General features: G+C 40.5%; 5 protein-coding genes across 5 annotated transcripts; 3 read left to right on the forward strand and 2 right to left on the reverse strand.

Moving 5' to 3' along the window:
* Nucleotides 1–16117: 16117 nt before the first annotated feature.
* MAN7 (Glycosyl hydrolase superfamily protein) lies at nucleotides 16118–19244 on the forward strand. The gene is made up of 5 exons (XM_086607775.1): nucleotides 16118–16641; nucleotides 16723–16917; nucleotides 17022–17144; nucleotides 18034–18239; nucleotides 18588–19244. The coding sequence occupies exons 1-5, from the start codon at nucleotides 16318–16320 to the stop codon at nucleotides 19039–19041; spliced, it is 1302 nt and encodes a 433-aa protein (XP_086463901.1). The 5' UTR covers nucleotides 16118–16317; the 3' UTR covers nucleotides 19042–19244.
* Nucleotides 19245–19683: 439 nt separating this feature from the next.
* LOC147502976 (glucose-1-phosphate adenylyltransferase large subunit 1-like) lies at nucleotides 19684–26260 on the reverse strand. The gene is made up of 15 exons (XM_086607774.1): nucleotides 25826–26260; nucleotides 25479–25738; nucleotides 25130–25252; nucleotides 24651–24824; nucleotides 24119–24211; nucleotides 23907–23990; nucleotides 23773–23828; nucleotides 23144–23237; nucleotides 22323–22508; nucleotides 22103–22183; nucleotides 21838–21924; nucleotides 21658–21762; nucleotides 20814–20920; nucleotides 20230–20290; nucleotides 19684–20132 (listed from the first exon to the last, which is right to left on the reverse strand). The coding sequence occupies exons 2-15, from the start codon at nucleotides 25710–25712 to the stop codon at nucleotides 20031–20033; spliced, it is 1587 nt and encodes a 528-aa protein (XP_086463900.1). The 5' UTR covers nucleotides 25713–25738; nucleotides 25826–26260; the 3' UTR covers nucleotides 19684–20030.
* Nucleotides 26261–33169: 6909 nt separating this feature from the next.
* Nucleotides 33170–34498, forward strand: LOC147502977 (uncharacterized). The gene has a single exon (XM_086604669.1). It carries the CDS (start codon nucleotides 33170–33172, stop codon nucleotides 34496–34498), a length of 1329 nt encoding a protein of 442 aa, XP_086460795.1.
* A 1441-nt stretch (nucleotides 34499–35939) lies between these two features.
* LOC147502978 (uncharacterized) lies at nucleotides 35940–36926 on the forward strand. Its single transcript, XM_086604670.1, has one exon. It carries the CDS (start codon nucleotides 35940–35942, stop codon nucleotides 36924–36926), a length of 987 nt encoding a protein of 328 aa, XP_086460796.1.
* Nucleotides 36927–52744: 15818 nt separating this feature from the next.
* Nucleotides 52745–56160, reverse strand: LOC147502979 (putative LRR receptor-like serine/threonine-protein kinase At3g47570). The gene is made up of 2 exons (XM_086603931.1): nucleotides 55823–56160; nucleotides 52745–55660 (listed from the first exon to the last, which is right to left on the reverse strand). Exons 1-2 carry the CDS (start codon nucleotides 56136–56138, stop codon nucleotides 55326–55328), a joined length of 651 nt encoding a protein of 216 aa, XP_086460057.1. The 5' UTR covers nucleotides 56139–56160; the 3' UTR covers nucleotides 52745–55325.
* Nucleotides 56161–72089: the final 15929 nt, after the last annotated feature.

Consider the following 72089-nt stretch of genomic DNA (forward strand, 5'->3'; position numbering starts at 1 on the left):
TCACTAAGGTATACTTTATTTTGTGTCACTGCTTGATTATCAAAATTGAACACTCCAATAGCTTGATATGTTTAACAAAAATGGTGGGTCAGCCTGGACGCCCAATACGTCTAGTGCACAAGACTCCATGAAGTTTGGGGAGGGTTAAATGTTAAACAATGCAATTCAAGAAAACTCAGTAAAAAAACAAAGGAAAAAAAAAAAATTTTAAAAAAAAAGATTTTCGAAAATGTTCTAGTTAGTAAGACCTTCGGGTAACGAACATAGGTCTGAAGAAATTCCAACCCACCAATATAAAATAAAAATAAAGGTTATTACTCTTACTAGATGAGCCAATTAGGATTTCCTTTCTAGATGGGAAATTAGGGTTTTCTAATTTGGAATAATGTTCACTCATCTTTTTCCCAACCATTTTCCATTTGGCCATTATTTTCAAACTAGAGACTAGTTCATAAAAAAATAACCAAGAAACCACCTTATTGGCTGTTAGATCATATTCCAAATTAAATTGTTCAAGAAAACCACCACTTTTTTTCCTAAGGCGATCCGATTTTTAGCTTGTATATGCAAATACTAAGTAGACTGAGTAGGGACGTGAACTCTGTTGGGTGTGTGGACCGATTGAATAATCCCACATGAAGCTATAAATGGACTCTCACCCTAAATAAGCGCGATGCCTTTTCACATGAAACCTCACACCATAGATGAGACCCAACTATAGTTGGACCAAGTAGTGGCGATGGCTAAGATAGAATAGTAGAGGGCCCGGGTGAGAAGATCCGTGAGGGTACTATGTGTGGCCCTAGCCTTGGCCCTTGGCTGCGATCACACTTATATGAACATGAGAGTTTGACCTTGACACGAGACCTCATTGTAAAGGAGCGTTTTGGTTTTCTCCTAATTACTACTAGGATGAACGGGAAGGGTTAGGATTTTTGATGTGGCCGATCGCCGGCCCGAAGCTGCCTCGTATCTTCTCGTTTTTCTTTTTAAGGGAGAGAAGAATCCCCCCGGCGTAGTTCCGGTAGGTGGTATTTATAGAGTTTTGAGAGAGAGATCCTTCCCGACGCGTGTATTCTTTTGTACAAATGTAGGGTGGAGATCGCGGATGAGTGTTAGGTTGGATCTTTATGATTGGGGTAGATCACGGTAGTCCCTATTTCCGGTGTTGAGATTACCACTAAGATATTGGCAATCATTACCCCAGGGTGGGATGTGTTTCTATCCGAAGCGTTATATATTCGATGAAGTGTTAAATGCTTGAGATGTCTTCGTTAAGCACCACCTACTCGAGCTACTCGCAGGTCGGTCTTGGAGGTCGCCTTGGATTAATCTATGAGTGCACGCTAGAAGCGTTCTCGAATCAATCTTGGAGTTAAGCTATCTTGATTAAACTTATGCTCCACGCGCGAGTCACGATGCCTATGAGAGTATCGGCTCCCTACACCCTACCGGTAGGGTGTTGGTGTAAACGAAACCTTCTTGAGAGAGAAAGAGTCGGACGAAGCGTGGTGGAGGCGTGGCGAAACAATAGTGGATGAACCGGCCGGTGGAGTGCCACTTTTGAATATTGTGGGCACGTGAACTGGCGGGGAAAAAGGTAGTTGTCTTACTTACGCACGTGATGAGAATCGTAGCGGTTAGAAGCGAAACGCGTGTCAACGTTATCGGGGACTTCTTTGAAAGGGCGATGCCTTGGAACACGATGTCGCGGGCTATAAGCGTAGGATGTAATGATTACTCCTTGGTAACTGAGCAGGCGGTTTATACAAAATCAGATTTGGAATACGAAAAAGTTACTGTTTGTTTTCTTCTTCTTCCAAAAACCCTAGGGTTTTCAGTGTGAGTGCTCTGTCATTTGTTTTCTTTCCCATTTCCATTTGCTTTCCTCTGTCCGGTTCGTTATTTTAAGTAAGTAGGTTATTGTAAAAGGCTATAGGGTTTAGAACCTGATCTTTGATAGAAAAGGGTTGTTATAATGTCGATTCGATGACACTTTCGGTCGGAGGAGGTCCGAGAGATATCTTTGAGTTGTGGAAAGTACGAGGATGAAGAATCGGTAAGTGTCGGCGCGGGGTTGAGTTAGAAGAAGAAGATAGGATGGGCGGGGTAACGCCCGATCTCGATCGAGAAATGGCGTGGCTAGTACGTCGGTCGAGGGGAGAGGTCGGCATCAGCGATGTGCCCCTAGAAGAGTGAACCGTCGTCTTCGCTAACTCTTTCCCGAAATGAGGGCGGCGTATGGGATTAATGTCCCCGACACGGGAGATATCGAGACCGGCCGAGTGAAAATGTTAAGTAGTGAGGAGTATAACCCGCCCGAGCGGTGGAGTTATAATCTGTGAGGGCCGGTGAGAGCCTGGATGCACATACCGTTCGAAACGGTATCGACTTCTTGGCGCTTTGTTGGAAGTCGCCTGTCGGTTAAATGGGTAACACACGGCGATTATTTAAGGTGTTCGACTGGCTGAACGCGAGTGGGAATATGACATAGGTGTATCGATATAGTGGAGCACTATGTGATACGTCGATCGGGGAACATGAACTTTAGCTTGCAAACCATGACGGCACGCGTTCTGCAGTTGTCGATGGAGTAAGCAATGAGGCTGGACTAAGAGACCGTTGTTGCTAGTTGGCAATTCTTGTGTGAGCGGGTGTATCTTGCAAACTAGGATTTGTAACATATCCGGTGGGTAGGAATACTTTTCATTGTTATTTTTCAGAACGTTTGATAGGCGCCTCTAACAGTCTTTGTTTTGCTTTGGCTCGCGAGTTTTACGTGAAGCCCGAATCGTCGGGGGAGATAGAAAGATTCGCTTTCGGCTGACTCGTCTTTGAAAACGGCGAAGTTGCCCGAGGTTGCTCATTTCTTTGAGGAAAAGGGAGGGGCTGCGATCCGGGAGAAGAGGGAAGGTACAAAAGGCGGGCTCTCTAAGTCCGAGCGAAGCGAGGGTGATGGAGAAGCGTCAAGTGATCGATAACACGAGAGGAGGCAGCAAAGTCTGAGGGAGGAAGGCCCGTTAGGGGAACCGCAGGAGCCGGAGGATCGGGCGGTCGGCTGAATGGGGTTCGATCGAGGCTCTGTAGAGTTGGAAACCCGATGGTTTTATTTGCTTCGTGCTAGAGGCCGGTCGGAGAGGAGGCCAGGCCACTATGTCTCGAAAGCGGGGGGCCATTTGGGCGAAAGCTAGCTTTCGACATGCTTCGTGAAGATGGTGCTAGCACGGGGCGGATCGATGGTGGCGCTGGCCGGGGCCGCGGTATCTACGCCGTGGAGCCCCGAACCGACTGGCGGTCATGGACTTGGCCACTTTTGGAGTGGGGTCGATTAATACCAGGTGTCCCGGGGACCGATCGATCCGGTGAAAGGCCAAGGCCCCAATGTAAAGCGGCTGGAAAAGCGGTGGCGTCTGGCGGACGATCTGGAAGGACATTTTGTCTATCACGGGCGAGAATGGGCGCAATGGCCTGCTTGGAAGCGGCGGCTAACGCCCGATCCGATAAGATAGCGGGTTGTTTGCTAGAACAAATAGCTCGGATGGCAACCGCAGAGCTAGATGAGAAGGGGTTAGCTGACAACTTGAAACGAATGGAAATTGCGCAATGCGTGGTATGCCTATAACTTCATCTGAGGTACTTGCTTGCTTATGCAAATTGTTGTTGTGCTAACCATGTGTATGTTCGTGCAGCTGGTGAGCGGATTCCAGAAGTTGAAAGAGATCGCCCTGTTCGCAGAATCAGATAGGGAAATGGTGCTGAAGCTGGGTGAGGAGCTGAAAAATGTCCAGGACGCCTCGCAGATGGAGCGCGAGGAACTGGAAGATTTGAAGAGAACTCATGAAGCGTTGAATCTGGCCAAGATGTTGAAAGATACGGAAGCGGAAGAGCTGAGGCAAAAGCTAGAAGGAGCTGAAGATAATGTGCGAGCCGCTACCGTGGAAATTGGGAGGCTGAACGATTACGCCTTGCACTGCAAGAAGGTTGCTTTCGGGGCGCTTAATCGGGCTATGACGCTGGACCAGACTTCCGTTGAACCGAGGCCCGACTACAATGCCTTGAAGGAGGAACACGCCCATTTGTCGTCCGGCCCCTCGGTGGAGGAGGTTCAAGGGATGCGTTAGAGGCGATTACCTCTTCTATGAAGCGTGCGAAAGCGGGTAGCTCGAAGAAAGCCGCTGTTGCACGATGCGATGATGAGCTTAGAGTTGGATGGCATAGCGATCATTGTGGACGGGAGAGAGGCTGAGGTCGATGAAGCGTTTGAGCGTGGAGGAGTAGTGAATGTGGCTGGGGATGACGAGTTGTAAAATTTGTTCTTTAATCCGTTTATCGGCTTATGTCTTTGTGATCTGATACAATAGAACTGGTTTCCTGGGGTAACCTGGGCAGTTCGCCTTTCTTATGTTTGTGTACTGTAATCCTGAACAAGTAGGTGTTTCTTGCTGATTCGGGGTAGCCGAATGTGGCGAACTCGTGTGGGGCGGGTTGGATTTCCGAGTAATCTCAAAGAACTTCGGCTCAACACCGAAATCTGATAAAGCTATTAAATCAGAACTTCCCTTGTTTATATGACGATGGTAAATAGTTGTGTTGTGTGTATGTCTGAGTCGTCTGCCCACTCATAGTGATGTAGGATGACACGGCTTAGAATGGAACGTGGTAGGCCCATTGTGGTGACGACCTCCTTACTTATGATTGGTAAAATGGGGGGAGCGTCCTGTTGTTGGAGTGCTTGAGATTGCGAAGTCGACGGCCTTGGCGTGAGCATCGAATCGCCGAGTCCGCCTCGAGATGCAGGTCGAATTGCTCTGGATTCAGTGCCGCCAACTGCAGTGTTCCGTTGCGTGCGTGACACGTGTAGGGAGACGAGCGGTTCATGGGACATAATGATGGCGGGCAGATGGCGTTTGGCGTCTCAAGGTGATAATGAGGGACTTAGGAAAAGACGTTTCCTAAGGAATATAAACCGCTTCGCACATATCATCAAGAGGTGCTGTCATTGTTTCGCTTAAGCTTTCCTTCCTCCTCGTTGCTCTGCTCTTTTACCTTTGTGCTTTTCCTGCGCGCTTGTTCATCAGGTATGTGGCTTCTTCTCTATGCGTGTTATTCAGTTTGAGAAATACCTAGAGTAAGTATTAACTTTGCTGTCGCAACTTTGCTGCTAGGGTAAGATGGCTAGATGTCGTGCGTTTGTGAGAGAAACGTCCCCTCTATCAATGGAGGAAATGGAGTTTGAGCCTCATGTTCATGGCGATCGAGGGAAGAGGAAGGTTGCTGATGGAGAAACGAAGGGTCATAAGCGAGCAAGGAGAGATAGTCCCCTATTGCGGAATTATCTTCATTCGCCACCGTGAGTGGGCGAAAATGACCGGTCGCCGACCGAAGAACGAACGAGGGCAAGGTCGCCCGATTCTGGTGAGAGTTCGGCCCCGCCATGTAAGGATGTGGGGAGCGAATTCTACTACCCGAAAGACGGGGAGAAGCGGATGGTGAAACGCCGGTTGTAGCTTCCACTTTCGGCTCCATAGCGACTAAGCGTTCAAGAAGGGATTGTGCTAGATGGAGATAAAGCGAGAAGTTGAGGACGAGGACATGGGGACACTACCGGGACTCGATGGATATGGCGCTTGTTTGGTGAGTTCTTGATAGCTTAAAGCTGTTGTACCCGACTTCGAAGTCCGGTGTTCTAACTATGTTCATGCAGTTTCTCGCGGGTATGATAAAAGGCGAAAGATCTTTGTCGCGGCGTTAAAGACTAGTGGTAACCCGCACGTGGAGCTGGGGTTGATCTGAAATGCGTGGGGGTGGACAAGAAGAAATCGGATGATATGTCCACCAAGTACCGAAACGTAATCTAGCGAACGCCAGATCTTGGTGTCGGATGTGATCGAAATTTGGAAAGGGGAACCGGTTATTGTGGACTTATCGCGAAGAAATGTCAGAAGGTGGCGCGAAAGGCGAAGAAGGCGTATACTGAAGCCTGTATCGCCTATGCCGCTCTGGACGAAAAGTATGACACGGCGAGGTCACTTCGACATCTTTGCCGACTAAGCGCGACCGGAAGACAAGCATGTCATTACTGAAAATTGATAAGGTGATCATCGTCTGTCTCTGTAAGTCATAAGTTGTGAATATAGTCTACATTCCTCTCTCTTATACGGGAGCAAACAATAGAGCTGTGTTTTCAGGCTTGCCTGAGCAGTTCGCTTTTTTGTTCGGAGGACTGGTTTCCACGAAAGTGGCAGTTCAAGACTTGTTGAATTTTTGTAATGATCATCGATCTGGATTTCCTGGGTAATCCCAGCAGATCGGTGGACGTAGTTGTGATGACGTATTGTCATGTAACGTTGTTTTGGATGTGTATGCATGCTGCTGTGTGTTTGTGTGTAACTAATATCTTGATCTTAGAAATATGCGTCCTGTTAAGTAGTCAACCCTAGAAATATAGGTCGTTGATGTGACAGGAACTGGATGGGTTACGGTGCCTGTGAGCGCCGGAGAGCGTTTGCGCGATGAGAGCGTTCTCGTGTGGTCGATCCTAAAAATATAGGCCCTCGACGTAACAAGAATTGTAGAGGCTATGTAGCCAGAGAGCTTCAGAGAGCTGTGTGCTCGCGGAGAGCGTTCTCGTGTAGTCGATCCTAGAAATATAGGTCCCTCGGCGTAACAAGAATTGAGAGGCTATGTAGCCCGTGAGCTCCCGAGAGGCTGCGCTTCGGCGAGAGCGTTCTCGTGTAGTCGATCCTAGAAATATAGGTCCTCGACGTTACAAGAATTGGAGAGGCTATAGCCCGTGAGCTCCCGAGAGAAATGCGCTTTCGGTAGAGCGTTCTTTATTTAGTCGATCCTTGAAATATAGGTCCTCGACGTTACAAGAATTGGAGAGGCTAAGTAGCCCGTGAGCTCCTCCGAGTCATGCGCTTTCGGCCGGAGGCGTTCTGCTTTAGTCGATCCTAGAAATATAGGTCCTCGGCGTTACAAGAATCGAGAGGCTAAGTAGCCCGGTGAGCTCCCCGAGCCGCCTCACGGCCGAGAGCGCGTTCTCGTAGTCGATCCTAGAAATATAGGTCCTCGGCGTTACAAGAATTGGAGAGGCTAAGTAGCAGCGTGAGCTCCCCGAGAGCCGTCTGCGCTTTCACCCGAGGCGTTCTCGATTTAGTCGATCCTTGAAATATAGGTCCTCGGCGTTACAAGAATTGGAGAGGCTAAGTAGCCCGTGAGCTCCCCGAGTCGCGCTTTCGGAGGCGTTCGCTTTAGTCGATCCTAGAAATATAGGTCCTCGGCGTTACAAGAATTGGAGAGGCTAAGTAGCACCGATCCGCTTTCGGCGAAATCGTTCTCGCTTTAGTCGATCCTAGAAATATAGGTCCTCGACGTTACAAGAATTGGAGAGGCTAAGTAGCACTTTTGTACCAATACAACTAATCGGAGTAGATAGTATCGGTCGGCCAAAAACTTGTCTTACATTAATGAAAACAAAAGATTTACAACATGAATGGCGCTACTGATAAAATTTTTTCAGTAGATAAGTATTCCAAGGTCGAGGCAACATCTTCCCCTCTTGGGTTCTTATCCAGTATGCTCCATTGCCAACGACGCGTTCCACTATGTAGGGGCCTTCCCATGTGGGTGCTAACTTGGAGTCGTCCTGCGTCTTTTTGAGCACTAGGTCACCAGGTTGAAAAGACCTAGGATGAACTCGCTTGTTGTAGGAGTTCTTCAGAGTTTGCTGATAAGAGGCGACTCTGACGGCAGCTAAGTCCCGCTTTTCTTCCAACAGGTCGACGTCTCGTGATAACACGGAGTCGTTATGCCCTGACTCGACAAGTTCTGATCGAGTTGTAGCGGACGGTCAGTTCGGTGGGAATTACGGCTTCTGTGCCATAACATAAGGAGAATGGCGACTCGCCGGTACTGGAGCGAGCTGTTGTGCGGTGAGCCCATAGAATGTTTTCCAACTGATTTGGCCATTGGCTCTTATTTTTCTCAATCTTTTTCTTCAAATTTTCCAAGATAGCTTTGTTACTGGCTTCTGCTTGACCATTACTCTGAGCGTACTGCGGAGTAGAGAACGCATGAATGATCTTCCACTTGGCTAGGAACTCTTTGACTGTTCGGCCTTTGAATTGAGGCCCATTGTCCATTACCAGTGTATGTGGTAACCCAAATCTGGTGATAATATGAGTCCGGATGAAGTTCGCGGACATGGGACTCTTTGGCGTGTCTTGAGGGGAATGGCCTCGACCCACTTGGTGAAGTAGTCGGTGGCAGCTAGGACAAAGCGGAAGCCAGTACTCTTCTGTGGGATGAATGGTCCCATAATGTCCATGCCCCACATGTGAAATGGCCACGGGCTCGCTATCTTGTCGGTTAGCGGCCAGTTGGATGATATTGTGGCCGAACGTTTGGCATTTGAGACATTTGAGGACGTATGCTTTAGCATCGATCTGCATCCGGGGCCAGAAATATCCTTGAGAGATGGCCTTGTGAGCTAATGAGCGGCCGCCGGCGTGATTTCCACATTCTCCTTCGTGGATTTCTGCAAAAATTAATTGACCCTGTTCTGGGGTAATGCATCGTAGGTGTGGACCACCAGCGGATTTCCTGAATAGCTTGTTTTGGACTAAACAATAACGCCGAGCTTGATAAGAGACCTGCCGGGCCTTGGTACGCTCCTCAGGGAGCGTGCCGTGCTGGATATAATCAATGATGGGTTGCATCCATGTTTGGCTCAACTGACTGGCGGAGAGAGGAAATAGGTCGCTTATCATCAAGGTATGGTCGACTTGGTATGCAGGTCGATCGACTACCTCAATGAGAACTTGTCGGGGAACGCAACTCGGGGTCTGGGTAGCCAAATAAGCTAAACTGTCTGCGTGGCGATTCTCCTCACGCAAGAAATGATGTATGTGTACCTGCTTAAAAGAAGGCAATAACTGATGAACGACCTGAAGATACTTTGAAAGGTTACCTTCGTGGGTAGTGTACTCTTTTGCAACCTGGCGAACGACCAGTTGCGAGTCACTAAAGACTTGGAGCTCTTCGACAATCGGTGCGGTATCATCCTTAGTCCCCAATTAGTGCCGTGCTCCGGCTTCATTGTTGGAAGTGGCAAAGTCAATCTTAACCGACTTTTCCATCATATTTCCGTCGGGGAAACTAAGACGACTCGATGCCGCTTCCACCGAGGTTACTCGAACCATCCACAAAGAGAGACCCGGGGTGATTTATTTCGCGATTAGCGTGTTTGGGAGCTCGGTTTCTTGCTCCCAATTAGGGTCTTCGACCGGAAATCTGCGAAAAATCAAAGAACGACGACCTTTTCGAAAGTCGCGGGGGCGAACTTCGATGTGGTGTTCTCCGAGTTCTTCGCCCAAACCGCCATTCGAGTAGTCTTGTTTTCTTTATGAAGGACTTTCTTCAATGGAAGGTCGGTGAGAACTTTGATTGGATGTGCTTGGAAGTATGGTCCGAATTTCCGTCGCGGAATACAACAAAGCGAAAAGCGTCGGCTCGTTCGGAAGGAGTAGTTCTTTTTTAAATTTGGCGTGAGTGTCTTACTCGTGAAGTAGATCGGCTTCTCTGAATTGTTCTCCTCTTTAAAGAGAACCGAAATGATGGCGAAAATCGGATCTGACGGATAAAGCCCCAATGTCTCCATGTACTTGGCTTGGCTAGGACGGGAGGCGTGGTGAGATACTCTTTGAGAGTAGCGAATGCATGATGACATTGATCGCTCCATGAGAACGGCTCGCCTTTTTTGAGGAGCTGTAGGAACGGTCTGCACTTATCTGAGGCCCTTGATATGAACCGGTTAAGCGCCGCGACCATTCCTGACAACTTCTGTATCTGTTTCTTTGTGCGTGGATCGGGCATATCCAAGAACGCTCGGATCTGGTCAGGATTGGCTTCGATCCCACGCTGCGACACCTGATACCCTAAAAACTTGCCGGAGGACGCCCCAAAGAGGCATTTTTCGGGGTTCAACTTCATGCCCGTACGGCGTAGTCTGGAGAACGCTTGTTCTAAGTGGGTGAGGTGATCACCAGCTTTTTTGCTTTTGACCACCATGTCGTCAATGTAGACCTCCATGGTGTCGCCTAACATGTCTTTGAACATGTCCGTGACTAGGCGTTGATATCGTGGCTCCGCGTTTTGGACCGAATCGGAGGGCGTTGTAACAATAGATCCCTTTGTTCCGTGATGAACGAAGTTTTCTCTTGATCTTCGTTGGCGAGTGGGATTTGGTTGTACCCATCATGCGATCCATAAAGGAGAGGAGTTCGTGACCACAGGTTTGGTCGACCCGGTTGGTCAATGCGAGGCAAAGGAAAGCTATCTTTAGGCGGCCCGATTGACATTTGTGAAATCGACACATAAGCGTTTAACCGCCATTCTTTTTGGGGCGGCGACAATGTTGGCAATCCACTTTCGGGGTAGTCTACCTTTACGATGAAACCGACTTGCTTGAGTTTTTCGACCTCGTCATTGATGGCTTTTGAAAGCGAGGATAGTCGGCCAGGTCGTTGTCGAACCGGTGCGGCATTGGGGTTCACATTTAATTTGTGGCATCGCGGTTAGGATCGATTCCGCACATCGATATACGACCAAGCAAAACATCTTTATTCATAGATAAGAAATTTACAAGTTGTGATCCGAGTGTGGGGTCGAGGTTAGCCCCTACATACACAAACTTGGGGTCGCCTTCGTGCCAAGATTCACTCTTTCTTTTCGCCACCGGAGGCTTTACGGTGATGGCTAAACATTGCTTAACAACTCGCGCTATCGGAGGAGATCCGAAAGCACACAGTGGGGACGACCGACCGGTCGCCGAATGTGGAGCGATCTTCTTCTAACGCCGCTGCCGGGGTATCCACGACACGGGGGGGGCCCCGGCCGCAAAGCTACATTGATGGAGCTGCCGCTACGGTGACAATTGTGGCGGCTTGATATGAAATGGGGACGGTCTCTGAAACTTTAACTGACAAAGGTATCGCACACAGCAATCGACGCGTTGGTTCGAAGCTAGAAGATGCACTTTGGCGTCTCGATGACTTCGGGAGTGCGAGTGCGGGTATCGGCGATGGAGAGAGAACTTCTGGAGGAGCCCCGCTTACGCTTGGCGATTCGGGGTTGGATTTCTGCGACTAAGTCCCGTGCCATTGTGTAACTGGAGGGCTCCTGTATGGTGGGAAGCAATTCACGAGCAGGTGCATCTGTTGATTGGACCTGGTTGCAATGGTACGCTTCAAGTTGATTGCTTCGAAGTTCCATCATGCCTCGAGGTCCTGGGAAGCGGAGAACTTGATGTAAAGTAGATGGTACGGCCTGCATCTGATGAATCCAGCGTCGCCCTAGGATGGCATTGTATGGCGACTTGCTGTCGAGAACGCAGAACCGAGTATTACAGGTAATTTTATCTTCGCGAGATCCCACCGATACTGGTAAGATAATGTCACCAATGGGGTCGGCTCTGGAGCCATTGAACCCGTAAAGGGGGGCGATTGGGTCTACGAGAACTGACTTGGGGAGGTTCATCTCTTGCATAGTGTGGTAAAATAGGATGTCACAAGAACTGCCAGGGTCGATCAGGACGCGCTTGACTGTCCAGTCGCTGATTTTGACATGAACGACCAATGCGTCATTATGAGGAAGGCAAACTTTGCTTAAGTCGGCCTCCGTGAAAGTGATATCGCTCGCCAAGGCCATGACTGAACGCAGCGGGCGCGAGTTTGCTGTGAAGTAAAATGATAGACTTCAAGAGCCCAACCCGGCGTCTTTTCTCTCAGGAAGAGGTCCGCGGAATCGTCCGGAAAGGTAATCACATGAATAGTCGCGAGCATTGTCACGATCGGACGAAAGTACCGCCTTTCTTCGTGGCGAAACGCCACCGCGGGGCGCCCTCGACCGCGAGGGCGAGCCTGTATCCTTAAGCGGTGACGGTGGGGTGGAGATCGATCACGCTACCGACGAAGCCGACAACTTGTGACGCAGTCGCCATCGGGAATGCTAATGTAGTGTTTGATATAACCGGCTTCCACCGGTCTTGGAGATAATGCTTGAGCCCCCAAAGATGCATCGGTTTCATGGCACTTTGCTTTATGAAATGCGCAAAAAGGCTTGCCAGTCGATCTGCGGGTTGCGATGGTTGGTTGGCCGAAAAATGAGGCGCCGCTTTTAATCTTATCCGATATGTGGATCGAGAACGCGTGTCGGGACGATGAACTCTCTTATTATCCGATCGTTACCGCAGAGCTTTCGGGCATCGACGGGCGCGCTTCTTGCCCCGGGAAACGATCACGAGACCGGCGACTTCGTGCCTCTCTCGCTAAACCATGAAGTTTTAAGGTTTCCTGCAGCTTGATGTACTTGTCGACACGAGCGTAGAGCTCGGACAATGTCTCTGGGCGTTCCTTCATCAGCGACCTAGCAAGGTCACTGTTTCGCACTCGGCAAGCATTAGAAAAAGCCAGTGTGGCGAAAGATTCTTTCAAGCCACTTTCCATGCACGCGAGCTCGGCCTTGAACCGCCCTAGGAATTCACGAATAGTTTAAGCCCTCCTTGAAAGATAATTGAAACAGAGAATCGAGATCGCGCCTTCTTCCGCTGTTGTGGGACGTCTTGGCCGGGCGAACAAGTCGATAGAAGCCGAAGGTGTTGATAGAATCAGACTCCAGTGAAAAGAACCAATCGAGAGCGCCATCCTTGAGGTGCCGGCCGAAATAATCTGCGATGGAGATAATCAAACTCAAAGTGAAATGTAAAGTGCCGACTTTGAATATAGCGAGCCACATGTTGACCAGGCGGTCGTCTTTGCCGTCATTACATAGGAAGCGTGGGTCGGATGAAGTCGTGTGGAGAGGATTTGCCGAGGACCTCTGCGTGAAGCGGAGATGCGCGATCGTCTTAAGCATCTTGTGTACAATCGGTTCGAGTCCTTCTTCGCAGAGGTCCGCCAATCCTTTGGGACAACTCGTTAAGGCCTGGCGATTAACGTCATTGATCTTGTGGTTCACCGTTTCCGACTTTTTGTTGCCGATAACTATCCACTGAAGTAGCGTAGCGTAGCATTTTCCTCCTCGAGCGAGGAAATGCTCTCATTCGCTTACTCAACCGGTGAGCAAGGTTCTGAACTTGTGCTTCTATGCTAACCATGCTTCGTGGGCTGGAGAATTAGAGATGATCTCAAGTGGTTCTCCAGTAATCGAAGCCACAGACGGCGCCAATGTAAAGGAGCGTTTTGGTTTTCTCCTAATTACTACTAGGATGAACGGGAAGGGTTAGGATTTTTGATGTGACCGAGATCGCTGTGAGCGAACTGCCTACGTATCTTCTCTCGTTTTTCCTTTTTCTGGGGAGAGAAGAATCAGGTCTGACGTAGTTCCAGTAGGTGGTATTTATAGAGTTTTGAGAGAGGAGATCCTTCTGACACGTGTATTCTTTTGTACAAATGTAGGGTGGAGATCGCGGATGAGTGTTGGGTTGGATCTGTTATGATTGGGGGTAGATCACGGTAGTCCCTATTTCCGGTGTTGAGATTACCACTAAGATATTGGCAATCATTACCCCAGTGGGATGTGTTTCTATCCGCGTTCTATATTCGATGAAGTGTTCGTATCGAGATGTCTTCGTTCGCACCACCTACTCGAGCTACTCGCAGTCGGTCTTGAGGTCGCCTTGGATTAATCTATGAGTGCCTGCTAGAGGCTGTTCTCAGTCCGTCTTGGAGTTCGCTATCTTCGGTTAACATGCTTATGCTCCACGCGAGTGCGATGCCCTATGAGGGTATCGCTCCCCTACACTCATCTTTCCGTATGGTACTATCAGATTCGTTAGTTGATTACTTGATGGACTCTAATGTTACGCTATACTGCGTCGGCAGAATTAGGAACCACGCCTCAAATGTATGGAAAGAACTACGTGATTGATGCATTAAATCACGCCTCAAATCAAGACCACCACCAGCTTTCTCTTTTTCTTCTTTTTCAACTAATTCTTACCAATCAAGAACGGGTCACTGGGTCCCTAAATTTACTCTTCCAAAACCTGTATTTCAGGTGTTAATAATAGGCTTTACAAATGTGGTAATGTGTGCAGTTGTGCACGCGATCCACCTTAAACAAATTGGGTTGGTAAGTGGTGACTTGGTGGTGGGGTGGATCCTAAAACCATATCATCTCAAAAATCTAATATCAACATCATCTATTACCAAAACAGAAGTTGAAAGTTAAGTGCCATCTTTCACTACTAATCAGAATTTTATGAGCAAATTTTTTTTATGATATAATAAAAAATTTAAAAGAAAAGCAGTCCCAGACCCAGTCCCACCATGAGAACCGGTGAACGTAAGGAGGCTAGGTACATAAAAGATATGAAACATGTCACGCGCAACCTTCACATGGGTGCCATACACTTCCGACACTTGGCAGCTCTATCAACAAAGCTTCTCTCTGAGTTCTTGTTGTAACTTGTCGCTGTGTTTAGTTCGGTACACCAAGTTGCAAATGACATGTGATTGTATTGCATTTTATTGCATTCCTTCCAATTTATCTGTGCTTGATAGACCCAAGACAAAAAAATATAAAGTTGGTTATGTTATCACCTCTCTTGTGTTTGTATTTATTTACCCTATTTTTTTTTTTTATTGCAAGTGGATGTCATGGAAATTACTTATGTAGTACACATAATAGCAACTGTCTATTTACATTTTGCTACTAAATACTGTTTTGTGCTAACTACACCAACCCACTTATTTGACCTACTATTTGAACTTACTGATATGTCAAAAGTCATAATCATTAATTTACATAGAAATACGTGTCCAAATGTATTGCAATGCAAACTAACGTTATCCAGATAGTGAGTTACAATAGTAGATTTAAAACGTAGGTTCATGTAATACTACTATAGTTCGGGATTTCGGAATTCCAATAAATCCAAAAACCAAAATCTATTAAATTTCGACCCTATCACATTCGAAATTTCAATTTTTTTTTAAATTTCAAATATTTCGACTCTATATTCGGAATTCTGGTTTTTTGGAAAACCAAAATTCCGGAGTTTCGTTCGGAATCACGAACTACTCGTTTTGTGGGCAGTTTATATCATGGCCCAAAATATCGCCGAGATATCCGATATCTCGCCGATATATCTCGGTAAATTTGGTACACCGATATCGATATTTCCGACATATATCCACCAAATATTAAACCCCTTTTTCCACAAAAGGGAAGTTAGATATATCAAAAATTTCCGATATGAAAAAAAAAAAAAAATATCAAAAGCCGAGATAATCGATATTTCAAAAAATAATCGATATATATCCCATACATTGACTTTTTGACCAATTGTTAATAATTTAATATATCGGTGAGATATCCGATATTTTAGAAACTTTGAATGGTCACAAAACCGATATATCCGATATATCCGATATATCATCATTTTTCAAAAGGTTTTGTTCCTTAGATACACATAGAACATATTAACCGATATCGAAATTTTGGGCCTTGGTTTATATAACTACATACTTTTGCAATTACAATGCAGCATGCGGCATGGCATTTTGCCACTATGACTTATATTTGAGTAAATTTGGAAACGCAATGCCCACTTTAAACCCACTTTAAACGTAGAATTTAGAATGAACCAAGCAAAGAATCAGATATAATTACCACACGAAAACATAATTGGAGATTTGGAGGGTCCCTATACGTATGGATACATGCCACGTGTACGGTATGAGTAATAAAGTATAAAGATCGAAATCCATTTCGCCATTCTCTTTTCCTTTGCTTTTGGACTTTGTTTCCCCTTGTCCTTGGTTTTTGTCTCTCAAATTTCGAATGCATATTGCAAATTTTCGTTCTTGTGCTATAAAAATGATGTACTTCAACATGATTGCTACATGTGGCAAACACGATACCCTTCTTTGAAATCCCCAGAACAAAGTGTTTTGATTGCAACTTACGAAGTGCATTGCTTGTTAGAATTCCACTTATCTAATTAGACCAAGATACCCTTGCGTTAATCATAATTAAAAATAGTTAGCAGGGGTATCTCTGTCCACATACAAGATGAACAGAGAGAAAAGAATCACAGTTAGGACTTGCAGGTGCGGCAGCTATGTCCCACATGCACGAAAAACTGTAAAGAAAAGAATCCAACTCGTTTATGGGAACAGTTACTGTTGTTTGAGAAAATTGCAGTTTATACTTTAATACAGTCATTAAACCCAAAAAGCACTCTACAAGCTCTTATTTATTCACAATTCCTGCATCTTTCTGCTTCTCTGGTGAACCATTTCATTAAGGAAAATGAAGCATTGTGGTTTAGTTTTCTTTCTTCTTCTGTTAATCCAACAAAATGGTTTTGTGCACCAAGTTGAAGCAGGGGATGGGTTCATAAGAACCAGAGGACTACAGTTTATGTTGAATGGGAGTCCTTATTATGCAAATGGATTCAATGCCTACTGGTTAATGTATGTAGCTTCAGACCCATCTCAAAGAAACAAAGTATCTTCTGCTTTTCAGGAAGCTTCAAACCATGGTCTTACAGTTGCAAGAACTTGGGCTTTCAGTGATGCTGGTTATAAACCTCTTCAATACTCCCCTGGCTCCTACAATGAAGATATGTTCAAGGTATATCCATTTTTTTCAATATTTTATTTGTTTAGTATAATGTCCTAGATCTGTTTCTTAATATAACATTTATTTTTGTAGGGGTTAGATTTTGTAGTAGCTGAGGCAAGAAAATATGGGATAAGGCTGATATTGAGTTTTGTGAACAACTATGAGAATCTTGGAGGGAAGAAACAGTATGTGGACTGGGCTAGAAATCAAGGACAGTATATATCATCTGAGGATGATTTCTTTAGGAACCCAGTTGCTAAGGGGTACTACAAGAATCATGTTAAGGTAAGTGAGAAAATCAATATACATTTTTAGTCCTCAAATTCTCATTATGTCAACATTTCTTCTTTTGAGCTCAACCCCTTTACTTTTGTCGATCATTTTGACAGACTGTTCTTACAAGGCATAACAGCATGACTGGGGTTTCTTACAAAGATGATCCAACCATAATGGCATGGGAGCTAATGAATGAACCCAGATGCACATCAGATCTGTCTGGAAGGACCATACAGGTTTGAGCGTTGCTTTTTTTCAATTTTATTTATTTATTATTATTGGCCATTTTAGTAATTCTTGTATAAATACACAGTTTTTGTTTCCGTCTCCATTTGCTTATCCACTAATTATCTTGCTTTACCAAACTTTTAAACTAATTTGCACCAGCTTCATTGTTCAAATAAAAAAATAAAAATTTATGATTATGATTAGTTATTATTTAACTTGTATTAGGAGCTAATATCAAGAGGTCTCTAAGAAAATTTGCAAAGACAGTCTTTTTTGGCTCATTACAAATCTGGGAAGAATGAGTAATACTGCCAAACTTTGTAAAATGAGAGACACCCATGGACCATGGCTCTGATGGAAGTTTTCGACTGTGTCTCCTTGTAATATTCTGAAATATATCCTGTACGGCTGTACCTAATATTGTTTTCTTCTTGTGAGCATAACCTTGAGAGCTCCCATCTTGCCATTTTTTTCTCATAAAACTACTGTTGACGTTGTCATTGAGTGATTCACCATGAACATTATCTAATTAACGGGACAAATAAGCTGGAGTGTTTGTCGTCAAATTTTAGGCATAATTAACTACCAATTGTTGCAATTGGCAAACAACATAAATAATTTTGGCAACAGACGTTACTGCTATAGTGCTATGTGGTAGTTTACTTGTAAAAGAATAACAAGGCTACAATCTGTATGGAGTAACGTGCATTAGCTGTAAAGCGTATTAATAAAATAAAAAGTTTCATGAGAACAAAATAATTAGAGACTCGGAACCCAAATGTAGACACCCATTAAGCTGGCTCGCTGTACCTGTCAATGATGGGATGAAATGATGTCCAGACCTGGTTAGTAAACGACTTCTACTGTGTACTTTTTTAACTTTTATATGATTGATAGGGTTGGATTACAGAGATGGCTTCTTATGTGAAATCCATAGATGCAAATCACTTATTGGAAGCTGGATTAGAAGGATTTTATGGAGAAGCATCACCTCAGAGAAAACAGCACAATCCTGCAGGCTATCAAGTTGGAACGAACTTCATTGAAAACAATCAAATTTCTGGCATCGATTTTGCTACAGTTCATTCATATCCCGACCAATGGTAACAATTTATAGTAAATATGAAAGTTTAGTTTAATGTTCAGAAAGGTTAAGTGGAAATCTAAGAGTGAGATTTTTCTCCTGACACTTGGAGCGAACTCTCTCTCGTGTGTCCCCCTTTCGTATAGCGCCTTCATGTAAACATTTTTCATGAGAATGAGAAGAAGGGTGTCCAAGGTCTAGGCAAATGTTTAGGAAGTGCACCTTGCTCCTTAGAGATGCAGAGCAAAATTTGTTCCGAGAACTAATTAAAATGATATTGTTAAGATTGCATTGCAACTAAAATTTGAAAGGTAAGGTGGTCTTGGATTGTAATCTTACTTAAGAATGTGTTCCCCTCCTTGAGCAGGGTATCTGGCGGAGACGATCAGCAAATGTCTTTCTTAAACAGCTGGCTTGACACCCATATCCAAGATGCGCAAAATGTTGTTCGAAAGCCACTACTTCTTGCAGAGTTTGGGAAGACGTTGAAAGATTATGGTTTTAACACTTATAAGAGGGACTTGATGTTCAATACAGTGTACGACAGGGTATACTCATCAGCTAAATCTGGAGGTGCAACTGCAGGTGGTTTGTTCTGGCAACTTCTAACAGAAGGAATGGACTCCTTCCGTGATGGGTATGAGGTTATCTTAAGCGAGAGCCCCTCAACTGCTGGTATCATTGCAGAACAGTCCCACAAGCTTTATCAAGTTCGGAGGATGTATGCAAAACTAAGGAATATTGAGATGTGGAAAAGAGCAAAATCCATTAGAAGGGCTCAATGGTTGGCTAGAAACAAGAGGGGAAACGTCGGAAACTGAAGCATGAAAACGCCGATGATATCATATGTAGACATACCTTGGTATAATTTATGTGTAACATGTAAGGGTTTTGCGTGTGTTAGGTTATAGTCATGTTGGTGCTCACTTAGTGATGATTGCTGCTCATCCAGGGGAGTTGAAATGAAAACTTGTTATTGTCTAATTTATAATTCAAAACGTGAACTGATGTTTTTACATGCTTAGTCTGGAACTTTGGAATATTCAATTTTGCAGATGTTGTTCCATATGTAAATCAAGAGTTAGTAATAAAGCACTGGTTTCTTGCCAAAAAAAATTAAAAAATGGTAGATACCCTAATAGTCATACCCCAGAAGTCTGCTTTGTGGCCTTGTGCGAGTAGTTCATGTTTTTTGGGAGGCTAACAGAGCAGCTAACCACCTAGCCTCCCTTACTGGACCTGAAGGAAGCATAGAGTTCACAAACCCTCAAGAAGGAAGTACTGGCTTTGTGAGTAACCCAGGCTATATGAAGAAGGCCGGGGAAACCTGAGAAGACTATAAATCTGACATGTACTTGTAAACATTGTTTAATTTATTAATTAATAGAAACTTAAAAATGATACTAAAACCTTTGACGCAAATCTAGTTTAATACGAAATGGTAGATACCAAAATAAGCAATATGGATAAAAAAATATATATATATTACCAATTGAACACGAAGGCAATGCAGTACATTGATTAAAAAGAAACCGAGCTAGGCTGCTCAATGCCAAAGGTTCAAAGACAGCTTTTACTGTACTAAGCTTCTGTACAAAAAGGGAATGTAGGCATCCCATTTATTTATTCAGGGATCATATCCCATCTAGTAGATATTTAGTAACCTCTTCTTGATCTAAGTAGGAAGACAAGCGCCACCAGCATCTTACAATCACGTAATATGATCGTCCATGTCTCCTGTGCACGTCCCTCTGATACTCCAGTTCATGCTCATCTTAAACAAGAAAAATCAGTGGAAGTATCCAATGCTTCATATGACAGTACCATCTACAATTGTTGCATTCTTCAGTATAACAATGATCCCAGATCTAATGTAGAATCCTTCAAGGCCCCTGTCTGCTTCTTGAACATCCTATATGTTGAGAACGCAATTGATCAGTATAATTGGTTATTCTTCCAAAAAGAAAAAATGGAGCAGAAATTAGAGACTTGAGGGATGCTATACTCACATCTTTGTTCGTAATGACCACATCTTTTCCTATTTTAGCGTTCTTGTCGATTATGCAGTTCCTTCAAGAAAACAATGAAATAATCAGAACTCTTGACATCCTTACCATCCCTGTTTCAACTTTCAATGCGTATATGCATGGAAGACTACTAGATGCTCATCCATCCATACAAAATAAATTCCAGTACCTCTCTTTTGCATAAAAGAACTGAACCCCTGTTTGTCTAGATTTTAATTATAGTTGTATTTGTCTACAAATATAAAGTCTTAACTCAAACTCCAAAAGAACCAAACTGTAGGCTGAGTGTCCAACTGATACATTTCCCTAATTAGTGTTGCCAGAAACCATATAGGCTGTGGCAGATCACACTATCTCCATATCTCAGATTGTATACTTTTGGTTTTTATATTTGAGAGATAATTTTCTTCGGGAAAAAAAAAAATCAATGCGGCCAAATGAACCCCCATCAGTTGCATGGTATAGATTGATCCAATAAGTTTTATATATTTCATAATTCAAATGTCACTCGATTCCTTGTATATGCTAAGAGTCTTTGGATTGATGCAACTTAACCTAAATCTAACCTGATTTTGGTATTCTGCCCCACGCCAATTGGAACCTTTCCTTCTGCCAGTAAAGATGCAATTTCAGATTCAGTCTGGTAATTGTCTGCACCCATCATCATTGTATCCTGAAAGGCAAATATCTTCCCGTAACTAGAAGCATTGAACATGGAAATAGAAAATGAAGGAAAATATACATCACAAAGCATCCAAGTGTATCTATATATATATGTGTGTGTGTGTGGGGTGTGGGGTGTGGGGGGGGGGGGATAGAGCCACATTGTAAACGAATCCAAATAAAATCATGGACTTAAAAGTTTTAGATATGATCTCCCCACCATAAAGAACATGCTCACAAAAATTCACCTCATTCAAAAACGTCTAACCTTAGAACATGCTCACAAAATTTTTGGACCGTTAGATGAAAAGTTCAAAAATGAATTCTAATTTTTACATGGTTAGACATATCCAAATATTATAATTTTTTGTGAGAATGATCTTCATAATGGAGAGATCATCTCCACAAAAAACCAGGCCTTAATTCTTTTGTATGTCGAATATATGTGTAGGGGAGGGATCCATATACAACACTTTTTGTACAACAATTTATACAACACCCTTTTGTAAGTTGAACTGGTGGGGATATCACATCTACAAAATATCATACCCTTAATTCAACTGGTAGGATGAGATATGGCTTGGTACGTTTTGGGAGTGGCTCTAATGGGGAGGGATAGAGCCATTCCCATATATGTGTGTGGGTGTATATATATATAATTTGCTCAGCTAGTGTTGCTAAAAGCCTCAATAAAGAGAAATGGAACTCTCAAGGAGAAGAGTTTGGCTAGAGTCTATGGTAGCTCACCTTAAGATCACATCCATATTCTAAACGTGAACGCACACCCACAATTGAATGTTCAACACTACATTCCCGCAAGAAACACCCATGTGAAATTATTGAATCAAGAATCTGCAGAAAACAATTTAAAACATGAGATATGGAACATAGTTGATTCCATCACATAAACTGTGTACTTCAGCATACCCGGCACTTCTCAACTTTGGTAGGAGGTAAGAACCGAGGAGATGTGAAGAAAGGTGTGCTTGGATCATAAAATTGAAACTTGGGAGGCTGCATGAGAAAGAAACTATTAGTTACCAGAAACAGGCCAGCAAATCATGATACATGCAATTAATACAGAATCTTACTTAACTACCAGTCTACCATTAACACCAATTAAAGTTGCTAGTGCACCTCTCCGACTTTATCTCATAAGACTATTAAGACTTGTACTAGCAATAAAACCAACCTGTTCTGTGAGAGCCAAGTTAGCGTCGAAGAAAGACTTGATTGTTCCAATGTCCTCCCAGTAATCATTAAATAAATATGCCTGTCAAGATTGGGACCAAACAAATCATCAAAGAGGGATTGATGATAATGATGATGATGACGATGACGATGAGGATAACAATGACGATAACGATAACAATAACGAGAATGATGCTATTCAATAATAGCTTTCACTCTACCTGAACATTGTGATCTGCCACAGCCGCTGGAATGATTTCAGAACCGAAGTCATTAGATGTTGGATACCTCCATCTCAAAAGCCTCAGCAGTACATCTGTTTTAAAAACATAGACTCCCATAGATGCAATGTAAGGAAAAGTCCTAGCTTCCAGTGGAGACAATCCCAGAATTGTTGTATCGACTTGCTGCATCAATCAAGTTGTTACTAAGCAATCAGAACTACTAACAGCTATTCTGGTGAAGAACAAGAGGCGCAGCAAAATTAAGGGACATTGGACTCCTTCAAAATTATTTCAATGGTAGTTCTTAAACTTGATTATACATGTAAGTATGCAACAATCAAAAGAAATCTAGGCTAAACTTTTCATGATGTAAAGAGCTTAATCCAGGAATGTTCTAGATCAAATACGAATATCAGTAAGCCAGAAGGCAGAAAATTGTTTGGAACCCTTCAACTGCTGAAATATTACACGATTGAAAAGCATTAGAGATGGAAATAAGACACAACATACTTAGCGGGATCCCAACAGGAGAAGCTAAGCTGAAATTCAAAATTGTTATTGCTTGCTGCCATACTAGACTTTGTCTTCTTTTTGTTTTATGGTTTTACATGTCTTTCTTTGAAGGTACGAACAACATTCCTAATTCTCTATCTAAGGATGTCACACAACTATTGAACACATGAAAAGACAGTTTTCATTTTGTTTTTTAAAATATGGCTAGACAGTACTGAAGAAAGTATCAGAGAACACTTGCCTTTACGACTATTGACTATAAAAAGGAACAAAGATGAATAGACCAGACATTTGTATTCAGTTACCATTGCTTTCAAATTGCCGCCTTTGGGTTTCTCAGAAAATTCAATGATTTGTCCAGTATTGTCAATCTTCATCAATCCATAATCTGATGCACGGCTGCAAGATGATAAATCAACTTAGACAAACATTAAGAACTAATTGACATTTACACAGATACGTATCCTTATCCAACATATGTACAAAGTAGCCAACACGACGGAAAACCAAAAAATTGAGGTATATAATCCTTCAAGTCCGTGTGCCATATCCCATGTAGATACATATTCGACATTTATTTTTATTTTTTCTATTATTATAATGATAATATAATTATTATAATTATAATTTTTAAAATGGAGTGTCGATGTTACAAATATAAGGAATTATGAGCAAGAAATCATTTAAGTGGAACCAAGAAGCAAGTTGTTCCTATAGAGTTTCTTCCTGACCCAAATTGGTGGCCACTTCTCCAAACAAGTAAAAGTCCATATGTATAGTGACTGACAATGCCAGGAAAACAGGAGGCATAGGAGATCAAAAATTTCTTAAATACATTCAGAATATTTTCAGATCCTTTCTTGAGAATCAGCATAGCCTAAATAGTTAACACAGACACAAACCAAACAAACTGGTAAATAATCCCAAATAATACCTGTCATCCATGGGTATGCACGACACTGTGATATCAGCATTTGTGTCAATATGCTTCTGCAAACACATAGCTGGCAAGTAAGACTCCTGGGATACGTAATAATAACCTCAAGAAGTGCTTGGAATGAAGAATACCTGCACAAAGTTCATATAGTCCATTCTATATAGATGATCGCCAGACAAGATCAGTATATGGTCGGTGTTTTTGCTCTTGGCGTCCTACACATAGCCATCCAAATACGTAAGATGGTAACTTAATACTTACTTGATAGAGGAGATTTTAATAGAACATCTTTCTATTGTCGGTAAATTATAATTGCTATGAATTGAGATTAAGCAAGATTTACCTCAAAAACCCACGTAAACTGCCTCACAGCATCAGCTGTTCCTTGAAACCAATGGTGCCCTGTTTCCCCTGGTGTTTGAGTTGCAGCCAGAACCTATTTTGAAAATAAAAATAAATAAATAAATAATATTATATTCCACTCTATCTAGTAACAAGGAAACTCATTTTCCATGAGAAAGTATTCATATTTTTAATTTAGAACAACACATCATCTTTTCATTTCTATTATTGTTTAGGTACTTTCTAAATACATATGCTTCTCAAACATATTGTATGCCCGGTTCATTGATAATTTGATAGTAGATTGCCTATTTTAAGGTATTAACTAAATCTGTAGGTGTGACTTGGTAAATTGTAGAATGAGCAAAATCCAGATACTCGCTAATAAAGTGTCCAGTGGCCTCCCGGTGAAGTCAAGGTCTTCGGTTGGATTCCCACTTTCACTCGGGAGAAGGGGTTAGGAATAACGTTCTAGCTGCCCAAAAGAGAAAAAAATCTATACTTAGGCAATACTTTAGCAAAAATTAATATACCTCTACATATCCCTCGCCAAAGTTCACACCATTTCCAAAGTTATAAGTGCGCGCAATGTGGCGGTTGAGGGAAGCAGAGTTGAACTGGGTCAAGATGAATATCTTGTTTATGCCACTGTTGATGCAGTTGCTCATTGGTACATCGATAAGCCTGTAGCATCCTCCAATCGGAACCTAAACAACATGCCAAACGTTGTTAGTGCTCAAAGCAAATTGTCTGATCATCTAAAAAAAACTACACCGAAGGGCAGAGCCTAGAGTCTTTCATATGAACGAACTACATAAAAGAAAGGGATTCTCAATCCAATACTGCACAAGGTTGACAGAAACTCTATCGTCCTAAAATAAAGTCAACAGCCCAATTGAAACAGGGTATATCCCTCAGCAAGACTACTTTCTAGTATGTATACAGGATCAAACAACTCCAGATATCTCTCAATTAAAGAAGAAACTAAACATAGAAATGTGCATTTCCTTACAGCGGGCTTGGCTCTTCTGCTGGTAAGAGGAAAAAGCCGAGTTCCAGCGCCTCCGCCCAATATGATCGCCGTAACTCTCTTGGGGTCTGCCTTTTGCTTGGGAAATACTGGTGCTTGACGGATCTGAAATCATAACATAAGAGTTTAACCAATCAAATCAAACAACAATCATCACAATTTATTTCTTCAATCATCGGATTTAAAAGTAAACAAACATATATAATAATATCACATAGTATTATAATCCATATAAACAATAAAAAACAGAGATCTCACATCATTAAATTTTAGCAATGATTAAAAAATATGAAAGAAAAAAGTTGATCATTTATTTTTAACATATACTTACCAAAGGTTCTTGATTCACATCTGAGGTAAGAACAGAAGAAATAACACCATTAGCCCTTCTAACATCACATTCAGCTTTCAAACCTTTTCCAAACTTACTCCCCCAAACTCTACTCCTCACACTTCCTTTGATCCTCTCTCCTAAAAACCCAGTCTCTCCATTTCCAACAAAGCCATCTCTCTTAACTTGCATAAAATGGGCATTACTCTTCAAAGTTGCACAACATGCATCCATTGCAAAAAGTTGGTATCTTTTTTAGCCTTAAAAAAGATCAAAAAACAAACAATAACTTTTCAGTCAAGATTCAAAGATTAAAACAAAATAAAGCTAAAAGAACAAAAGCCCACCTCTTAAAACACCAATGCTTAAGACCTCAATAAGATGAGAAAGGGTGTTGAAGAAAAAAATGTGATTTGAATGATGAAGAGAAGTTGTTGGGTTTATTGGGACATGTGAGCCTTTCTTTTCACGAGAAATATTGCAAATTACACAACTTTTTTTTTTGCCCGTTCCTACTTTCACTAGTTAGTACTAAGACTACTCCACATTATGCGTTCTTCTTCTTCTATATATACTTCCATGGCGTTTAGTTAACGACTTGTAATGCAAACACCTGTCCATTTTTAGTAACAGAAAAAATAGAATCTTTCTTAGTTTGAAGAACAAGTGTGAAGTGTTTAAACACTTCTTATTATTGTGTCACTTCATTTCTTAGGAAATAAAAAAAGTACCGTACCAGATGGCAACATGGTGGCAAATTGTCGACTGAATTCACGTGCTCTATATTTCGTACTTTATAAGTTTATACTTTATAGTGCTAAGCTTACTCAGCTGAAGTTGATCAGCTTTTTGAGTGGTACTTTATCACTAATTCCGTCCACAAATTTGAATTTCGATGAAAAGTTTGAAATGCAACCAGTCCAAACGGTTTCGAAATTTTAAAAAATATGTTATATTTTTGTAGGAAAAAGCATTCACATATGTTGCGGAACCAGGTATTCAGGTCAAGGGGGGCTACAGGCTACTAAGTTAATCTTATAACTATATAGTGTGTTAAGTTCCAAATATCTTATAATACATATTATTTTGTTGTTTTGGAGAAAATTGGGGAGGCTAAAGCCCCTGTTAGCCCTGCTGTAGGTCCGCCCTGGTTAGACAAGCTGTCATGTGTTATATCAAGAGAATGACATGAAACTTAAATAAATTAATAAAATGAGCTTGATGGCTAGGATAGAAGAATGTGGGAGGAGATTGGAAGGAGATATATACTTACCAATATGTCTTGTTCGTGTAATTTGATATGAAGAAGTCACATTAATGTGTACATATTAAGCCATTGAGTTACTAATCAAGAAATTGAACAAGACCGACTTTCATTTGGTGAGATGGGTTTGAGGAAAGAGAGGAATAGAATTCTTTGCTCCTGCAGATGTCTCAAATGGGATATCTTAGATGAGACAATGTGGTAAGCTGCATAAAGTTCAGGTTTATGAGTTTAACAAAACTTGATGCTGCTTCAAAGAATCAATTAATCAAAGGTATAATTAAGGTGGCGTATATTCTGTTCATGTGATTCCATCTCTAGAATCTCACAATTAAAACCATGACATATCTTATTAAGTTTTGGGTTTAATCTCCCTAGTTCATAAATAGTCTATATAAAAACCCTCTCACTACAGACTAACCCATAAAAATCCCTTCATTTTCTAAAACATCCGAACTAACTAAAATACCCCCACACATAATTGAAACCTAGATATCAAATCTGGTTGTGGTATTGACAGTTGATATGTGTTTTGTTTAAATGGAGAAAAATACATGGGGAAAGAGTAAGAGCAAGAGATAGTAAAGAAAAGATGATGACCGGATCTTTTTTTTTTTCTATTTTAGTTAAGTGTTTCGTTGGCTTTTGCTTATTCATTGTCCTTGGGATGTGTATCTATCTTATGGCCCCGTTAAAGTGCGCTCCATTTGGAGGAGAGATTGATCTCTTCGTATCACTGGCCTAGATCAATACCCAATACCACTCTTTCGTGTTTCGGTCAAGGAACGTGCAAAACGCCAAAAGAAGTACAACAAATGTGCAGGGCTGCAGAACAACATTCTAGTGTGGTGGAAATATACATTCTAGTGTAAGCAAAGACAGATTTAAATATGTTGATATCAATCAATTTCTTTATTCTAATATTTGTACATCAAAATCAGAAAACTGTCACCTGACATCGACCAGCCTATCATTCACTTCACCACCAAAATGCGCCCACAGGCATCACCCTGGGCCATGTTGCACAAATATGCAGATCTTAGTTTTTGTCATGGTCTTCAACTGGGTTCGCCACTGTGGGCTTTTACTATACAAAGCGGGTTGCATGTTACATAAAATGATTAAACAAAACACCGTTCACCCCTGCAATGCGATTATGTATTTTTCAATTGATTAGTATAGGATGGGCATGTATTTTGGTCTTTTGGATGAATTATTATGTATTATTGAGCGTTTGTTCAATTAATTTCACCAATCTACACATAAATATCAGTGAATTTCACATTCTGGATGCTCATATTTTGCTTATGAGATGTTGCTCTTTTATAAGTGGCTTGTATTAAATACTTTGCTTAGATATTTATAATCTATCAACTACCTAGCAAACAATATATTAATGACTTGTCGAGGTTAAGGATTAATACTTTAGTCACCACTTCTATAGTTGCACCATGTGTGTTTACGAGAGAAACAGGAAGTCTATGAAAGTGATGGGTGAATTATGGAAGTGTGAATAAACGAGGATAGAAAAACCACCCAGGGACAAATTAAGCGCATCAGAACAAAAATGTGGCAGTGATTGTTGCAGCACTGTGGACCGAACATGTGTACGAAGACAGTGATTTTGTCTGGGTTAGTCGACATGCCATCCAAATGCAACTCGGCAACTCGGTATCAAAAAGAAACTCGGCAATTCCAGCTCTTCTTCTCATGACATCTATTATTGCTTACCGAAAGAAGGCTAGGCCATTCCATTTTCGTATGCAGATGGTTTTATTACTTGCGGGTTTAGATTCAATACTACAGCCTTATATGTAATGGTTGAGATTTGTAAAGGTGTCGTTTGGTCAGGGCTTTACAACTTGTGATTAAATGGAGGAGATGTGGATATTAGATTGATAAGACCGAAGTTAGTTTCCGAAATAACTGCCTACATATCTCTATCTCTCCGTTTTAAGGAAAGAGTAGAATCAGGTCCGGCGTGGTTAAATACAATTGGTATTTATAGTTGTTGAACATGTGGATCTGTGCGACACGTGTATTGACGAGTACAGATGTGTGGTGGAGATCAGGGATGCGTGTAGGGCTGGTGTTGGTAGGAATTTTGTAATGATGGAGAGTGGTTACAATGGTTCATGGTAATGGCTTGTGTATGTAAGTTCAGTAATGATTGCATCTAGAAAAAAAATGGATGATGTCATAAGATAAAGCGTTCTGCGTGAGATCGTCCGTGCGATCTGTGCTCTTCTGGAGCGAGTTGGTAGGGCGAACATCTTAGATCGGGTGATGATGTCATTGTTTGTAGTACGAGCTGAAATGGACTATTTACATGAGGCGAGTTGTTAATGAAGCGAGCTCGAAAGACGAGGACATGAGATCGGTAGGATATTTTTGTTTATACTGGACACGTGTATAATATACATTTATTGTGTATATTAGTCCTTCACAAGATTCATTCTTAATTTTTAATAGCTCGTTACATGTGTTAATTCCCATTTAGGTAAACAATTAAATTTAGGATTGTTTACTTTTTAAAAAAAAAACACCATTCTGTTTGTGAAAATTTGAGATCAATGTTATAGAGATTTGTTTGAAGTCTTTGGTGAAAGTGTTTAGATCTTCCTTACTGGTTAGAGTTAAGTCGTGCTAGAGAAAGTACATAGGACAAATGCTCAATTATTATCTCATTTTGGGACATTGCATTCAACAATTCACTAAAATTCAAACTTATAAAACACCAACTTGTTACCTGACAAAATCTACAATTTTAATGGTGGAGAATTAAGGCCACCCTTGTGAGTTGTGATTGTGCTTGTAAACATGATTTTTATGTCGCTCTCTAAAAGCAATAGACAAAAGCTTTTTAAATAAACAACATTATTATCTAAGAAGTTTATAGGTAGATACAAAATTTTGTTTGTTTTTTCATCTATCTAAGAGCATCTTTAAGTGAGATACTCTCTTAGCATCAAACACTAAATTTCCAATAATTTGGTATTTTTTCATCTTCAGGAGAGACACATGTTGATGAAAACACCAAACCAAACACTAAATTGGCCAAAATTTGGTTTCAGCTTTGGTGCTGTATCAAATCTCTCTTGCGGTTTTTTAAACACCGCATGGGCTTGGGCTAGAGTGTGGGTTTCAATCACGCGGTTTTGTAAAAACCGCGCGAGAGATTTGGAAAGAGAAAAAAGAAGAAAGTTGATATACAACACATCGCGCGGTTTCTGGAAAACCACGTGGGCTTGGGCTTTTAAGATGGGCTTCAGTGGTGCGGTTTTGAGAAAGCCGCGTGGACTATATGGCGCGGTTTATCCAAAACCGTGTTATTTGATGTCAAATATTTGATGTTTCTCTTGAAGTTGGTTGGTGTTTTTTTGGTTTAGTTCAAAAATTGGTGTGTTGTTGGTTTCTCTCCTAAATATGCTCTACTTTAATGGGAATGGTTTCGTGAACAGTGCCTATTTCCCATTATATTCCTATCCGATTTCAAATATTATAATAATTGTTAAAAAGATAATTGTATAATAATATAGGTGAGAGGGGTAAAATTGGTATTTGACCAACAAAATTTATACTGTTTTCTCTTGATTTAGCACATTGCCCTTATATTATCAATTAATTACAAAACTACCATCTAACAACTTTAAATTACGAAACAGCCTCCATATTTTACGTAAATTACATAACAGTTCCTAATCATTATATTAATTACGGAATAGTTTCTATATTTTATGATCAATTATATAATAGTCCTTATACTTTGTCTAAATTATATAATAGTCCCTATATTTCATATTAAATTACAAAACTGCCCTTATGATTATTTTTTTATTTTAATTTTTTTTAAATGAACGCCAAATAAGAATGTAATAGGCGCATCGCGCCATGCTGGAATGCTAGTATCTATTCTATTTATTATGTGGCGTGGGGGAGCAAGCCACCAAGTCGGCACATATACGTTCACACATTTTATTTTTTCCAGTTTTTTTAGTGATTTTTGCAATTCTCAAATAAAGTGTTTTATTATGTGTTATTGACCTCTTTTCTCTTTTCCAGTGAGACCAATATTACTACGCCGGCCCCACCCCAAAGCAACTAAACACACTTATTTTTTGCCAAGGGGCCATCTAAATTGACTTGTTTAGAAAAAAAAAAAATGTGCGGAGTCATGTGCTCAAATCTAGTCATAATATTAAAGGTCTTACAAAGGGTATTTATCTAACTCTATTAAAATTTCATGTTATCTCCTATTAAAACATGAATTCATTCACTATTGAAAAAGAAAATTCTAGCAATTCTAATTAAAACGAGAATTCTTAACCTATTAAAATGGGAATTGTCTTAAAGATTATATAAACTTTCAACTTTAATATCAAAATTCTTAAATTTTCAAAACCACTTTCAAAATTGTTCAATACGTAGGGCTCGAAAAAAGCTTCGTAATGGCTATTCATACATCAAAAACGGACTTTAAATGAGTGTTGTGTGTCCAAAAAAAGGTTAATAGGCCTAAAAACAAATTGGGCCTATAAATGCCCACTTTAATGGGTCAAACCGGATCCGGTCCTTAAGGGTCAAAATGGCTCGGTCCAAACTGGTCAGACCCAAGTCAGTGATATATGCGGTTTGGGCTTTATAATGGGTGGCCATAGAAAATAAAACAAACTTAAGCCCAATTCAGATTACGTTCATGGGCTGGTCCACTATGTAAGTGGTTGCGTTGACAAAGAAATAAGGCCCAAACAAATAAAAATAAAGGATGTGGGCTGGGACAAACAAAACATAAGGAATGCCCAAAGGTAAATTAACTTAAAGCCCAAAATAAATTGAACTGTTGAAGCCTGGCCAGGAATCTTTCTGATAATCTTCTTCCTCTCAACATAAACACGCACAGAACCATTAATGGGTTTTAAATTCCCGCCGTTTCGGTCCGTTTCGGTTAACCATACATACAACCCTTCAATTACCATGGCTAACCATGCAGGCTGATATACTCAGACCATCGGTAACCATTATACCATCTCTGGGTAGACATGATCTACTTGCTTTTGGTGTTCCAATCTTAATGATCACCGTACCTAATCCGAGACAATTCGTCACCGGATTCACTTAATCCAAAACAAATGTTACAAATGCCATCTTTCGAAATTGATATCATGACATAATCGAAATCAATTAATGTAAGTTTCAGAAGATGGAATCAAACAGTTATTGCTTTTCATGAACAATACAATAGTTAGAACTCTATGATGGCGAAACTTAGATCACTTCTATCAATAACTTCTGATTCATACCTTGTGTCGTGGGCAAATAAATATTGACATCATTATTGATATTTCGCATTATAGTTTGTATGGTGCAGGTTTAAGCGGGAAAAGGAAGGAAGAAGATGAGGAGGGACACGTGGCAAGATTTGATTGGTCAAAGCTATTCTGGTAGTAGTATAAAAAGACCGAAAAGAGAAAGATTGATTCATTCCAAATCATTACACAAAATCATTTGTAAAGAACGAGAGCAGAGAGAGAGAGTGAGGAAATTGTAATCGCCATTGTTACTCAATAAAATTGTGTTTCCAGCTCAATTCATTCTTCATTTTCTCATCTTTAGTTTCATCATTCTTATAAATCGTAAGTGATTAATCTGATCACTACATTGGCGCCGTCTTGGTTCAAAGACAAATATCGAGTGTTTGATTTTGATTTTCTTTTTCTTTGATCGAATCCATTAATTGAAGTCTTGGTGAGGAAGAGAAAGGGGTGTTTTCAAGAAGGAGCATTTTTTTTTTTGTTCTTTGGTTAGAGAGAGTAATCAAGATGCCTCCAAAGCGTGCTACAACAAGTAAGGCAATGATGGTGAATGAGGGAAGCACTTCTCAGGTTGTATCTAAGAATGAGGAGCGAAGAACTCGAAGATTAACAAGTAGGATGATAGAAGAAGTAGAGGAAATGCAAGAGAAAGAATCGTCTTTAAAAGATTTGTTGAGAAGGATGAATGAATTAGAAAAGCACAATCAGATGTTAATGGCTGAGAATAAATTGATAAGGGAAGAGAAGGAGAAGCGTGCTGAAGACGCTATGTATGAGAAGGATGATGAGGAATCGAGTTCAGGAATTCCAATAGTGAGAAAGAGCCATCTCAAGGAGAGGAAAAGGAGTCATATCGAGGAAGTGCAATATGTAGCGAGAATAACTCCGAAAGAGGTGAATGAAGAAGAAAACAAAGCTTTAGTCACGAAGGAGATGGTACAAGAAATGATGTAAAAGCAGTTAGGAAATCAGTTGTTGGAAAAAGTCTCGGCATCGATAAGAAAGTTGGCAGATGATGTCAGTAGAAACCCATTAAGAAGGAGATAGAGAGGGCTTCGTTACCTCCGAAGTTCAAAAATTCAAAATTGAGCCAATATGAAGGAGCTACGTACCCCATGGACCATCTATTTAGTTATCGACATCAGTTCTCGATATATCAGGACACCGAATATTGGGATACTGTCTTATGTCGGTCATTTTCATCAAGCTTGAAGGGAAAAGCATTGAAGTGGTTTCACACAATTCCAGAAGGATCCATTTCATGTTTCAGAGAGATTGAAGAAAAGTTCCTCACTAATTATGGTCACCAGAGGGTGAAGCCATATCAAGTGTCAGCTTTATTCCAGTTGAAGCAAGCAAAGAAGGAGTCATTAAAAGATTTTCTAACAAGATTCAAGGCTGAAACACAGTCGGTGGAAAGGTTGGATGAGTCAGAGATGACAGCGGTCATAGCCTTTCAGGCGGGGGTAATCCCAGGATCTTATATGCATAAGTATTTGTTGAGGAAAGAAGTGAAAACTTTGCAAGAGTTGTATAATAAGGTGAATAGAGATATCATAGTAGAAGAAGGGTTAAGAACTGCCACGGTGCAAGCGGTGTTGCAAGTCACCGATATGGGGAAAAAAGAGAAAGATAGTAATGATCGATATGAGAATCGAGACTCCTCGAGGTCAGATAACAAAAGGCCTCAGGAGCATTATACAAATCGAGATAATCAGTCTCAACAGCGAAGAAAATATGATAGAACATTGAAAGAGGAGCTTGATCCTAGTAATTTCATCGCTATAAATTCCACGGCAGAAGATATTTTGCGGCGAATAGCAAAGGAAGATTTTGTGGTATGGCCGAAGTACACTCTTAGAGAAATGAATGGAAAACCATATTGTCAATTTCACAAGATTGAGAACCACGAGACAAATAGGTGTCTCCAGTTATTAAAGGTGATAGACAGGCTTATGAAAGATGGGAAACTAAGAGAATTTCGTGTCGATGTTAGGCCTGCAGAAACAACAACCATAAGAGAAAAGCCGTTGGGCGTAATAAACATGATTTACAAGGGAGAAATTTCTCAGAAAAAGATTGTTCGAGACAAGATAAGGAAGATCTTGACGGTAAAAGAAGTTCTTGAGGTTAATATCGAGCCAGTGCCAGTAAGTCAGCAGTTGATATCTTCTAGCATTCCTGGAGCAATCATGTTTGTACCGGAGGATTTGTCTAAGGTAATGTTGCCACATGATAATGCGTTGTTAATCACTCTGCGTATTTCGGGCTATGATGTACAAAAGATATTGGTAGATTGTGGAAGTTCAGTTAATATTTTATTTTGGAAAGTATTCAAAGGAGTTGGTCTCGATGAGACGCATTTAAAACCACCAAAATTCAATTTATATGGTTTCAATGGAACTTCTACCAAACCTGCTGGGGAGATAAAATTGCCAGTTTGAGCTGGGCCTCAAACGGTAATGACGAAATTCGTGGTCATCAAGCACCAATCTGATCACAATGCGATATTGGAGAGGAAATGGATACATAAAATGAGGGTTGTACCTAGTACATTTTATCAAGTACTCAGATTCCCAACTGTATATGGATTGCACGAGATTAGGGGGGATCAATTAGAATCAGAAAAGTGTAATTTCGTTACAGTAAAGGGAATGATGAAGGGGAAAAGCCAAGACACCGGGGGCGTCTTGGAAAACTCTGCTTAGCAGTTACAACAAACTTTGCCTGCCGATACTAACATGTAGATACAGGAGTAGGTAAAGTTCACTCAGGAGATGAATAAGCATGAGGAACCACCGTGGGAAAGGAAAACCATAGAAGCGGTGGACAGAGTTAATACTGGTAAAGGAGAAGAGGAGCATTATACGTTCATCGGTACAGAAATGGCTGTAGATATAAGAAAAGAGTTGGTAGTGTTTTTGGAAGAGAATCAAGATGTTTTTGCGTGGTCGATGTCGGATCTCACCGGTATCGATCCAGAAATATGTTCGCATAAACTGAATATGGAGGAAAATGCAACTCCAATACATCAGAAGCATAGAAAAGTTGAGCATTCTGAATATGAAGATGCGGTCCAAGGGGAGATACAGAAGATGTTAGATAATGGTATCATTAGAGAAGTTGAGCATTTTGAATGGGTAGCGAACATAGTTGTTGTACCCAAGAAAGATGGTAGGAACATTTGTGTCGACTTTACTGATGTAAATAAAAAGTGTCCAAAGGATCATTATCCCATGCCTAGAATTGATGAATTAGTTGACCGAACGACTGGTTTTGAGTTGATCAGTTTTTGTGATGGTTATTCAGGATATTTTCAGATTTTAATGGCTGTGTTAGACCAGTTAAAAACGGTGTTCGTGGTGAATGGTGGAATATACTATTTCGTCAGGATGCCATTTGGATTGAAAAATGCAGGGGCTACGTACCAAATACTAGTGGAGAAAATGTTCAAGAAACTCATCAAACGTATTGTCGAGGTCTATATCGATGATATGGTCATCAAATCTATGAAAGCTGGAGATCATATCATGTAAGGGACCTTGATACTGTTTTTAGAATTTTGAGAGAGTTTAATATGAAGCTTAATCCAGAAAAGTGTACTTTTGGGGTAAGTTCTGGCAAGTTTTTGGGGTACATAGTCACGAAGCGAGGAATCGATGCTAATCCTGAACAAATATGAGCGCTTCAACAAATGCCATCACCTACAACTCGAAAGCAAATACAAAGGTTGACGGGAAGAATAGCGGCGCTCAATAGTTTCATCTCTAGAACTTCTGATTGCGCTGTAAGCCACTTTTTAAATTGCTTAAAAAGAATGTCAAGTTTTGTTGGAATGAGGAGTGTGAAGACGCATTTTCTGAGTTAAAGAAATATCTGCAAGAAATGCCAACTCTTACAAAGCCAGATGAGGGAGAAAATTTGCTTCTTTATTTAGCTGTATCAGATTTTGCTATAAGTTCTGTCCTAATGAAGGTGGAAAATGGTTTGGAAAGACCAGTGTATTTTCAAAGTAAAATGATGCTCGAGGCCGAGACTCGATATTCGATGATAGAAAAGTATGCCTTGACACTTTTATTCTCATCTCAAAGATTAAAGCCTTATTTTCAAGCACATTCGGTGATAGTGATGAAGAATCTACCATTAAAGCAGACTTTAGCAAAAACTGCTAAATCAGGGAGGATGTCTAAGTGGTTGGTACTAATAAATGAATTCGGTGTCGAGTATCGAAACCGCATATCGGAAAAGAGTCAGGTACTAGCCAACTTCTTGGCTGATTTTCCATATGAAGATGCCAGTTGGGGCATGGAAGAAGAAGAGTTCGCAATGCTACAAGAACCTGATGATGTTATCGATACAGACGATTCATGGGCTGGAACAAATGGTTGGAGACTGTTTGTCGATGGATCCTCGGGAGGAAAAGGGTGTGGCATCGGAGTGGTGTTGGTTACTCCTGAAAACCAAAGACTCGAGACTGCAATAACATTGGGTTTCCATGCGTCGAACAATGAGGCTGAATATGAGGCTTTGATAGCTGGTCTCGAGATGGCTAAGTCTCTAAAAATAAAGGAGTTATCGATTTTTAGTGACTCAATGCTTGTGGTCAGTCAGATCAATGGGGGATACTCAGCAAAATGTGAAAATATGGTCGATTACTTAAATTTTATAAAATTCAAGTTGAAGAATTTCAATAAAATAAGATTGCAGCATCTCAATAGGAATGAGAATCGGCATGCGGATGCCTTAGCATATGTGGCAGCGATGCTAGAAAACACAGAAGGTCATACTTTGCATGTCGGCGTTCAAGAGAAGCCGAGCACTCAGGAAGGACACCGGCGCAACTTGTTCGCTATAAGATTGCAAAGGAAATAGGTGTGCCCGATGTAGAAGTTTTATGTGGTGACCTGTACCATGGCATGCATAGGCATGGGAAAAACAAAATTCCACAAAGACAGGATTTGGCTGTAAGTCTTTATATGGTACCTTTGCTGATTTTTCAATTTGCATACATAAATATGGTATTGATACTCGGAGTTGGTATGTTTATCTATCAATAGGATAAGATTGGTGCACATTCAGCCTCACTGCAATTTAAAGGCTGCTAATATCTTACTTGATAGTGAGCTCATGCCTCGTCTCTGCGACTGTGGGCTAGCTATTTTGAGGTCTCTCACAATCAATAGCATTAAGCTTAAGGTAAGCAATTTGAATAGAAATCATATCCTAATCAAGTTGTATACAAAATAAAAGTGTAGATTTTAAGCCCAGAGATACCAGTGAAAGCTTATGGTTGAGTCCAGATGATCCTCCTTGGGTAAGAAGGCAACTCCGAGTGCACGATTCCAGAATGGCCGAAGGTGGTTATCGATCAGGTTCTTACTCATTGCTTTATTTACTGTGTTTCTTTGTTTTTTTTTTTATATAACACTTGTGTTTAATGGACTTGGGTGTTTTTTTGTGATTTAGATACTGGAAAGGTTTTTACTTGTGGAGATGGAACATTTGGGCAACTTGGGCATGGCCATTTTCAATCACAGTGTTTACCTATTGAAGTTATGTATTTCAGGTCTAGGCATGTTGAACAGATAGCTTGTGGAATGTTTAGGGTTTAGGGGGGGCTTTTTCAGTAAAGGGGACTTTTGATGAAATTAGAGCCAAGAAGAATAAGAGCAGTTGGCATTCTATGGTGTGGAACTCGCATATTCCAGTCAAGTCAGCAGCTACGGCATAGAAACTCTTATGTAATGCAGCAGCAGTCGGCTTGAATGTTCAGAAAAAAGGTGTCAAGTTGCCATCTAGATGCTATGTTTGTTGTCAATACGAAGAGAGCCTCAAACATCTTCTTTGGGAGTGTGAATGTAACGCCCGTATTTAAAATACGAATTTATTTATTTATTTATTAATTAATTAAAAATTATTTATTTAAAAATCGGCTGGATTGGATTTGGGATATGTGGGCCTGGTTTTTGGGCCCGAGTCTGTTTTGGGCTTGGGTTTCAGACCCAAGTATATAATCACATTGTTCTAGAGAATAGAGTTTTTTTGGAGAATAAAAAAATAATCAAAATGGAGGCAGAGATAAAAAAAAAGCTGGATTGCTTTGGAGGGTGGAGCCTTGACGGTTTCGAACTACTGAGGGATTAAGTGAAAGTCATTATCTGGTGAGTAGACAGCTTTTTTCTATTTCATGGAATCTAGAATTTTACAAGTATCTGAGACAAAATTCTCTCATCAACCTTGTTCTATTCATTTTCGGTTTGTTCTATTTTGTAGTTATTCTGCGATATTGTCGAATTGATTAAACTAGATAATGTTAGGGTATCTTTTGTTTAAATTATTGGACTTTTGCGTAGTTATTAAACTGTCGAAACTACGAAGAGGCTGTTAATGGCGACGCCCACGCCCACACCCAAACTTACAAAACTCGTTTTACTGTTGTGCGTGGGTGGTTTTGTTTTTGTTTTGGTCGATGTCGGGAGTTTAGAGAATGGACGTCGGGATTGAAATGGGGGGTTGAACTGTCGGTGGTAGTGGGGAGTTTGGGCGTTGATTGAAACTTCAAGGACGCGAGAATGGCGGTGGCCAAACCGGTGGTTGGGCTATTTTTTGGTTTAATTGGTTGTGGTGTTTTGTGGTGATGTGTTGTGATGTTGGTTAGTTGTGTTTGAGTGGGTGAGGGCGGTCGAATAGGGGCTGTTGGAAGCTTCGATGGGTGTTAATGGCGGCATGAAGATTCCAGATCCAATTTTGGATGAGTTTTCGCAGTATGAGGGAACTCGAGTTTGAGGGTAGCAAAAGATGGGGTTTTTCGGTGGGTACAAAACCGAGTTAGTCCGGTTTGGTTTGGAGCGCCGGTGGGTGGTGGCTGGTGGCTGGAAGTGGTGGAAGAGAGAGCTGCTGGAGGGAGAAGACGACCTGTTGGGTCAGTTGGGCCTGGGTCGGTTTCTCTTGGGCCTGGGGTTTTGGGCCGAATTCATTTCTTTTGGTTTTTGTTACTTGGGCCGAAATGGTTAAGTTTTGGTTGGGCCAAAACTCTATTAGTTGGGTTGGGCCTTTTCCAATTAGTTTGTTTTGATGGGGCCAGTTCTAATTTTTATATTCATGGGCCGGTTTTCTTTTATTTTGTGGGCTGGGTCATTTTGGTTTTAAGTGGATCTGTCCCTTTTAGATATTTCTAGTTGGGCTAAATCTATTGTTGGGCCGGTTTCTGGTTTGGCTTTTATGTTGGATCCGACTAACTTTATTTGAACCTTTGGTTAAGTCATAGGCTTGGCCAGTTAGGTCCGAACCATTTTCCTTAGTCATGAGCCCATGAGCCATGCACCTTGACCCTAGCCATGAACCATGGCTATGACCCTGAACCTGTCGAACATGGAAATGACAGTTTGACTTCGACTATGATGTGTTGACTTTGACCATGACGTGTTGACTTTGACCGTTGACTGTGGATTGTTGATTTTTTTTTTTTTTTTTTTTTTTTTTTTTTTTCCAGTTTTTCATATATTTAAGAATATGAACAAATATAGTAATAAAATATTGTCGAAGATTATATAACGTTGTTGTCATTATCTAATTAAGATTTGACGTGAGTAGTGTGTAAAACATATATATATTGGGCTTTGATTGTGGGTATGGATTTGTTTAATTGTGCTACATTTTATGTTGTAAATTGTATGGACAAATCAAATGCTAAAATGCTGTGGAGGCTTGTATAAATTTAGTGGTCATTATCTAATTAAGATTTGACGTTGATATTATGACATTATATCATATGTTGGTATATATATATTAAATACAATAGTTTTGGAGAAATAAATGTATAGACACTCCATTATTTTATCTGTGAGATGCTAGTAGAGTATTTGTGGTTATTTCCCACGGGATTGTGGCGTAGTGCAATAATATATTGACACGTGAAAGAATGAAAGTGGTTATGAGATATAATTGAGATATTTCTAAATATTGTAGCTTAGTGCAATAAGGTAATTGACCTACACGTGATATAGTGGAATGATTATGAGTCATAAATGTATGACACCTAAATAAATTATGTAACGAAAATCCTAGAACCTGACTACCACAACTCATGTGATTTGCCCTGTGGGGGCGTATGTGATATGATTGGCCATTGTGTAGGGTGTATATATATGAGATGTTGATTGACCCATGTGTTGGGAAATCGTAGCCGAATAGTGGCTTGATTATTCCGTTCGCAAAATAGAACGAGACGCGCGATATTTTATGCCGAATTGTGGCAGTACTTACATAATGGCTTCCGTGTGAGGGTTACCTGGTGTGCAGCATCCCACTCAGGGTAATTACGCACGGAGTGATACATTATATAAGGGGAGGCATGTGGATGTACATGTTCGGCGTTGGGTAGCGATTGTGGTAACCATGGAAACTAGGTAAGACATAGATACGACGTGATTTTAGGGACACACAAAGAAAACCTTAAATTAATATAATTATGGTAATATGTTGGTTAATGATATATCTTTAGATAGATGATTGTATATGCTTGGCTGGTTATAATTTAGTTAGAACCTAAGGCGCCTCATGGAGGAACTAAATTCCTTTTTATTATGAGTATAGTTTGTTGTGTAGTTAGTGGGAAGTTAAGGCGCCTCAGTGGAGGAACTACCTGCCTTAGTTATTGTACTTAAGGATGTTGTATTAGTCGTTGAAAGTTAAGGCGCCTCGATGGAGGAACTAACTGCCGTATGGTTTGTATATATATATGTATAATTATATGTTGTATTTTAGAGTTACTCACACCAGTATTTTTATAATGCTGACCCGATTTGCATGTTTGCTTATCGGGTGTGTTCATTAAATGAACATAGTTGATAAGTCTTGATAGGTTTAGTGTGGAAGAAGATTTGTTGCTGCTCGTGGTTTGTGTTAGCGTCGCATTTCAAGATATGTTTTGTTTTCCTTTGAGGTGATATAGATTTTCAGTTGAGATAAGGTTATTTGCATTTTCATTTTGTAAATTTTTATAATGAAGAGGACTCTTATTTAAGTTAAAATTTTTATTGGTTTTTAATTATCCGCATATTTAAACTGTTTATGGGTTTTTGGAAGTGGATAGTGCGTCACACCTCGAAAATCGAAGAGTCGAGAACAAATAATATTTTTCCGAATTCTGTCGAAATTCGGGGTGTGACAGTGAATTTGCAAAGAACGTATGGAAGTGGGTCTGTTTAAAATTCAAGGTTAGAAATTGGTGTTCTTCCTTACCTGATGCTAGAAAAGCCGCTAATGGTAGAAGCCCTATGATAAAACAATTATGGGATGCAGCCATTGTGGGAACGATTGTAACATTGTGGAGGCATAGGAACACGATCTATCATGACGATAATAGACACAATAACCTCAGTCGTTGTACCTCCATGATCAGAAGGGAGATTAGAGCAACTGCAGTACTAATTATTGGGCATTCCTTCAACAGTATTGCCGACCTCCAAATTCTCAAAACTTGGAAGTTTAATGCAATATTACCAAGAGCACCAAGAATTCGGCCATGCTGGTGGACGCCACCTCGTAATGGTATTGTTAAGATTAATTGTGATGGGTCTTCCCTCGACAATCCACAACTACTAGGCCTTGGAGCTACATCTGAGAATTGCTTTCGGTTGATTTTCTCCCCGTTATATGGAGAAAGATAGGAGTAAACACTAACTATATGGTTGACTGTTTATCCATTCTCGAAAGTGTGGAAGTTGCCATTCAAAGAAATTGGAGGGACATTTGGGTAGAATCTGATTCAGCAGTGGCAATCATGGCTTTTGGGTCAAGGAAACTGCCTTGGAAACTTAAGAGAAGATGGGATAAATGCAGAGCTGAACTACAGAGTTGTATGCTGACATCTACTTGGAGGGAGGCTAATTTCTCTGCGGACCAAGTTGCAAAAAAAGCTACCAGTAAGGCTAATGAGGACCTTGCTATGTACTGTGGCTAGCCATCATGGATTTCTAAGTAGGAAGTAAGCACAAGTATCTATTTTAGATTTGGCTAGGACTTGTACAAATTGGTGTAAGGTAAGAGGCCTACCTAGTAGGTTGTTACATCGCCAATTTTTTTACAAATCCTCTGTTTGTACTTTTTTCTTCCTTTTCGTATTTCTTTCCCCTTTTCCCAATCTATGTAACCTTCTTATTCTTTTAATATAAATCTTACTGCTCACTTAGCAAAAAAAAAAAAAAAAAAACTTGTGGAATGTGTCATACACTTGTTTTACTTAAAGGTGAACATCTAGTTATTAATATTTCATTTTTTGAGTGAGGCCCATCTTGCACCCTTTTGATGTTGTTTTTATAGAATTTTTGTCCTTTGTATAGTTAGACTATTTCGAAAGACTTGTTACATTTGCTTTACTTGAATACCTTAAGAGTCATGTACTGAAGGATAGTAGAATGTTTAAAGGTATAACAAATGTTTGATGAAAATGATCTTGTGAAGCTTCCAAAGGGTCAGTTAGTTGGACATGATATTCCTTTAAGGATAAGGTGCATAATTCTTGCTAAGTGTCTTTTATATAATTTAGATACTTATTGACTAAATAACTCAAGAATATTGCTCAAGTGTTGAAGCCTGATTATGAAGCATTAGTTGATAATCGATACCTAGGTTTATGAACCTTAATTAAGGTGGAGTAATAGTCATAGTGTTCCCAGTAGTGTTGTAATTGTCTTTAAAATCGAACTTTTCTCTCTGTTGACATGTTGCCAACTCCCTTCCGTATCTTTGGTGGTAAATTGGTAATCTTGATTTGATACAGATTACTTATAGTTGTTCAAGTATGAAAGAACTGTGATCGCTATGGTGCAGGTAATTCAGGAGATGCATTGTATGGATTTGGTTCAGGAAAGCGTGGGCAACTGGGTACATCCATGGATATGATATCGAAATCACTGAATCTTCCTCAAGTGATTTTTGGATTTCAACAAGTTAGTATAGCTCGGATCATTGCTAATGGAGATCAAAGTGCAGCACTAACAGGTAACTTCTTGTGTTACTTTTTTTCAGTATCCGGAAGTTATGCTGAAGATTCTAATTTACCTAGTGGAGACTTAAGATTGTCTCAGTTAAACTAGTTCCATTGCAAGCGTTGCCATATTTGATACTTCGTTCAATCCTGAGTGTAGAGGAATTTTCAAACCATTTATGCAAAACTATATCATTAGGGAGTCCTTTCAACAGAGAAATGGAAAATGTTGGAGTCATGTATTTGTAGGCGAACTGGCTCTTCCCGTCTACAAATAGGTGTACCCATTGTATTTTTTATTTTATTTTTTTGAAGAATATGTGGTGTTTCCAAATACGATGCTTACATGGTCGCAGTTTCCTGTCTTTTTTAATTCCTGATATGGCCTACCAATGGTATGTCTGGAATCTTGACTTTGCATTTAATTGGATGGTCTGGGTCTTTTAGTTAGCTCTTCTTGCCGTTGTGGTGTCAATTACTTATCCACTACTCTGACTATTGAGCTACTATCAGATTTCAAACCAACTGTCAGTGATTGTCCACCTACAGGTTTAAAAACTTCAAATAATAGGACTGGCATGATTGTTAGTGTCACAGGAGAGCTTCAGCATTATATGTGCTATCACTATCTTTTATTTTAGAATGAAAAGATCAAGAAGCTAAGAAGAGGATGGTTAAGTACTTCCTTATAATCGATAAATGAAGTAGGATACGTCATTTTGGAAAACAAAATTAATTTTTTCTTCCTTTGTTTCTGGAAGTACGTATTACAATATATACTTTGTGTTCTCATTGATTTCCAGAGCTTCTAGGGGCCATAGATAATAAGCCAAATATTTTCAGTTATGTTGAGCTGAGAACTGCTACAGAAGACTTTAGTCCAACAAATAACTTAGGAGAGGGAGGATTTGGACCTGTTTATAAGGTAATATCAAAGTATAGTTGGATTTTCAAACAAGAACTTATGCACCCGCAAACATACATGTGTGTGTATACTAGCGACTTATTAGCATTTATCATCCCACAGGGAATGCTGTCTGATGGGAGAGAGATAGTGTTACAACCCTCTCTCTACTACAAGAACTACACCCTAGCTCTCACACACTTGTTACAGTTCCTCTCTCTTTCCTCTCACTATTTTTCCCCTCTTCAGACACTATTCCCTCTCCCTTTTGTGATGGCTCCTCCTCCTTTTTCTTCTCTTCACTTTCTCTTTATATCCTTTCCTTTCTTCATCCGGGCCCTCCACCTGTCCCTCCATCTCGCGGTCTCCTTCCCTACGCGTGTAGGGTTTCCGTACTGCGACCACGTGACTTAGCCCTGATCCAGTAGGCCGTGGCGTTCTATCTTTCGTTAACTCGGGCGCATCCTCTCTTTGATACTTTGGGCCCCCAATACTACCACTACAGATGCCCCCTCTCGAGTCCGCGACCATTTGGTGATCGGGGAGTCGAGAGTCCCTGATGTCACGCTTCCATTCGCGGTTCCCAAAGATTCTTTTTCCTCGCTGGACTCACGAGTCCCATCACAATTATAACCTGCGTCCCCTCGTTTCTTGCGCATCCACGCGTCAAACCCTGACTGATCCCTTTTAGTGTCGCCTCGATTTCAGCCCCCTCCAATTACTCTTTTGCCCCTTCCTCTTATAAAAAGCCCGCTCGATTCTTTCCTTCTTACATTCAGCCTTTCCCTTTCTTCCTATCTGCTCTCCATTTTCTCTACTCTTCCCCCGGTTAACTACTCCGGTCACGCGCGCAGCTGTTCTTCCTGTTTTCTTTCGTGGAGAGTCTTGTTCCTGCTGCTCCTCCCTTCCCTCAGGTTGGTCCCCTTTCCTCTTTAATCCATTATTTGCTATATTGCGTGTTTCTCTCTTGAATTTGAGACTATTCAGCTTCTTCTCTCTCCAACTGGTCTTGTCTGTTTACCTTCTTCCCTGACCTCGATGTCGGCTTCCAGATCCGACACCTCGTCCCGTGGTGTCGCCTCCCAACCCCACCCCGACCAGATCGGGGCTCCTTCACCTCCGGCCGCTTTGCCGCTTCCTCCAATTTCTTCAGCGGTTTCGACCTAATCTCGAAGGCATTAAAGGCGACTCGGCATACCAGTGGCGTCATATTGGAGCATGTCCCCGCCTTTAACCTACTACCTCATCCGGTTCCCCTATAAAGCCGGGTACGTCTGGTTGCCCGCGGTGGGGGGGATTGTAGCCGGCCTCCGTTTGCCCCTCACCCGTCTTGGCGTCGAGGGTATGCAATCACTTCAACATCCCTCCTTGCCAAGGCATCGGCAATTTCGGAGGGTTATGTATCTTCTGCGAACCACTACAACCGGGTCGAAGTCCCCAAAATAACGATCCATACATGATCGCTCATTTTACATAAAAAAGAGCACCAAGGATGTCAACGTCGGATACCATTCTTTCTGTGTTCGACCTAGGAAACAACATTTTATACTCCGTGTCACCTCCTCGGACAAGTTGTGGCACCATTACCCCCTTTACATCTCTGGGAACTTCCTCTCCGCGGATCTTCCTCCCGACTTGAACCTTAACCACCTGGCTTTTCTCCCAAGCGGTGAGTCTGCCTCTCTACTAATCCCTTGGTGTAGGTCTTTTTTGCTCACCCTTCTGACTTGACCGTTTTCTTTTTCAGGTTGGCATCCGGACTCGAAGTCGCAGCCCTACGATAATTTCTTTTCCACCACATTCCGGAAGATTCGCCACCTTGGACAGGCCCAGTCCGCGGTACTTGGAATTGATCATGTCACTGCCACTCCCCTCCTCTCCGATCCCCAACTGAAGCTTATTGGAAAATATTGTTTTCCTTTTTATCGCCCCCCACCGCCCAAAGAGAGAAAGCCTCGGGATTCACCCCCTCCCAAGAAGAAGAGCCACACCAAGAAAGCTTCCCCCCGCCACCGACCAAACCGCCGTCCCCCTCATTCATCCTCCGCTTCCCCACCTCATTCCGCTGACCTACACCCTTACCGGTCCCTGACCACTTGGGAAGACCAATACTCTTCTCCTCATTTGCTCTCCACTTCTTCTCCTCATCCCGACATGGGTGCCCACAAGCGCAAGCTTTTCGACAGCGACTCAGATGATGAGGATGTCTCTGTTGTCGTCCCTACAGCTGCCGCTCCATCCTCCCCTCCTCCGGCTTCCAAGCGGCCGCGGACTCCTGCATCTGAAGAGGACCCGCCCATCGGGCACGCGGACCCAACTCTTTGCTCCCCCCGTGTTGAAATGCCGGGAAGGAAAGTGCCCCCGCTCTGAAAGAGGGGGCACTGAGCCCATTCCTACTTTCTGCCCCACCTTCAAGGTCCGGAACCGCACTCTCAACATTCGCGATTCGGCCTTGGACAACGCCGCCGTGGCCTTCTCTCTGTTCTATGGGTCTCATCTCCCCAGGGACATGGCCTATGCTGATGGGGGAACGTTCGACTCTCACTGGACCTCCTTTTACACTAGCTGGGAGAAGGTACTCTCTCCCTTGTACTGTGTGTCTTTCCCTTCCCCTCCTTTGAATGCTCTAACTTCATTCTTTTTTTCGATGAGCTTGGACATCTCTACATGATCCGGCCTTTTGGTGCAAGGGCCGGATCAACCGGTTCAGACGGCGGCGTTGTCCGCTGGAGCAAAGGAATCGCGCCGCGGACATGGAGAAGCTTCGGGGCCCAAGACGAAGTGAAGATCGGCGAGGCCGCCCACCTCGCCTATATGGATAAGGTTAATGACCGCTGAGTAATCGGCGGAAACCCTCCTAGCTCAACATATACCGCCGCCTCGGCCTCCTCCTCGAAGCACCGGGCTGAAATGGCGGGCGCTTCAGTAAGCGAAGACGACCGACATGGATGAGCTCGGGATCACTTCCGCGCCCAGCCGACAAGAGAGTGGCCAAAAAAAGATTAAGGAGGAGCATGGCGGCTTGTCAAAGAAGCGGCGACTTCTCCCGAAGCCCGACCGCGACCCCCCCTTCGGTGGTGGCGGTACACTTTTGAATCTGCTCCGGTGATCGATGATGCGGCATTCATAGTAGTGGCGGGGTGATAGACGGCTGCTTCGCGGATGCAGCCCGAGGAAGCCGCCGAAGTCGTGGTCTCTGAAAATGTTTAAGTGTGTTTTGCTTGAAATGGCCTGTTTTGTGCCCTGGCCAGGCTTCTTTGTTACTCTTTGTAGTATTTCTGATACCTTTCGTTTTATTTTTACTCTCTCCGGTTGCGGATAACCGATTGTGGATATACCAAATATTTTGTCTTTGTATATCCCAAGTTCCCTTGCCGGTATCCGATATTTGCATGACTTTAGTGGTAATGATTCTCTATCGTCGTCTTCACCCGTTTGGTCGGGAGCCTCGCTCCCTTTGCCCCCTGTCCAGGTCGGGACCACGCCCTTGACCTATACTCATGTCGGACCCCTTGTCCGCGGACAGAGGAAGCCTCTTCGCTTCCCCTTGCCGGCATCTCATATCGTGTCCGGGGCGACTCCTCTCGCCCCGGCTCGCCTGAGATCTCACACCCGTCGTGGACACTCTTTTTGCCCCGACTGAGTTTTGGACTTCTCATCCTCGGAAGGCTCTCCCCTTCCGTTCCTTCTACTCTGAAGGCAGTAAAAATTCACGCGACATTAACCATCTCAAAAGTGCTACAGTTTTATATATGTACAACTAGCTCATGCGGTTTCTGACCACTTCCCATTACATTTACTCATGAAATTTTTTAGCGACCTTTACATTCCACGGTTTTCAACAACTCTCCCTTCCAAGGTTCGCAACTTTGTAGGTGCCCGACCCTCCCACCTCAATCACCACATAAGGCCCCTCCCATGTTGGACCCATCTTTCCTTTACTTACTTTGTGTTGGGGTTACCCGTCGCGATACTAGGTCTCCCACCTTAAAGCTCCTAGGCTTCACCCTCTTGTTATCTTGCCGTTGGAGGCGGCGATGGTACTCTTCTAGTCGGATCTTGCGGTGTCTCTTCTTTCTTTCACTAGATTCATATCTCGGCCGGGATGCCCCGCTTTGATCCATCCTCGATGGCTGAGGTTCTAGTAGTCACCGCCACCGCCTACGTTGGTATCACGGCCTCAACACCATATGCTAAAGAAAAGGGGGTCTCCTTAGTGGTCCGCGGCGTTGTCCGATATGCCCATAGTACATGGTTGAGCTCGTCGGCCCAGGACCCCTTCTTGCTTTCCAACTTTCTCTTGAGATTGTTTAGTATGGTCTTGTTGGAGGACTCCGCTTTTGCCCATTGCCCTCGGGGTTGTGCGGGTGAGAATCCACGCTTCACATGATAGGCTGCGAAAGCTCTTAACTCTCGATCCCGTGAATCTGGCTCCATTATCTGCCACGATAGCATATAGCATCACGCAACCGAAACGGTAAATGATATTCTCCCACAAGAACTTAATTACTTGGGCTTTCTTTACCACTTGCAGGGGCACGGCTTCAATCCACTTTGTAAAGTAGTCTGTCGCGACCAACAGAAACCTCCTCTTACCTTGGGCCATTGGCAGCGGTCCCACTATGTCGAGGGCCCACATTGCAAATGGCCATGGACTCGATACACAGTGCAGCGGCTCGGCGGGGGCCCATATCAGTTGAGAGAATCTTTGACATTTCTCACACTTTCTGGAGAACTCTACAGCGTCTCGTTTCATGTGCGGCCAAAAGTAATCTTGTGTTAACAACCGGTGTACCATTGTCCGGTCTGCTGAATGACTCCCGCAATCTCCTTCGTGAAGCTCACTGAGCACCTCTTGAGCCAGCCTCGGCTCAACAGAGGCCCGTTGAAGTTCCTTCTATATAATTCTCCTCGAATCAGTGTGTACCCTCAGGGGCTTTGTTCGATCTCCGCTTTTCTTTAGGGTCTTTCACCTCGACCCCTCCAAGAACCTGTTTGAACGGACCCATCCATCCATCATCCCCTCCGTCGTGATCATTACCTCTAACCTTTCCTCGGTATTTTCGGCACCTTCAATTTCCTTATCTCGATTGTCCTTTCCTCGGATCCGGAATGGTGGCGCCACGTAAGCGAGCATCGACATGGCGGTTCTCCCCACGGTTCGGATGGATGAATCGGATTTGGTTGAACCGAGGCCCAAGCCCGCGGGACCCCCCATACCTTTGCCATTCTAGGACACCGAGCAGCGAATCCTCCATTCGGCTGGCATACCACCAAATTGGAGTCGGAGTATCACGGTGAGTTCTCTCACGCCTCTCTTGCCATTCTCATGCCCAGCGATCACAGACTTCATACTCCGCCTCGTTATTTGATCTTTGCAAAGCCCAATTTCATCGTCTGCTCTAACCTATTGTTCTCGGGTGACCCGATTTACCACGCCTATTCATTTGCCGGATCTCATTGCCGATCCATCGGCAAACACCCTCCAACCATTCCGTGCATCCCAGGGGTTCAGACAATCCAGTTCCTCCTCTCTCTCGGGCTCCAAAACCATCTCCTCCCCCCATGTAGGATCCTTTGCAGGGAACTCCGCCAAGAATTCCGCCACTGCCTGAGCCTTCTCCGCTGTCCTGACTTGATATTGAATCTCATATGAACTAAGCATCACGGCCCATTTCAACATTCTCCCTGATTTTTCAGCCCTCAGAGCCTGCTTGAGGGGCAAGTTAGTCACCACGATTACTGCATGGGCTTCGAAATAGGGCTTCAGCTTCAGGGCCGAGAACACCAAGGCTAGGGCGTACTTCTCTACTCGACTATACCTAGTCTCTGCGTCTAATAAGGTTTTGCTCTGGAAGTACACTGGTCTTTCTATTTTATCCACTATCCGAACGAGGACTGAGCTGATCGCGTAATCTGTGACCCCCAAGTACAAAAATAGTTTTTCTCCCACTTCGGACGCGGCGAAGAATCTGTCTCCTCTAAATAACTTTTAAGCCCCGGAATGCCTCTTCGTTACTCACCGGTCCATTTGAAATCTGTGGTGTTCCTCAACGATCGATCTGATGGCCTACATTTGTCGGATGACTTTGATATAAACTGTTTAGAGCAGCGACTCTACCCTCGCCAACCGCTACACCTCCTTCATCGTCAAGCGGCGGCGGCGGCATCTCCACAAGCGATCTTATCATCCGGGGTTTTCCTCTATTCCCATTAAGCGTCGATGTACCCCCAGAAATTTCCCGTGGTGACTCCAAATGTGCATTTCTCGGGTTAAGTTTCGGGTTGTGGACCCGCGATTATGGAACGTCTCCCCTCAACCCCTCCGTGTGCTCTAATTACGACATGCTTTTCTCCACCATATCATCGATGTATATCTCAATGCCCCGTCGGATCTTGCCCTCAAACATTTTCTCTCCCAACCGCTGGAACGTAGCCCCTGCATTTTTCAACCCGAATGGCATCCTCGTATAGCAGTATGTGCCTCCTTCTACCACGAATGATGTCTTTTCCTGATCAGGACCATACATCACGACCTGGTTGTACCCCATGGACGCATCCATAAATGAGAATATACTGAAGCCCGCCGTCCTGTCTACCAATTCGTCCACTCGCGGCATAGGATAACTATCCTTTGGACACTCCAGGTTTACGTCCGTGAAGTCGACACACATTCGCACCTTCCCATTTTTCTTTGGGACCGCAACTATGGACAGCCACTCCGTGAACTCCACCTCTCTTATGATCCCGGCATTCTTTAGTCTGGCAACCTCTTCCCGGATTCCTTCCGCGTATTTAGCCCTCATTCCCCTCATCTTCTGTCTCACAGGCTTCGCGTCCTCCCTCATATGTAGGCGATATTGTAGTTGGTACGTCATCCTTGCCTCGGACAACTAAAAAAAAAAATGGTGGTAATTAGCTAAGCAGTTAAAATCGGTTTTCGAAACTAATTGGTTGAGGAGCGATATGCAATTAATCAGTTAATCGGTGATTTAATCGGTTATATCGGATGTATATATTTGATGTTTTCAAAATATATATTAGAATAATCATACCAAATATTTCTAAACAGTGATCCGAGATACAATAAAAAATATCAAATTCTCATAATCACATATAACTAGCTCAATTTTGGAGTACTACAGATATGTCAAACACAAAAATTATGTTAAATATTTAAAGGAATAAGAGGATTAAGAAGTGATAATATTTATTAGAGAGATAATACAATAATTTGTATATTTAACTTTCGTTAAGGAGGTGAAAATAAATAAACTCTTAGTTTTGTGTATTGATTAGGCTCTATTATTATTAATACTGTTTAAGAATCTAATTCGTTAATTTTACGTATTTTTTTGGATAGGAAACCGATATTTTCAATAATTTTTTTTCTCAGTTTAGCAAGAAATCGGCCATCTCGGCTGATTAATCGGTCAATGCAGTGATTAAATCGGTTCGGTGAGAAAAAGTAAAAAAATCGGTAAAAACTAATCGGTTTACGAGCGATACGCGATTAATCCGATATTGATATCATAGGTAATTAGACTAAAATAATCACTAAGACTAAGATAATTAAACTAAAATAATAAATAGACTAAGATAATAATTAGACTAAGACTAAAATGGAAATAATAAATACACTCAGATAATTAGACTAAGACGGAAATAATTAGACTAAGACTAAGATAATCAATAAATTCTAAATTGACAAAGTTGTAATTACCCGGCTTTGTATTGTTGTACGACTTGCATGTCGAGACTCCACCGCATTCACAATTGCAACAAACTTGTTCATCATTTTTGAAATATATTTCCATCTACCGCTAATTGAATCGGAAGACCTATCTGACCCACGTGTTTGATTGAACTCGTTTGTTACACGATTCCAAAATCCTTTTGCATTTTGGAAAGCACGAACAATGGAGTCTTCACTAATTTTTATCCATACAAGACATAGAGCTTGATCTTCGGACATGCTAAAGTGAGTTTTTGCTTTTGCTTGAGTACTACCACTTGCTTGAGATGCTTAAGATGATGCCATTTGCTATTTTGTTTTTTTTTGAAGAATTGATTTTAAAGAAGAAGAAATATGATATATGATTGTTGGAAGTGTGAGTTGAAATGAAACAAATGTTGTATATATACCAAAGTTTTTTATTTTGACCTTTTTTTACCGTTCTAACTTTCTGACTATTGGTGAACTAGCTGTTAGGACTCCGGACGGGATGTTTGATTCTGTCTGGAAAAAAAGAAATATAGTGAGACGGGATGTTGGATTTCGTTTGGTGAGTTTTGTAATCCAGACGGAATCCAAGATCCCGTCCGAAGTTAACAAGTCAGCCACTATCTCGGTGGAAGGTTTCACCTTGAAATCAACTGGAAAAAATAGTCACCAGGTATTCACCACTGCATTGCACAACCATTTTTGTCAAAAACTGGTGACTATAGTCACAAACCCCTCATAATCCCCTGCATTGCAAATGCTCTAATAGAAATGAAAAGATGGGGTGTTGTCCTAAATTAAATATGTGAATACTTTCTCTTGGAGGATGAGTTTCCTTGTTACTAGGTAAAGTGGAAATATAATCTTTTATTTTCTATTTTTTTTACCAAATGGGTTCTTGCTGCAAATCAAACACCAGGGGAAGCAGGACACCATTGGTTTCAAGGAACAGCTGATGCTGTGAGGCAGTTTACGTGGGTTTTTGAGGTAGTACACAACAATTATAATTTACTGACAATATAAAGCATATGTTCTATTAAGATCTCTATGAAAGGAAGGGAGAGGTATTTAGAAACTAAACACTCAAACTTGTTTCATAGAAAATTGACTTTCACTTCAAGTACATGCCTTCCTTATATACTAGTCTAGAAATGTAACTGACATTAGAAACTATTAATAGCAATACTAATACTATTGTAACCTCCTATAATATTTTTAATTGCCACAATAATCTCATAGGTACGGTTGAGAATATCAAGAGAGCTTTCAGTTTTTGTATTTGGTAATTGACCATTTCTAACATGCTCCCTTAAATTAAAAACTTCGTACGCCAAGCATATCTCTTATTCGCCTGAAAGATTCAATTGACAACGGCTTGGTGAAAATGTCAGCTACTTGCTCCGTGGTATGGCAATAGTTCATCTCCACTTTTTTATGCTTCATGTGGTCCCTAATAAAGTGAAACCGAGTTTCAATATGTTTGCTCCTCCCATGCTTCACTGGATTCTTGGCGATTTTTATAGCTGATTTGTTATCCACATATATCATCATTGGTTCATCTTTCTTGTGGATGACTCAATTCATTTAAAAGATTTCGGAGCCAAAACGCTTCACACATAGTCGATGAAGCTGCCACATATTTTGCTTCACACGAAGACAATGCCACAATATCTTGTTTCTTGGCAGTCCAAGAAAATGTTGTTGACCCTAGATAAAAAACATAGCCTGTGGTACTCTTCCTCTCATCTTGATCACCAACCCAATCACTATCAGAGTAACCAACTAATTCCACATTTTCACCATAAGGATAAAAGAAACCAAAATTCATCGTGCCTTTGAGATACATTTGAGATACCTTTGAATCCTTGGCAGCGAGCCAGTGAGACTCCTTTGGTGTCTCCATGTATCTACTCACTAGTTCGACTCCATAGACGATGTCAGGCCTTGTGATTGTCAAGAACCGTAAGCTACCAACAAGACTCTTGTAAAGAGTCGAGTCCACGAAATCTCCTTCTCCTTCTCTTGACAATTTTAAGCCTGGGGCCATTGTGGTGCTCACCGGATTGCAATCATCCATTTTGAATTTCTCCAAGACCTTGATCCTTCAAGTACTTCCTTCGCAATAAGAAAATTCTATCTTGTTGTTGTTTCACTTCAATTCCAAGAAAGAAGGACATCAACCCGTTGTCTGTCATCTCAAACTCTTTAAACATCAACCTCTTGAATTCTGCAAATGGTTCATCACTATTCCCCATGTATAGTTGATCATCAACATAAAAGCAAATTATTAGAAATTGGCCTTTTCCTTTTAACATAGACAGAATGCTCGTATGGGCATTTGGCAAACCCATTCTGTAGAAGATAATTGTCGATACGCGCATTCCAAGCCCTCAGTGCCTGCCTTAAGCCATACCTTTCTTCAAATGGTACACTTTGTGCTCCTTTCCTTCAACTAAGAAACCTTCTATTAAGATCTCCTCTATCAAGTAAGTATTAAGTTACCATCTTACATATTTGGATATAGATACCATTAAAATAATAACTTCACGTTCTGAGTACAGATATTCACCCAAAAGAAAATGAAACATTCGTATTGCATACGTACTAACTTGGTTAGTGTCTTTCGAGTGTATCAACGTAAATGTGAGCCAATTTAGACTCCAGCCAGTGTTCGGTGTAGACCAAGTTTCGAGGCTGTCTGCTAGTTTGCTCTGTAATATGCCATCACTATTTCATTGATGGCTTCATGTGGATATTTCCTATTACTGCTGAAATCGATAAATTTATGTATAAGGGTGATCATTATTGCTTTGTCAGAGATCCTAATTTACTCTATCTGGAACACAATCCTCTTATTATGGTGGTGAACTTTCTCCATTATTTATAATTTTAGGCATGTTTCTTTGATTATTTATATATCACTTTCCCACTCTTGAAATCGATTTCATGTCTGACGGTTTTCTCTTTGATTTTGTGGATCCACTGCATGGTATGCATTTTGTATTGAAAGCCTTCATTGCCTCCTTGTGGGTTCGAATCATTGTTGTTCTGGGGTCTGCTGCAATTTGTGTGTGCTTTTCGGTTTATATAATTCGACATTGGCTTATGGAAGAACCTTAAACGTTGTAAAAAGTACACAGTAGGTGGTAGGTCTTTCCTAATTCTTTGAGTATACTTACTGATGTAAACAAAACCTGCGGAATGGGGAACAATCTTCATTTAGCAATTTAAAGAAAGAATTCAAGATTGTCACAGTATCCCCTCTTAGCATCCCGTCAAATACAATTGAACTAGATCTCACGGCGTCCACACTTTGAATACAGTCATTATGTCATTTGCAACTGACAAAGAATTCCCTAAACCTACGTGTATAACATGCGAATGTAACTGCTCACCCCAGTAAACATTTGCATTGAAGCTGGTGAGTAACCAGAAATGATATGAGTTTAAACCATCTTTGGTTCCTTCCAAAATTTTGGTGTGTGGTTCCTGTTGTTGTAAGCTATTTCTGATGTTGTAAATAATTTTCTTATTTGTAGTCTTATTACTGATTAGTGTTCAGGTTGGATTGCTGATTGAGATTTGAGGCAACAACAAGAAGAGTTTGCTTTAGAACAGAAAGGGTCTTTTGGACGTTTCACATTTTGTTGTGCATTACAGGACTTCACTGGATAAACGTTCTTTGATGTCCATTCTCTTAATCACTTGCTCCTCCGAACATGCTTTGTCGATTTTAATCACGGAAGTCAGACATTCTTTGATTCTATTCATTGAAAATGCAGCTTCATTATGAGTGACCTCGGACAGTAAGGACTGATCCATGATGTCCATCACCCGTTGCGGTAAAGCCATCCTAGAAAAGTCACGAATGTTGAGTCCATCCTTGAACATAGGATTAGTTGGTCTCTTGTCTGTGAACATCTCTAGCAAAAGTATGCCGTAACTGAACAAATCCCCTTGTGTAGAAACCTCTGCACCCATGCCATACTCTGCAAGTAGTTCAATTCATACGCTTGTTAAGATAACAATATTGAGTTGTGGTAGTAAATTTTTTGAGCTTTTATATGTGTGTCAATGTAATGTTTTTCTTTTCTTGCCTTACGCTGAAATGATTTACGTAAAATAGTTATGACAACAAATCAAAAACACACCTGGAGGAATGTAACCAATAGTTCCTCTAACAGCAATTGAATCAGTCTGGCTTTTGCTGGAACTACTAGTGCCCTTGGAAAGAAACTTTGCTAGTCCAAAGTCACCTACATGGGCAGTCATGTCATCATCGAGAAGAACATTGCTGGCCTTCAGATCACAATGAACAATAGGTTTTTCACAATGATTGTGAAGATAATCCAAAGCAGAAGCAATGTCAAACGACATGTTTAGTCTTCGGGAGTGGTTCAAACTTTCTGGTAGATGTTGTCCGTCTGAACTTGGATGCAACCAACCTTCTAGACTTCCATTAGGCATAAATATGAAAACTATAGCTTTAAACTCATCACCTTTGAATCACACTTGAGCAGACAGTTAAGATCTTGAGTAGATTTCGATGCATGTCGAAGTCCTCCTCGAGCTTCACATTCGACCATAAAACTCTTGGAAGCTCCACGCTCCATGAGGTTGAGTACCTTCACAGGATCCTCCTCTTGCTTAAAGATTCCTTTGTAAATCGAGCCATGATTTCCTATACCAATCAAATTTGCCGAAGAAAATCCTTATGTTGCTTTATTAAGTTCATGGTAAGAAACCCTCTAAGTGTTGGAGTTATCCCTCACATGAGAAAAAAAGGAATTCTGCTTGCGTGCAGAAGCCTAAGCGCGACCCGCGCTTAGAAAAGGCTTGCTCAAGGCGTGACCCGTGCTCATGCCTTGGTCGACCTCCAGGCACTTGAGGGTGCCACGCGCTCGACTTGGCCTTGCCCAAGGCGCGCCCCGCACCCATGCCTATTTTCACAGAATTCTACTTTTGGTGGACCGCGAGTTTGCAATATAAGTTGGGGTTTTTGGCAAAACCTAACACTCAGAAGAGGCACGAAAATACACAAGAACAAAGAGAGAAACCAAATCTTGAAAGCAATCAAGATTGAGAGATAACATTTACAAAGATACAAGCCTGTAAAAATAGAGGAGTGATCTAGTAAGGTGAGAGACTGCAAGGAGTAATTGTAATCTTTCTTCCCACTTTATAAAAGGATTAGCTCTTATGGAAGTAGGCACCATTGGCCGAACCACGGTATATCTTTGTGTTGTGGTATGCTTTTATTGCTTTACATTATTATCTGTTGTTAATAGTTGTTTAGCAAGTTGGGTATGTAAGTTTGGTTATAGGGATTATTTAGATTGTTGATTGGAGTTGTTATTGTTCAAATACAAGTTATCTGTGTAGTGGGGAATCGATTAGTATTGGTATAAACCCCAACAAGTGGTATCAGAGCCAGGTTAGATTAGCCTAGGGTGTTATCCAAATCTTGGTCGGAAGGTGTTTGACAAAACTCCTGAGAGAAGATTTGAGTTTAAATAACTTGTAGAGATGGACAATTCCGTGAACACTCGCATAATGAGTCTGAATAGGAAGAACGACACCATTTGAAAAGCAAAGATGGAAAACTTGCTTTATTGCAAGGACTTGGCACAACCCATTGAGAATGGAGGAGAAAGACCGGAAACGGTTGCTGTGGCTGAGTGGAGCAAGCTTGACAGAAAAGCAATTGGGTATATTCGACAGTGGATTGACGACAGTGTCTTTCACCATGTATTCCAAGAGACTACAACTTTTGGCTTGTGGAAGAAACTCGAAGACCTTTATGAGAGGAAGTCGGGCGGAAACAAAGTGTTGGTCGTTAAGAAGTTTGCCAACACGAAGTACCAAGTAGGGTCTTCAATGTCTGAGCATCTTAACGAAGTACATAATACCATCAATCAGATGCATTTGATGAAGATTAATTTGTGAGATGAAGTTGAGGCTTTGTTTCTATTAGGCTCTCTACCCGAAAGTTGGGAGACATTAGCAGTCTCTCTACATGGAGCAACCAAGGATGGAATCGTTGCCATGGAGATGGCTACCGCGTCTTTGTTGAATGAGGAGACTAGAAGGAGTTCAAAAGGCAGCTCCTCTCACTCAGAGATTCTTGTCACAGAGAAACAGAGGAGAGGTAGAAGCAGAAAACCATCTCGTTCTAGAGGTGATGACAGAAGTAAATCTAGGGGTGAAGCTAGAACTCCTAAGGCAGAGATGCAATGTTACTATTTTGCCACCAAGGGTCACTTTAGGTGTGAGTGCAGAACACTGAAGAGGGATGAGAAAAATAACTGTGTACATGAAGACATGGTGCAGAGGAACGGAAACACAAGCAGAGATACTACCGCACTAGTTGACGATCTAGTGGGAATTGTGTCAGATTGTAGTGTGTGCTGTCTTAGTACCTCAGGCCAGGATATAGAGTGGGTGATAGATATAGGAGCATCCTATCACGTCATACCGCACAGGGGATTCTTCACTACCTACAGCTGTGGTGAATATGGTGAAGTGAAGATGGGTAACAGTGGAGTCTCGAAGATTTTAGGCATTGGTGATGTTCATGTAGAAACCAATGTCGGCTACACCTTGACACTCAAGGATGTAAGACATGTTCCTGACATTCGGCTTAGCCTAATTTCAGTTGGGAAGTTAGATGATGATGGCTTTGTAAACTCGTTTGGTAACGGGGTATGGAAATTGAGCAGAGGTTCCATTGTAGCAGCCATAGGGAAGAAAACTTGTTCTCTTTACAAAACAAAGGCTAGTTTGTGTAAAGCAAAAGTGAATGTGGCAGAAGAAGAAGCTTTCTCTGAACTGTGGCACAAGAGACTGTGTCATATGGGCATAAAAGGGATGGAAGTTCTTGCTAAGAAAAAGGCCTTACTAGACATCAAAGGTACACATTTAAATACATGTACTCATTGTTTGGTAGGAAAGCAACACACGGTATCTTTCTAAAGATTCCCGTCTCACAGAAAGGATAATGTCCTTGAACTAGTGCACACAAACTTATGTGGTCCTATAAAAGTGAAGTCCCATGGGGAAGCTTTATACTTTGTGACCTTCATTGATGATGCGTCAAGAAAGGTATGGGCATATAGTCTGAAGTATAGTGATTATCGAGAGAGAGTATGGTCAGGCAGAGATGTTGATTATAGATACTTGAGGGTATTTGGGTGCAGGGCATTTGTGCATATTTCGAAGGATGAGAGATCCAAGCTTGATGGCAAAGCCAAGCAGTGCATTTTTCTGGGTTATGGAGATGAAAAGTTTGGTTACAAACTCTATGATCCGATTAACAAGAAGGTAATCCGAAGTCGAGATGTTGTGTTCTTGGAAAACCAAACCATATCAGACTTTGAGGAGGGTGAGAAGCTACAAGCTTTTACCAATGATCTTGTTCATTCATAACCAAAAGCTCCTACTGTGGAACATGTAGAAGGCATTGAGAATGTAGAGAACCATGAGTTTGAAGCTCATGATGAGAATCCTATTGCTCATGATGGGATAGAACCTATTTGTAAAGAAGATGTAGATAAAGTGCATGAACCACCACCAGAGCAAGCAGAAGTGCATCCTCCTGCGGCACCAGCAGATGGGGCAAGGAGGTCAGACAGAGAGAGACTAGCTTCAACCAGGTATCCACCACATACGTATGTTTTACTATCTAATGGTGGATAACCTATGTACTATAAAGAGGCACTTGAAGGTACAGACAAAGAGAAGTGGTTAAAGGCCATGCATGACGAGATGGATTCTTTGCATAAGAATCATACTTATGAGTTAGTTGAGAAATTGCAAGGACGAAAAATTCTCAAAAATAAGTGGATCTACAAGGTCAAGCATCAGGAGAACAATCCACACCCAAGGCACAAAGCTTGCCTTGTTGTGAAGGGATTTGGTCAAAGGAAAGGTATTAACTTTGATGAGATTTTCTCTCCTGTAGTGAAGATTCCTTATGCATCCGCAGTGGGCAGCTTGATGTATGCAATGGTGTGTACAAGATCGGATATTGCTTTCTCCGTTGGTGTTGTAAGCCATTTTCTGTCAAATCCGGGGAAGGAGCATTGGGAAGGTGTTAAGTGGATATTGAGATATCTCAAGGACACTTCCAAATTGTGTTTGTCCTTTAGTGGAAGTAAGCCCTTACTTGAAGGCTACACTGATGTAGATATGGCAGGTGATGTTGACTCGATGAAGTCCACCTCCAGTTATCTGGTTACTTTTGCAGGGGGAGTAGTTTCTTGGCAATCTAAGTTGCAAAAGTGTGTTGCCCTCTCCACTACAGAAGCCGAGTATATTGCAACCACTGAGTGTTGCAAATAGATGCTATGGATGAAGAGGTTCTTCGATGAACTATGGCTAAAGCAGAAACAGTTTGTAGTTCTATATGACAGTCAGAACGCTATCCATTTGAGCAAGAATTCGAGTTTTCATTCTAGATCCAAGCACATACACGTGCGTTATCATTGGATTAGAGAAGTACTCGAAAACAAGCATTTGTGTATCGAGAAGATTCATACCGACAAGAACGGGTCAGATATGATAACCAAAGTCTTACCGAAAGGTAAGTTCGATATTTTTTGTGCTACCGCTGGAATAATAGCAGACTCCTCCTGTTGATTTCGAAATTGCATGGAGGTATCCCCCCTCACTATTCGAAAGGGGGAGATTGTTGGAGTTATCCCTCACATGAGGAGAAAAGGGGTTCTGCTTGCATGCGAAGCGAAACCGACCCGGCGATAATATGCTTGCTTGCTCAAGGCGACCAGCCATGCCTCTTACAACCCTGGGGCACTTGAGGGCGCCCCACGTCTATGCCTATTTTCGCAGAATTCTATTTTTTGTGGACCGCGAGTTTGCAATAAAGGTTGGGGTTTTTGGAAAAACCTAACACTCAAAAGAGGCACGAAAATACACAAGAACAAAGAGAGGAACCTAATCTTGAAAGCAATCTAGATTGAGAGATAACCTTTACAGAGATACAAGACTGTAAAGAGAGAGGAGTGATCTAGTAAGGTGAGAGACTGCAAGGACTGATTGTAATCTTCCTTCCCACTTTATAAAAGGATTAGCTCTTGTGGAAGTAGGCACCATTGGCCGAACCATGGTATATCTTTGTGTTGTGGTATGCTTTTATTGCTTTATATTATTATCTGTTGTTAATAGTTGTTTAGCGAGTTGGGCATGTTAGTTTGGTTGTAGAGATTATTTAGATTGTTGATTGGAGTTGTTATTGTTCAAATACAAGTTATCTGTATGGTAGGGAATCAATTGGTATTGGTATAAACCCCAACACTAAGAACTCCAGGAAGTGGTTCAGGAGGAAGTTTTGCTTTATACGTTTTGCTTAAGAAGATTATAAGTTGTAGGACAACTATCATGAATGATGGGATTATTACACCAAGTGCCACTATCATAGCAAGGTGAGTTCCTTGTTTCTCTGTCTCTTGGATGCGGCATCTATTTAATCCAAGTCTTGAAATACGCCACAAATCCTGTGATTTTTGAAAACCGAAAATGCACTTGAATTTTGAAAGATTCCTTGAATTGGAACCTCACCATCAAGGTTATTGTATGATAGATTCAAAAGGTTTAAGTAAGGCAACTTCTCCAGTTCTTTAGGGATACTCCTAGATATGTTGTTGCGTGAAACATCCAAAAATTGAAGGCTTTTTAAAGAAGTAAGAGAAGAGGGAGGAAGCTTACCATAAAAGTTATTTTCACCAAGTCCAAGAAATTTCAGGCTTTTCAAGTAGGCTAATGTAACCGGAATACTTCCACTTAAATTATTTTCAGACATTCAAGAATTTTAAGAGATGTAAGGTTCCCCAAGGAAGGTGGGATTCCTCCACTTAGCCTGTTGACATCAAGTACCAAATGAAACAGCTTTTAGCCTGTGATGACTGCTTTTAGCCGTCATGAAACAAGTTTAATGACATTTTTTCGTTTAAAAAACAACCGTCATTATAGAGCCCGTCATAAAAGTTAACAAAAAACGTTATAAAGTTGATGACGGTTCTGGAGAAGTTGACATCAAAGCTTGAACTTAATATGACAAAAATTCATTTATAAACGTCATAACTGGATCCTTTTGCATGATATGTTTTACTTAACCGTCATAGTTTATTAGAAAAAGTGTCCAGAACTAAAACTTCATTTATGACTGTTTTTATTTATTTAAGTGTCACCCTGAGAAACAAAAGCGTCAAGAAATTAACACTAAAAACTGTCAAGAATTGGTATGCCACATGACAAAAGCGTCAAGAAATTAACACTAAAAACTGTCAACATATAACTTTTTTTTTTTTTTTTTTTTTTTCCTGTAAATCTGAAAATTCCTGTAAATATTTGAAATTCCTGTAAACCAATACATTTAGACACCTGACAACTAGAGTCCATTACGAAAACAAGAATCATACTTTTATTACCAACATAAATCATTCCAAGAACTTGTTCATATTACATGATTTATTCACGGAGAAAAAAATTAAATAACTTAAGCACTTGATTCAAAATCAAGTCTCATAATCTAACAACAATGCAATTTACATAACCCATCCAACAAATTGCGCGCTAATCAACCGATCCATCTCAAACAAACTTAATTGAGCTACCCTGTTATCTCACTTATAATGTAAAAAACAATATGAAGAAGAATGTGTTAGTTTGTTTAATAAGTAAACTAAAAATATAATCATATAACGACTTCTACACAGTATTAAAAAAAATACACAAACAATGTGTTAGCACACTAAGTCAATAACTAATAAACGAAAGAGATACAATCAACTATGACAGAGAATCATATTGGTTATGCCCCAAATAATGTACACCACTATAGGATATATCTAATTTGTATATATATCTACCACAAATAAACAAATAACCCTTTAGCTAATAGGCAAAGGAAAGAACATAAGAAATCAGACCTAAATTCGAAATGTATGGTGGAAAAACTTCAGACTAAAGCTTCATATACCAAATACCTATCAAACATAAAAGATATATAAATGGTGCACATACCTATGCCGAGATAAATTTCTCGATGTACTTGATAAACTCCAAACGAATTTCAATAAGGTCCGCGATTGCATATGTCCTAGTGTTAGCCAACTCCATTAGCTACATAAGTCAACAAAGAAATTACAATCATCTCTGTTCTTTTTATATACTTCCAATTAGTATGAGAAATAACAACTATTAATTCACTACTAAAAAAAGGGCTTTTTATGACAGTTTTTAGTTGTCATGAAATACATATCATGACACTTTCTGATTGAAAAAATAGCCATCATTACTGGGGGTGTCATAAAAAGTCAACCAAAACCGTCATTAAATTTATGACGGTTCATAAAAAAACGTCTTAAAAGTCCCTCCCATTATGACATATATTAGTCTTTAAAATGTCATAGTAGGTAAATTTTATTATGATACCTCATATGCAACCATCATAAAATATAGTTTGAACCGTCAAGAAATTTATAATATTTTTTAAAACTTCATGACAAAACCATCAAGAAATGCCCATTGACTACTGTGTAACCGTCATTTTATGGAAAAAAAAATACGTCAACAAATAATTTACACTATGACAGTTCTTCTAAAACCGTCATCTACTTTTTTTGTTTTTTTAAATTATATTATTTATATTATTATTATATTTTTCCTGCCAAAGATAATACTGCATAATAACCTGTAATAATTCAATGCCTAACCTGTAAACTTATTTCACCAATAAAACAGCTACAAAATTCTCAAAAATAAAATTAGAACATTCACAATAACCTCAACCCCATATATTTTTAGCGGAAGATCATTTCACATGTAGTGCATTACAATATTTCAAACCATACCATGACAAGTATGCAACTTTGAAATTTCCATTAATATATCAAGTGAATAACAGTAATGAACAAGTATACATCGTTGCAAATTTTTTGAAATGACCAATAACTAACATTGTAAAACACTTTTCCATTACAATTAATATTCAGCGAGACCAACAAATTATTCATTACCTAGACCTAAACAAATCACGTTATGCTCAGGTCATCCATCCATCATTGAAGATTATCCCATTCTTGCATGCCAATTACGAATGAGCAATGGCACGCACCGCACATGTGTATACAAGCTAGGGAACTTGATCAATGATGCCCCTAAATAATATGCAAAAACCTGCAGGACTTCCCAAGATAATAATCTAAGTTGTTGACTTATAGTTAACAATGAACTTTTACAATTAAAAATAATTGAAAAATGAAAGATAAGCACATAGTTTAGTAAAATAATAATATTCACATGGCGTCAAGTAAAGAGCCCATTTGTTAATTAATTTAAATCTATTATTAGTCATGACAAGTCACTACTTAACAAAAGAAAGTTACAAAAGGTCAATGAAAGTCATCTTACTAAATGAAATAATGCACCCATTATAAATGCAAAGTTTGGTATAAGCAATAAGACATTTTCGATACCCCTGATATTAAGGATAGAGAAGGTAAATAGGAGAGTATGGTTATACTCATATAGATAGATCAGGATATTTAGAAGACTTAGCTTTTAGTAAGAAAATTTTCAGCTTTGAGCATAAAAACATATAAGATTATATGCAAATGCCAAAGGGAACCCCTTCTTGCTAAAAGAATTCATAACAACAAGGAGGTGTTAATATCTTACAAGAGTACCTGAACGGTCGATTGTGTCTACTTCGCCTCATGCATGTAATATATATTAACTGGGACTACAACCACATACAAAACCCAATTAAGAATGTCCAACTCAACAATAGCTCCACAAAATTAGATGTGTGTACATTCTTCTTCACTAGGGGGGGATAGTTTGAATTGCAGACATCTAGTTTATCTAAACCAGTGCATCAATTGCTTCTGTAAATGAGGCAATCAATTATTCAATATATTGTATACAGAATACGTGTAAAATCTGTAGACGACTCAATACCTTGATCACTATAGAATAAAACCGTAGAATACCTGTAGAAGATTTGAAGCACTTTTCATTAAAAAAACACACTAGAGTTCCTTCATGGAAACTCTACTTTGCACCAACAAATGACCTCAATTTTGACAAGTCGGAACCCGGAATGAGAGTTCAGAAGATCCAGTTGCAAACATAAGATCCAGGGGCCCATTTAATAACTCGAGGTTCAAGTTCTGTACTCATCCAACTAGAACCTATAAACATTAAGAAAAACCAACTTAAATTTTGAAATCCAAAATGAAGCCGGAAAGTCATTATGATTTAAAAAAAAAATGAAAAGAAAAGAAAAAGAAAAAGAAATGAAAAAGGAAAAGGAAAAATAAAAATAAAAATCTAGAGATGGTCATGAAGCATGGACATGGTTGAGGACTCCACGACATAGACAAATCTTAAAAAGAAGACATGGTAAGGACACAAGACATAAATGATAGATACAAACTTACAGCATATTAATGAAACATTAGAAGTGAAGTTATTAATCATCATATTTCAACATGCAAAACCACAGACATACTTATCAAGTCGTAAGACACGCTCATAACACACGTAGCCAAAGGTGCATAGACATGAGTCTTACTTTAAGTTACAAGTCATGCAAAATGTGAATCGAGCTATTAAGCAGTAACACCTTAATTCTTGTTGTATATCATAGTCTTCTTTTCCTTTTATATCTTTATCTTGCAAATGTCGTGACTATCCTGAACCTGGATGTTTCAAGGATATTCATCGTGTTACCACTGAGATAGGGTGTATTCTCCATCTCCAATGCTATACACACGAGACTTGCAGTCTACAGCCATTAAAGTGTTTTCCTCAATCCTTCAAATTCACTACATAAATATATCGCAATCATGATTTCCTGAGAAACAAGAATGTTACCAAGAATCATAAAGAAAAATTAATGAACAAGCAAATGAGTTCAAAAGTCGAAAAAATATTTTATATAGTAAGAAAGCACAATGGGCGAGGAAATTGCATACACTAGTTCCATATAATATAAGGAGCATGATCCACATATTTGTTGTGAAGGTTGGGTACCCTACTAACAGGAGACGGGAAAATGGGCATATGTAGTCTGACTGCTTCTATTACTAAAAAGGTTGGTCGGGGCACACTGACTTTAGAATATATTAACAAAAACCATTTAAGCAATGCACTTAACAACACAACTAAGATTTGTATGGTAGCGATCAATACAAATATTAGTTAATTAGCTAACTTAGATTGATCGTAAATAAATTTCATAAAAATTACAGCGAAGAGAGCAGCTATGGAAACAACTAAAATTTTATGATCAATAATCAACAGTTATAACTAACCCGGATTATACACTTTATACATGATCACAATGATGGACAGTACATCTATTACTCTATTAGATCATTGAGGAGAATGTGAGGACATATAAATAAACAAGAAGCCAGCATGGAACACAAACTTTATGCATAATTCAGTACGAGAAGTTCAAACAATGATGCGAATTAGAGTATTTTAGTTGGGCCATTGTTGCACACATAGGCCTAAAGGCAAATTTTACCCAGACCTTAGGATTTAATATGATGTATGGGAGAATACATAGTGTCATGAGAATACATATAGCCAAAGGACCAAAGCTGCAATGCAAATGAAGATAGCCTTGCTTATCAGAAAGCTAGGGTATATGGAGTCACAACCTAGTAATAACAAGCAAACTAGAACAGTACGTGTTCACTGTTCAGGATCCCAACATATTACAATGACCAACTAGAAACAAAAAAAACATAATACTGTTGCATTTTTTCAGATGATTTGAATCTCAGACTGAGGTTCTCATTGAAAACAAAAAATTCGAATGCAATAACAAATATTTCTACAAACAATTTAAACAAGAAAAAAGAAATAAACAAAAAAAAAACTTACTTTTAGATTTCAAAAACCTTTTGTTGTAGTAGTAATCAGACTAATCACTTCTCAAACAAGTTTAAGTGCAACGAGGAAGTGAGTGTGCAAGAAACCAATGAGACAAAGAAAAAAAAAAGGCGTAACTGGTAGGGTTTTCAATGGAAAGGGAAGAAATATAAATAGGTGTAACTCTAACATCAATCCCTTAATATTCGGTGAGAGGGAAAAATAATTGGGGTGAGCGGGAGAATTTTCATCGCGAAGGGAACTTGGATTTTTCATTATTGCTGTTTCCATAAGTTTTTATTTTTTTGATAAAGTTGTTTCCATAAGTGAGGAGTCTATTGACGGTTCAATTTTAAGTGAGGAGTCTATTGATTTTGGTATTCCTTTTTTCGGTTAAGTTGTTGATGGTTTAATTGAATGCCAAAATGGTCCAAAATGGCATGGGCCAACCTAGCTAGTGCCCAAAAAATTGTGAGAATGTTGACGGTTTATTCTATTGCTAATTTGACTATTTTAGGAAATACCATCATATTTTCTTGACATTTGTGTCATACACGACATAATGTTGCAACAGCCGTCATAAAATTATTATATTTTTTTGACGCTTGTGTCATACACGACATAATGTTGCAACAGCTGTCATAAATTTAATATATTTTCTTGACGCTTGTGTCATATACAACATAATGTTGTAATAGCCGTCATAAATTTATTATAATTTTGTGGCTTGTGTCATACACGACATAATATTGCAATAGCCGACATAAAAATATTACTAAAACAAAACCGTCAAGATAGATAAAAAACAAGCGTCATAATATGTCATTTTTTTAGTAGTGTGAGGTTGGAACATCGGGAGACACTAACTGGAATGTTTCCAACCAATGAATTGCTACTCAAAGAGAGACCTTCCAGTCTATGCAAATACCTAAGCTCTTGAGGAATTGCATCTGCTAAGCTGTTGTTTCGAAGGTCTATGGTCCTCAAGAAAGAAAGGTTTCCTATGTGGGAGATATTGAACCCATTGGACCTTTGGACGAAAGATTCAAGATTGTCACTCATTTATGTGTATGACTGCATGCAACTCCTTCCCACTCACAGAAATGGTGAGAATCATTCCATGAGCTCATAACATTGGAAGGGTCTTGAATTATTTGGGATTTGAATGCTAGCAAGGTAAGTCAATCTGTTTCATTTCCAAAGAATCTGGCTGTAGATATCTAGGTACATGTGAAAATATAGAATAGAGAAGTATGGCAGGGAGGAGAGATAAACTGAATCCACTCCACATTGAAGATATAGAGTGAAACTTTAAGGAGTACGTACATAATATGAATAAGTATTTATTGATATGATGATTTCAAGCAATTATGTACTGAAGCTGCATATATAAGAAGAGAACGCTTTGAACTACTTTTGCTCCTAAACCTTGAGTCTTTAGTCTACAAAGTCAATAAGTCATTACCTAAGTGTCCTACACGGTACCCGGTAAGACCCAGGAAGCATCGCGTAACTCAAACGGTACGAATGGTTTTTAAGTATCCCTTAGATGGAAAGCCAACCTTGACAATGGGTTCTATATACTTCTATGATCTATGTAGATTCAAGGTCTACCACTGCTACTACTATAGTAAACCATTAATCCCATGTGAGTGGTTGCCAATGGTAATCATTTGCAACAACGAGGGAAGCGTAACGGATATATAACTATGTTCTAATGGACAGCTGGGCAACTTTAATTAGCTGAACCCAAGTATTTGATTTTGCGAGTCATATTTATAATTAAATTAGGAAAGCGTTGTACCAATATATTGTGACACAAATTATTGTCATTGATCAATTATCTTATGACCGAACTACTGGATCATAGCAACTATGTAACCCAAGAGCCAAAAGTTACGTTATCTGTGGTTACTCATGAAGCACCAAAGGTCACCTCATCAATAGAGCACTTAATAACAATTAATGTCACTTATTCAATAGCTATAAAGGACAATGTGGTTACCAAACAAGGGGAGAATTCTAGGCATCTTCTCTAATCTCTATCTTCTTCATTCTACAATACAATTCAAAACATGAACTACGTCTGACTTGATTCGAGTTCGCTAGAGAACTCTGTAGGCAACTTGATATAATCAAGTTCAATCAATTCTATAATATACGTTCATTGTCATCCTTGTAAAACTAAATTACAAAATCTAGCATTTATATTGGTGTCGTTTGTGGATTGAAATCCTTAGAAATTTTATCTACTCAAATTTCAATTTCTTCAATAAACAATTGAGAAATTTCAATTTCCAAGATCACAAAGCGTAGATGAAAAGGCGTGAGTTGATTACTCAAAAGAAGTTAGCAACTATATTGTTGCCAAATTAGATAAGCAAACTCAATTTCCTATGGGGTTTTTTTACTTAACCCCCCCCCAAATTATATGGTAGCGTTTATGAAAACCCCCCGAAAGTTGCAATCATCACAAAAGACCCCCCACTCTGTCAGATAAAAAACTGTTAGAATTTACATAATAGCATATTTGCCATTTAAAAAAAATGATCGTCCTTTCTTACTTTAGCTCCTCTGTCATCAATGTTCTAGAGCTACACTAGCACTATTGGTGGACAAGATCAGAACGAAGGCTTCTGGCTGGGCAGGCAACCTTTTCTCATTTCAAGGACGAGTTCTTCTTGCACAACATGCATGTTCTTAACAGTATGCCAATACATAAATGGCCAATGTCAGTAATAAAGGATTGTGAAAGAATTATACGAAATTTTGTTTGGTCTGGAAACCCTTCGAGTAGAAAGATGGCAACTTCTTCATGGGAAAATACTTGCAAACCAAAAGAGGAAGGGGGTATGGGGATTAGAAGAATCAAAGACATAAATCTCTCGATGTTGATGAAGATGGGATGTGCTATGCTCAAGAAAAAGGATGACTGGTCTACTTTTATGCAAGGAAAATACAGGAAAAGATCAGGAGCATGGAATAAGAATAAGCACTCGACCATTTGGAACGGTATAAGATGGGCACTAGAAGAAATGCAGCCACACACCATCTGGGTGATTGATAATGGAAAGCAAATCAATGTTTGGAAGGACAAATGGCTTGGTAACAAATCAATTAAGGATATGTTACCCATTGATCATAGTTTCTGGGCAGGTTATAATGCCAAATTGAGTGACTGCATAGTAAACAATCAGTGGAACTTCCCCCCCCCCCTCTCTCTCAATGCTATTCTCACAATGTTAGGGGTGGATGTAGCCTTACTGCCACAGCCAAATGAAGATATAGAAGATGAAATGCTCTGGGAACACACCCCTAATGGAGAACTCACTGTCGCATCAGCTCATGAAGCAATAAGAGCCAAAGGGAACAAACCTTTATGGGCTAGTTTCCTTTGGAATGCAATACTACATCCCAGAACTGTTGCAATTGGATGAAAAATCTTTAGAGAAACCATGCACACTGATGATAAATTGCAGTCCATGAAATTCAAGATGGCCTCAAGACGCATCACTTGTAAACAACAGTGCGAGACCCAACAACACTTGTTATATGAATGTGAGTTCGCTAAGAAGTGTTGGAACTATGTCACTACTACTTTTCAGCTGCAGTAATACCCAGCTACTCATCTTGAAGTCGTCGAAGCTTGCAAGAATCATAGCCCATTGGCAAAAGAGTTATGGGCAGCAGCTTCCATCTCTTGTATTGTTGTCATATGAAAAAATCGAAATAAGATGCTTTATGATCATAAATAAGCGAACTATGCTCTTGTTTGCAAGGGAATTAGAAGCTCACTCACATTTGCGCACAAAGGGTCTAAAAAGCACTCAAGTTCAATTGATCACCATATGCTTTAACAACATAACTTGCATCCCAAACTCAGGCACGCGCCTAAAGCCCTAGAATGTTATTGGTTACTGCCTCCGCCTGGTGTTATAAAGGCAAACACAGATGGGTCCTCAAGAGGTAACCCAAGACTTGCCGGTTGGGGGGTAGTACTTAGGGATCATAATGAACTTGTGTACGGTGCTAGGATTGGTGGAATGGGCATTGAAACATGTTATGTAGCAGAATGCCAAGCCATTCTTGCAGGAGTGGAGAGAGCAATTCAAATGGGTTGGAAGAACATCTGGGTGGAGTGTGACTCTCAAGCCACAGTTCATGCATTTCAATTAGGCAATGTTCATTGGAGGTTTAGAAGCCACTAGAACAAGCTGAAAAGTAAAGTTTCATGGTTGAACATCACCTCATCATGGAGAGAGGTAAACTTCTCCGCAGACACATGTGCTCGACAAGGTTTTGCACTAGTTTTAGGAACTAAACAATGGTGGAACAGTAGACCGGAAGTTCTGACAAGGCTTGAGGATCCTGCTGTCACATATAATAGATTTACTTCTTATTAAGCTATTGGAGTTACACTCCAATGACCTGGGCTTTATGTATCTTCTTTCTTCTTCTTTTTGTTTTTTTTTGTTTTTTTTTTCTTCCATGTTATTTTCCCATTTCTAATTAAAATTACCCTTTAGCAAAAAAAAATCAATGTTCTATGATTCCTTACCAAACAAAGCAACAATTCAACTAGCAACAAATTGTGTTCCTCACTAAACTCCTGTTTCTCGAATCCCCTTCGCGAATGAGTTAATACAGTAGCAACAAATAGATTGATTGTTATAGAAGAATCCCAATTTTCTAAATTGAGATAATGGAATCCATGAACATCTACACTGGTTAATTTGGAATAAATAATTCCTTCAAATTTTCTGGCAAATTAAGCCCAACTCTTCAATTAAGTGAAACTCTACAATCCATGGGCATCATCAAATCGAGCAGTAAAAAACAGACGGTACTGATTGAGAAAAAGAATCTACAATTAACGTAAATAGATGGATATGAATGAAGTTTGGCAAAGAGAGGAAGCAATCATGGTGGATTAAGATAGCCAAATAGTAGCTGGTGCACCTCTAGAAGTGGGAGTCAATTTTGGGACATCGATCAGTGATTTTAGCAATGAAAGTGTTTTGTTTGGAGCTTAAAGATGGGTATTAGATTGATGCTTTTTCCAAGAGTTTCGATACTAAATTAAACCCAACAGTATCTATATTTTGTTTGCCACATTTCCCCACCACTACCATGAAAAGATTAAAGGGTGTTTCTCAATTACAACTATGAAATTGAGTAGTGGCAATGCTTTCTTCATTTCTTCTTCATTTGTTCTTAAATATTTCCCACTAAGCCCATGTAAATATTTTGATTACATTAGAAATTTTGTTTGCCACACCTGGTCTATTACTCACAATTATACTAGTGATCCTAGTGGCAGGATTTGGGTCTGCTGGGACTCGAGTTATGTTCATGTTGACAAGCTCTTTGAATCCAACCAATGTATCCATATATACTTGTGTCACTAACTTTGCAGATAACAAAAAGTTTTTCTTACTGTGGTGTATGCTAGTAATGATAACAATGAAAGAAGTCTGCTCTGGAATTTTATGAAGAACTTCAATTCTTGTTTCT

This window comes from Coptis chinensis, chromosome 4 (assembly GCF_015680905.1).
Source record: "Coptis chinensis isolate HL-2020 chromosome 4, ASM1568090v1, whole genome shotgun sequence".
NCBI classification, from domain to species: Eukaryota; Viridiplantae; Streptophyta; class Magnoliopsida; order Ranunculales; family Ranunculaceae; genus Coptis; species Coptis chinensis.

Bases quoted from the DNA above. Each gene is read 5' to 3' on its own strand.
- MAN7 (XM_086607775.1), top strand. From the start codon at position 16,318: ATGAAGCATTGTGGTTTAGTTTTCTTTCTTCTTCTGTTAATCCAACAA. The intron at 16,642-16,722 runs GTATATCCATTT...TTATTTTTGTAG, and splicing joins ACAATGAAGATATGTTCAAG to GGGTTAGATTTTGTAGTAGC. The intron at 16,918-17,021 runs GTAAGTGAGAAA...TCATTTTGACAG, and splicing joins ACTACAAGAATCATGTTAAG to ACTGTTCTTACAAGGCATAA.
- LOC147502976 (XM_086607774.1), bottom strand. From the start codon at position 25,712: ATGGATGCATGTTGTGCAACTTTGAAGAGTAATGCCCATTTTATGCAA. The intron at 22,509-23,143 runs GTAACTGAATAC...TGATTGATGCAG, and splicing joins GCGGCAATTTGAAAGCAATG to CAAGTCGATACAACAATTCT. The intron at 20,921-21,657 runs GTGAGCTACCAT...TTTGCCTTTCAG, and splicing joins AATATGGATGTGATCTTAAG to GATACAATGATGATGGGTGC.
- LOC147502977 (XM_086604669.1), top strand. From the start codon at position 33,170: ATGGACCATCTATTTAGTTATCGACATCAGTTCTCGATATATCAGGAC.
- LOC147502978 (XM_086604670.1), top strand. From the start codon at position 35,940: ATGCCAACTCTTACAAAGCCAGATGAGGGAGAAAATTTGCTTCTTTAT.
- LOC147502979 (XM_086603931.1), bottom strand. From the start codon at position 56,138: ATGCCTAATGGAAGTCTAGAAGGTTGGTTGCATCCAAGTTCAGACGGA. The intron at 55,661-55,822 runs GTGTGTTTTTGA...AACTACTTGCAG, and splicing joins TATTGGTTACATTCCTCCAG to AGTATGGCATGGGTGCAGAG.